The sequence below is a fragment of the Carya illinoinensis genome, chromosome 9, assembly GCF_018687715.1.
Source record: "Carya illinoinensis cultivar Pawnee chromosome 9, C.illinoinensisPawnee_v1, whole genome shotgun sequence".
In the NCBI taxonomy this organism is placed as follows: Eukaryota; Viridiplantae; Streptophyta; class Magnoliopsida; order Fagales; family Juglandaceae; genus Carya; species Carya illinoinensis.
Genome location: NC_056760.1, coordinates 10,506,454 through 10,578,542, shown reverse-complemented (window position 1 = coordinate 10,578,542; position 72,089 = coordinate 10,506,454). Strand labels below are relative to the sequence as shown.

At 33.2% G+C, this 72,089-nt stretch overlaps 7 protein-coding genes and 1 long non-coding RNA gene across 13 annotated transcripts; 5 read left to right on the top strand and 3 right to left on the bottom strand.

The window, feature by feature from the left end:
- Window positions 1–15,005: 15,005 nt before the first annotated feature.
- On the bottom strand, window positions 15,006–16,104 carry LOC122276786 (protein FAR-RED ELONGATED HYPOCOTYL 3-like). The gene is made up of 4 exons (XM_043086691.1): window positions 15,672–16,104; window positions 15,367–15,557; window positions 15,183–15,272; window positions 15,006–15,032 (listed from the first exon to the last, which is right to left on the bottom strand). Exons 1-4 carry the CDS (start codon window positions 16,102–16,104, stop codon window positions 15,006–15,008), a joined length of 741 nt encoding a protein of 246 aa, XP_042942625.1.
- A 10,721-nt stretch (window positions 16,105–26,825) lies between these two features.
- Window positions 26,826–28,461, bottom strand: LOC122277470 (probable F-box protein At4g22030). Its single transcript, XM_043087450.1, has one exon. It carries the CDS (start codon window positions 28,206–28,208, stop codon window positions 26,910–26,912), a length of 1,299 nt encoding a protein of 432 aa, XP_042943384.1. The 5' UTR covers window positions 28,209–28,461; the 3' UTR covers window positions 26,826–26,909.
- A 1,500-nt stretch (window positions 28,462–29,961) lies between these two features.
- On the bottom strand, window positions 29,962–33,159 carry LOC122275410. Its single transcript, XR_006228538.1, has 3 exons — window positions 32,975–33,159; window positions 30,398–30,430; window positions 29,962–30,185 (listed from the first exon to the last, which is right to left on the bottom strand). It is a non-coding gene; the product is annotated as an uncharacterized LOC122275410 (long non-coding RNA).
- A 1,095-nt stretch (window positions 33,160–34,254) lies between these two features.
- LOC122275659 (troponin T, skeletal muscle-like) lies at window positions 34,255–40,250 on the top strand. 6 transcript variants are annotated; one of them, XR_006228622.1, is made up of 3 exons: window positions 34,255–34,694; window positions 38,719–38,867; window positions 39,751–40,250. XR_006228622.1 is itself a non-coding variant. In XM_043084806.1 (3 exons), the coding sequence occupies exons 2-3, from the start codon at window positions 38,734–38,736 to the stop codon at window positions 40,052–40,054; spliced, it is 252 nt and encodes an 83-aa protein (XP_042940740.1). In that variant the 5' UTR covers window positions 34,255–34,690; window positions 38,719–38,733; the 3' UTR covers window positions 40,055–40,250. The 6 variants fall into 6 exon arrangements, 3 of the variants coding, with proteins under 3 accessions (XP_042940740.1, XP_042940739.1, XP_042940741.1); XR_006228621.1 differs by having other exon boundaries at window positions 39,494–40,250; XR_006228620.1 differs by having other exon boundaries at window positions 38,719–39,636; window positions 39,725–40,250.
- Window positions 40,251–41,399: 1,149 nt separating this feature from the next.
- On the top strand, window positions 41,400–42,712 carry LOC122275180 (probable F-box protein At4g22030). The gene has a single exon (XM_043084152.1). The coding sequence runs from the start codon at window positions 41,400–41,402 to the stop codon at window positions 42,699–42,701; it is 1,302 nt and encodes a 433-aa protein (XP_042940086.1). The 3' UTR covers window positions 42,702–42,712.
- A 6,984-nt stretch (window positions 42,713–49,696) lies between these two features.
- LOC122277448 (probable F-box protein At4g22030) lies at window positions 49,697–51,165 on the top strand. Its single transcript, XM_043087424.1, has one exon. The coding sequence runs from the start codon at window positions 49,766–49,768 to the stop codon at window positions 51,047–51,049; it is 1,284 nt and encodes a 427-aa protein (XP_042943358.1). The 5' UTR covers window positions 49,697–49,765; the 3' UTR covers window positions 51,050–51,165.
- Window positions 51,166–58,681: 7,516 nt separating this feature from the next.
- LOC122277742 (probable F-box protein At4g22030) lies at window positions 58,682–60,077 on the top strand. Its single transcript, XM_043087842.1, has one exon. It carries the CDS (start codon window positions 58,717–58,719, stop codon window positions 60,016–60,018), a length of 1,302 nt encoding a protein of 433 aa, XP_042943776.1. The 5' UTR covers window positions 58,682–58,716; the 3' UTR covers window positions 60,019–60,077.
- A 4,640-nt stretch (window positions 60,078–64,717) lies between these two features.
- On the top strand, window positions 64,718–66,132 carry LOC122277691 (probable F-box protein At4g22030). The gene has a single exon (XM_043087782.1). The coding sequence runs from the start codon at window positions 64,784–64,786 to the stop codon at window positions 66,059–66,061; it is 1,278 nt and encodes a 425-aa protein (XP_042943716.1). The 5' UTR covers window positions 64,718–64,783; the 3' UTR covers window positions 66,062–66,132.
- The last annotated feature ends 5,957 nt before the right edge of the window (window positions 66,133–72,089 follow it).

Below are 72,089 nucleotides of genomic sequence, written 5' to 3'. Positions count from 1 at the left end.
TTGTTTTTATTATGTAGTTACATTTTTACCCCTCAATTGTTTGACTTTTAAATTAATGAAAACTATGTTCTCTCATTTCTCTAATGAAAAAAACTACTGAGCCGCTCCAACTTTATTGTGTGACGTGGATACACGTGTTAAAATGTTTAAAAATAGAAAGAGACAAAAGACTACGACTGACCCTCTCTCCCTCTGTACCTCCCCTTTCCATTTCCCAAATCCTTCTCTCCCCAACAGACCCCTCCCCCTATACCTTCCTCTCTCCTTGCCCAAATTGTTAGAGCTCCTACTCTCTCTCTATCCAAATCGACAAAGTTTGTGAATGGAATTTGTTACAATTTAAGAATCCCATTAATTTAGTCAATCATGGACTAGCTAGGACGTAAGAGAAGAAGATTTTTTCTCTATTTTTTTTTTAATACCAAATTTTTAATGGGCAAGGGGAAATATATCTGGAAAAAGAATATAGAAAAATATTTCCTTAGTTCAAAGGCTGAAATGAGAGAAAAAAAAAAAACAATTTGTAAACCAACTTGGTTCCAATAGCACGGAGATGGAGTGGTGGACAATGTTTGATGACTTTTTTGATTTTCAAAGGAGCTGGTTGGATAATACGGGATGGATGTTGGGTAATGTTATGGAGTGGCAGAAGATGTGGTCGATTTTTTGCTTGGATTTGGAAGTAGTGTGAAGGAATGTAAGAAGTTTGCCGATTTCACAAGTTTGGTTGCTTTTCATGATTAGAAAATTTGATTGTTTTCCTTGTAGGTACTGGCATGATTACTTTTTATGATTTCTTGCTTAGATTTGGAAATGCTTGGATTTGGAAGGGGCAGTGTGAATGGATCTCAGAAGTAGTTTGGTTGCTTTTCCTTGGATTGATTTTCACTTTTCCAATCTGGTAGGCACGTCCTATGTCCACTTCGAGCAATACACTTCAAGGATAAGATCCAGGCAGCTCAGTAGCACTACTCATTCTCTCTATTTTTTTCGGGCCATCGAGTTGCACGATCTTCTTATCGAATTGGTCAAAGACTTGTGCTATACAAGAATACAACAACTTTTGAATTCAAGAAAAAGTTTTGCTGGCTAATGATATTACTAAAATAATGCCCATATCCCAAAAGAAAATTAAAAAAAAGGAAAAAAAAGCTACTTGCACGTTAATAAATAATTTTCCTGCTTTGTAACCTTTTATCTTTATATAGTATCCATTTACATTTATAAAAAGAAAAAAAAAAAGAACAATTAGGCCATAAAAAGAAGACGAGGAAAAAAAATAATCCGAGCTTACATAGTAGTTGCATATATATATATATATAACGTTGTATATATTTTTTTAAACAAAAGTATAATTTAATTACAGGTATAGATTAACCATTGTGACATCCGGTTAGAATATACTAATTGAAAGATATTATATTTTACTAACTTATTATTATCTAAAGAAATTTCTTAAAATTTACTATTTTTTTATGCATTAAATTATGTATTAATTAATTAATTCTTTTTAAAAATCATATTTTTTTATTATTAAAAATCTTATCTCACCTAACTAGACAAACATGTTTTACACGTTATTCTAATCTAATATATATATGTGTGTGTCTGTATGCGCGCACTTGCGCACGTGTGAGCTTGGCAAGAAATTAACCGTTAATGAAGAAACAAGCGAATTAAAGTTGGAATATTGCACTACCAATTTAATGAACACTGGAATTATAGTGAGTGGGGTCACCAATTTAATCCTATATAAAAAAAAAGAGAGAGATTTAGATATTCTTCTTAGAAATTATCTGAATTTTAGGACTTAATTAGAGCGTTAAAGAGATCATTTTTTTAAAGTGAGTTGTCTCATAATATTTATTTTTCTTCAAGTAAATTTTAGAACTATACTATTAGAGCATTCACGATGAATACTTCATCTTATCTTTTAAAATATATCATTAAATCTCAATTTTTCTAGTTTACAAATCATCTTTTACAATATATATATATTATACATTTACTTACTAGATTTTTTCTTCATATCATTTAAATAATATTTTTTTTATTTTTTTAAAATATTTCCTTTCTACCAATGAATTTGCTATATCCATATATTTTTTATATTTGCAATATATTTTTATATATAACGTAATATAATTCAGTCCTACACACATAAAATAAAAATATATAAGCCAAATAAAAATTAAAAATAAAATCAAAATATGAAAAAATTGGATAAAAAATATTTTCAAGATACTTTTAAAAGAAAATGAAATATATAAGATGTTTTAAATAATGAACAATAAAAAGAATTTGCTTATATGATGAAAATTAGAGTAAAAGAAATATAAATAATAAAAAATTGTTTAAAGGATGAACATTACCCATTACATATAGATTTCCTTTTACATAATGGGATGTAACTCCTTTTTTAAACAATTCTAGAAATGCAGCTCTTAGGTGCCATCGTATATAATATTGAGAATAATATTGCATGCAGTCATGTGTTTGTATATAATTGTATGATTTTTCGAAACAGTCCATGTGAAACCATACTACTTATAAATTAATGTAAAAAATACACCCTCTTTGTGGTTAACATAACAATATGATTTATAAGAAAATTTTAAAATAAAATTATATTGATCAATCAAATTCTATAGGCTAATGGAAATGTTATTTGTATGAAAAATTTTAAATGCAGTCAGGGACCTCAACCGGCGTACAATCGGCTAAGCCAAGCTGCTAACATGGCATTATTTCAACAAAACAGCATCGCTTCATTAATAGAAGAAGCGACGTCATTTCTCCTTCGTTATTAGGTCACAGCCCGAGCTCCCCACCCCATATCCCTTCGAGTCTCTCTTTCCTTCGTGAATCTCCATTGGAAGCAATCCTCTTTCCTTCTTGAACTCGAGCTCCCCACCCCATATCCCTTCGAGTCTCTCTTTCCTTCGTGAATCTCCGTTGGAAGCAGTCCTCTTTCCTTCGTGAATCTCCGTTGGAAGCAGCCTGAAGCAGGCCCGAAGCTGGAAAGGTGTGTTTCAGCCCTCTTTCAGACGCCGTCGCTGGAAGCCCTCTTATGGTTGTCTCTCGGCCCTCCCCGGATGGTATGTTAAAAAAGGTAAAATTAATTTTTAGGGGTTTTACACCGGTATTGTATATTATATTTCTCTATGTTATTTTGTTTCACTGCAACTATTTGATTTCATATATATTAGTTTGAGATCTGGTATTTGACATTGTGAAATCTGTATATCCAAACCCGTTTTGTTTTGATGATGCCCTAATTTGGTGTGGTGCATATTTGTGCCCTAATTTGGGTTGGTGCATATTTGTGCCCTAATTTAGTGTGGTGCATATTTCTGCCCTAATTTGGGTTGGTGCATATATGTGCCCTAATTTGGTGTGGTGCATATTTGTGCCCTAATTTGGGTTGGTGCATATTTGTGCCCTAATTTGGTGTGGTGCATATTTGTGCCCTAATTATTGTGGTGCATCTTTGCTGCTAGTGCTATATATGTCCTGTATACCGAATGCCCTAATGTGATATGTTTGTTAGAAAAAAAAAATTTTTGTCCTTCTCTTAGTTTCATGAGAATTATAGTGTGACTGAAGTTTTGTTCTTATATGTAAATCTAATGATATGCCACTGTGTTGGAAGTTTAGCATGTTCTATCTCTTGTAGCATTTAATATGTTGGAAGTTTAGCATGTTCTATCTCTTGTAGCTCTCAGTGTTGGAAGTTTAGGATGTGCCATCTCTTGTAGCTCTTAGTTTGACAGTTTCAACTTAACAAGGAGAGATTAATAGTGATAACAGTGTGGGCTATTATAAAAGGAAAAAAAAAAACCAATAAATTTAAGAAACATAACAAAAACTAAAGTTGGAACTCTTGAATTCCCTATCATATGGAATTGTAAAACGGGTGTGTTTTGATATGCCTGCCTTTCCATTATGACTATATCATATGTTAGAATGTCGTCGTCGTCGTCATCATTGTGTTCTTCATCATTTGATATATGTAATTTGGCTCAATCATTGTACTTCTGCGAGCTGGGTTCTACATTGAGATACTCAAATACGAAGAGGAATGCAAACCATCCATTTTTTGGCTGTCCAAAGTACAATACAAAGGTAAATACATCTGATTATGTAACATATTTATTAAATTCATTAATATGTGTACATCTAACATTCTTTACTCGTATATGTTTCAATTAATCAGGGATTACCTTACTGCAAGTATTTCAAGTGGGCAGATGGTGATCAATGCAGGGAGTTGGATCTACAAGCAAGACTAAATGAAGTGGAAAGGAAGGAGAAAGAGGTCTTGAAGAGACTTAGCGATATTGAGAAGATGGAGATTGAGCTCCGTAAGAGAGCGGCAGAGATTGAGAAGAAAGAGATGGTGCAATCCACTAGAGATGAGGAATTTTTGAAGAGGGAGTTTGTGACGCCCCCAAATTCCGTTTGGGATCGGACGGACATTTGAAGCGTCGAGACATGCAACACAAGGTTACCTGCCCCCGTTCATGACATATAAGATGCAATATTCCTAACATGCATCTAACAATATGCAATATTCGCAGCGGATAAATTTTTTCTTTAGCAATACTATGCACCAAATTGAAAATATCCCAAATGCTTAAAACATACTTCATACATAAAAATCCATTGAACAACTAAGATCACAACACTAGTCCAAAATGGTTATGATCCAAAAAGTAGTAGAGATGCAACTCAATCGTACAAGTAGTAATTTACGTTAATTACTATATCAACATTTATGTCGCACCGTCACTTAGTCAACTGTGTCTAGTTGATCAGCTCCTGATTCTCCTTCAGATCCTGTAACAAGATCTACCATTCGGGGGGAATGGTAGTTGGGACTACCAAAGTGAGATTTGATTACAAATCTCAGCAAGTTAACAAAAAACTTCCATACAGACTAATGATACATGTATGACAGTAAAAGCATAAATGCATAATCAAATTCATAAGTAATTAAAGCATAACTTAGCGTACAACATAACATAATTGACATAACTTAAATTGAATCATGAACTGAACTTAACTTGACATGAACTTGATCTGAAACTTGACTTAGCATGAACTTGCTCTGAAACTTGAATTAACATGAAAAATACATACTCCACAGTTGTTGTGGCCCCATGTATTCTACACAAACTTGACTTAACATTAAAAATACATACTCCACAGTTGTTGTGGCCCCATGTATTCGACATAAACTTGACTTAACATGAAAAATACATACTCCACAGTTGTTGTGGCCCCATGTATTCTACGTGTAAATACATACTCCACAGTTGTTGTGGCCCCATGTATTCTACACAAACTTGACTTAACATGAAAAATACATACTCCACAGTTGTTGTGGCCCCATGTATTCTACGTGTAAATACATACTCCACAGTTGTTGTGGCCTCATGTATTCTATGCATCACAATTGTAGTAAAATACATACTCCACAGTTGTTGTGGCCCCATGTATTCTACATAAACTGAATATACTCAAGATGAAACGTGACTGGAATATGAAATGACTGAAGCCCTGACGTAACATAACGTGACTTGAACATAATTTGAAATACATAACCAACTTGAGATAATAACATTTCGTAACATGGCATAACATATAACAGACAACATATTTAGCATGACATATTTGTAATGTATAGTAATACATGACAGAATATATTGTGTAACAGATAAAAATTGATGACAGAATAAATTCTGTATAATAGACAATTACATGATAACTTGGCATGGCATGACATATATGATAACATACATACATACACTGTAATTCTTTTACTTAGCACACATACACAGTAGACTGCTAGTAAGTTAAAAGCTAACTTACCTCGATCTCCGCGTTTCTTATAAAACTTCAAGTGCGATCACGAGGAACTGTAATTAGTGATTCTAAAAATTAGAACTAAATCACTAATAATTTGAAATATGGAAAATACTAACTTAAAGAGTAAAATTTTCATTTTACTCTCTACATGTGGGAAAATGACCGTTTTACCCATAACTTAAGGATTTTGCATACTAACTCCAAAAGTTTCCAAAATTTACATTCCTCATATAAATTTTGTCCTAAACTTAAATATCAACTCAGAAAATTTAAAACAAAACACAACTATGGAAAACACACTATGGCCGAAACATCCATAGGCCATTTCCCTTGATTTTTGTTGCAATTCCTTCCAACTTCAAAACTCATGCTTAAACCAAAATTTTGCAACAAATATCTTCCAATTCTAAGTTCAAAACCATACTTAAAACATCCATTTAGAAAAAGCTAATAATTAACACCAAACTTTTTTATAAAAAGATCTAAGCACTTGAATCATAAATTTTGACCTTAAATCAAAATATCTCCAAGAATTTCAAAAATCAAATCTTACTTCTAACATATTCATAATATCATCCTAACATCAACCATGCTTTAAATCATCAATCTAAAGTCACCAAAATCACAAAATAACATTTGGAGTTTTTGGTTTTACACTTAGTCCAAAAACAGAAACTTTTTCCTCAACTAGTTTTGATAAATCTCTTGATCTATGACTTATAATTATATGATCTTCAAACCAAACCATCACATGGTTTAAAAAAATGTCCTAAAACATATATAAGCTTCTAATTCAAGATCACATGGTTAGAAATTAACCAAAACATAAATTTAGCCAAGAATATCCACACTTTGGCTTATTTGAACATCTCTTTGCATAAAATTTCATATCTTTGAAACTAACATCAAATATCTTCAAAATAATAATATAATATGTATATAAGATACTTAGGATCCTCCAATAAAATTATTAAAGTCATTAGAATAGGTTTAGACCACCAAAGAGTTAAACTTTTTCAAAACAGAAACTGTTTTTCCTCTTCCAGTTTCTAAGTTTCTAAATCTAAGAAAATCTTTCATCAAAACCTTTAATCATGCAAAATCCTCAACCAATAGTCATATATATATGTTAACAATACTCCATAAAAATTTCGGACCAATATCTATCCATTAGCTTGGTCAAAAATTCCAAACTATAACATACTCTCCAGATTCACGCCCAGAATGACCTTTCCATGGTTAAAAATACTTTTGACTGACCAAATGACCATGGAATGATACGAAAAATACATCTACGGAAACTAGACTCAAAGAGGAACAACTTATATGAAGGATATTTTATGATAAAACACTTACAAAAGCTTCGAAATGGGTGTGCAAAAGAACTCCAAAAAGCTGTCCGAGAGAGAGTGTTTGGTATTCTTTCAATGGAAAGCATAAATGAAGATAATTTCGTGGGGAGGGGTGGCTGGAGATACTTGTGGATAAGATATGGAAGAGATGAGGCTGGAGTGAGAGTTAAGTGTAGGACTCTCTTACCTGAAGTGAGAGTTAAGTGTAGGACTCTCTTACCTAATAATATCTACAAAATTCAACTCAAGATATTTTTACCCAATAATATCCACGAAATTAGCTTAAAATATTTTCTAAATGTGGAGTAGAATTGGAAGAGTAAGGTGGTTAAAATCTTTCCATGTGTATTTTAAATCTATGTTCTTAAGATATTTTCCAAATTTGTATTTTGCTTAGGTGTCATGATCTCACACCTTGATTTCCTTCCCAATTCCATCTAATGGTTTCTCTTTGTGCTAAGTATCTAATACTATTCATTATGTGTGGTTAAGATCTTGCCAAGTGTCCAAATAAAATATCGCTATCCTAATTTGGACATTTCACACTATGATTTTGAAAACACTGCGCTCAGTACATTTACCGAGGTTACTATTCACTCCAAAAATAAACGTAATAAACTTAGTACTGAAAAATTCTAAATATTTAATTAAGTCTAGTGGTGTAGACTATAATGTATTCTGACACTTTTAACTATCTCAAATAATTAAAATCGCATTTCTAGCACCATAGTGAGTGATAACACTAACTATGTTGACAGGCTAAAATTTATGCGATTAGTCGATTCGTGTAAACTTACAGAGTTTTCACGAGGTTCCTAAAGTCAATAGAAATTCCTTAATTGAATTTCTAGCGGGCTGTTACAATCTCCCCTCCTAAAAAAAAGATTTCGTCCTCGAAATCGAATTAAATAAGAAGTAGCAATTTAATGAGGAGGTGTTGCTTACCAACCTATTGTCTATCCCGTATATATATATATATATATATATGCCTTTGAGATTATGTCATTCCTTAACTCTCTTACTTTAATCAACAATTAGATTATACTTCTTTGCACAAGGTTGGCCAAGTTGTAACGACATACTCTCCAAACCTAAAACTTTAAGTAATTAATCTTCCGAAACTCTTCTTTAGAAAAGCATAGGTGATATACTTTAAATGTTCTTGTAAATACCATAGTTAGTAAAGAATTCATCAAAATTAAACCGTTAACCTCTCTCTTTTTAACAAAATCGGTGGCACTCTGTTTTAGACCAGACAACTCTGATCCGCGTGATTTTTATAGGTCTTCTGTAGTTGTCAGGCGCCGCATAGCTACGACACTACTTTGTTCTTCTGTAATTGTCAGGCACCGCAGCTATGATACTACATTGCTCTTGTCTCTTGTAGAGAAATGATTCACGAGAGGTGATTCGTCATAATTTTCTCTATAAAAGAATTATTCAGTTCATCGTCTTTCTCATCTCATCTTCTTCACTTTTCTGAAATTAATCTGCATTCTTACTCTGCAATCTCTTTCTGCTTACTCACTTTGCAATGGCTCAGCAATCTTCTCATTGCCAAAACATGAGGTATTCTGCACCTCGTTCCCCAGTTGTTTCTGCTTCTTCCATAGGTGCTATTATGCAATCAAATAATGATCTGACTAATAAGTCAGAAAATGAACTTATCTACGAGCTTGTGAGTCTCGGTACTCGATACTCATCAGCCATTGTCGCATATTCTCAGAGACTGCAATCCAGGACTGGTGGGGTTGACAAACTCCATGAGAGTATTTCTCTGCTTCAGAGGCTTCTTATGGAATCCAACATGAAGATAGAAGCAGTAAAGCGAGAGAACAGAGATTTAAAATCTTTGCTTAACTCTTCTTTTCGAGTGGCTACTCCTTTAGATAGGAGAGGCATGCAGATTTTTGAAGAGCAAGAACGTTTAAAGATTGAGGCAAAGAGCCTCAAATTTCTGTAATTTTGCTTTATGATAATAAAATAATACTTCACAAATATTCATATTTGTGTTTATATCTTCTGGTATATGTTTTATGTACTCCATTTTATTTCTTTCAGGGATTTTCATATATATGACATGATCCAATGACTCATATAAATATGCATTTAATCATGCATATCCAAACTCTCAGTAATCTTCAAGTTAATAAAAACCTCAAGGAGTTCTACTGGTCTAGGATTAACTTACTTCTTTATAATCGCAACAATCAGTCATCTTCCTAGGTGGTACTTTGATAACTGACCAGTTAATAACTTAAACTTGAAACTTTCTCTCTTATGATTGTCATGACTCTTCTATCCATCATAAATTATCAATTATTCTAACTCTAAATGATTTGTTCCTAATGTTCACATAAATCCTCAAGACCAAGATTTTACTCTCCATATAATAGTCTTCAAAAGAAGATCGATCTATGTATCCATAAAGATAGTGCTTTGCCAGAAATCATTTACTGGCGGCGTGGTAATACTATTATCATAAATGAATCCTACTAAGGCTAAAGCTTCTCCTAATCAAATTACTCTTCCAAACACAATTTCTATCGTATTTTTAGAATCGAAACAATTCTCCAAATATGTGGAATACCATTCATCAATCCTACATATCCTTTCTCATATTACTAAAATGTATTCTATATCTACATTGGTATGAACAATAATACTTCTAATGAAAATTTTTTACTCTTACCACTAGAGTAACAATTCAACTTCCAAGCTGAATTCTCAAGCACCACAATTAATAGAAACAATGACTCGTTTGAATCAAACAATGTACAATTTACCAACCCCAATGACTTGACCTACTCCAAAATAACAATAATGCAATACTACCATCAATTGCAATCAGATCAACGTTAACTATGTTTACCTCAACTAATCCTTCATCCATCGGGAAATTCTGATCCTCTTGATTATTATCTCCCTTAGGATTCCGAGGTATTCTATCACGAGTCATGTGTCCCTTCTTGAAACACACGAGTATATGTATAAAAACCACATACTACCTTTCATACCTTAAGAAATTCAAGCCTAATGTTTGGTGCATTTCCTAAGGACATGTGGATTTACTGCCCAGAGACGTATTGCTCTGATACCACCCTGTGACGCCCCCAAATTCCGTTTGGGATCGGACGGACATTTGAAGCGTCGAGACATGCAACACAAGGTTACCTGCCCCCGTTCATGACATATAAGATGCAATATTCCTAACATGCATCTAACAATATGCAATATTCGCAGCGGATAAATTTTTTCTTTAGCAATACTATGCACCAAATTGAAAATATCCCAAATGCTTAAAACATACTTCATACATAAAAATCCATTGAACAACTAAGATCACAACACTAGTCCAAAATGGTTATGATCCAAAAAGTAGTAGAGATGCAACTCAATCGTACAAGTAGTAATTTACGTTAATTACTATATCAACATTTATGTCGCACCGTCACTTAGTCAACTGTGTCTAGTTGATCAGCTCCTGATTCTCCTTCAGATCCTGTAACAAGATCTACCATTCGGGGGGAATGGTAGTTGGGACTACCAAAGTGAGATTTGATTACAAATCTCAGCAAGTTAACAAAAAACTTCCATACAGACTAATGATACATGTATGACAGTAAAAGCATAAATGCATAATCAAATTCATAAGTAATTAAAGCATAACTTAGCGTACAACATAACATAATTGACATAACTTAAATTGAATCATGAACTGAACTTAACTTGACATGAACTTGATCTGAAACTTGACTTAGCATGAACTTGCTCTGAAACTTGAATTAACATGAAAAATACATACTCCACAGTTGTTGTGGCCCCATGTATTCTACACAAACTTGACTTAACATTAAAAATACATACTCCACAGTTGTTGTGGCCCCATGTATTCGACATAAACTTGACTTAACATGAAAAATACATACTCCACAGTTGTTGTGGCCCCATGTATTCTACGTGTAAATACATACTCCACAGTTGTTGTGGCCCCATGTATTCTACACAAACTTGACTTAACATGAAAAATACATACTCCACAGTTGTTGTGGCCCCATGTATTCTACGTGTAAATACATACTCCACAGTTGTTGTGGCCTCATGTATTCTATGCATCACAATTGTAGTAAAATACATACTCCACAGTTGTTGTGGCCCCATGTATTCTACATAAACTGAATATACTCAAGATGAAACGTGACTGGAATATGAAATGACTGAAGCCCTGACGTAACATAACGTGACTTGAACATAATTTGAAATACATAACCAACTTGAGATAATAACATTTCGTAACATGGCATAACATATAACAGACAACATATTTAGCATGACATATTTGTAATGTATAGTAATACATGACAGAATATATTGTGTAACAGATAAAAATTGATGACAGAATAAATTCTGTATAATAGACAATTACATGATAACTTGGCATGGCATGACATATATGATAACATACATACATACACTGTAATTCTTTTACTTAGCACACATACACAGTAGACTGCTAGTAAGTTAAAAGCTAACTTACCTCGATCTCCGCGTTTCTTATAAAACTTCAAGTGCGATCACGAGGAACTGTAATTAGTGATTCTAAAAATTAGAACTAAATCACTAATAATTTGAAATATGGAAAATACTAACTTAAAGAGTAAAATTTTCATTTTACTCTCTACATGTGGGAAAATGACCGTTTTACCCATAACTTAAGGATTTTGCATACTAACTCCAAAAGTTTCCAAAATTTACATTCCTCATATAAATTTTGTCCTAAACTTAAATATCAACTCAGAAAATTTAAAACAAAACACAACTATGGAAAACACACTATGGCCGAAACATCCATAGGCCATTTCCCTTGATTTTTGTTGCAATTCCTTCCAACTTCAAAACTCATGCTTAAACCAAAATTTTGCAACAAATATCTTCCAATTCTAAGTTCAAAACCATACTTAAAACATCCATTTAGAAAAAGCTAATAATTAACACCAAACTTTTTTATAAAAAGATCTAAGCACTTGAATCATAAATTTTGACCTTAAATCAAAATATCTCCAAGAATTTCAAAAATCAAATCTTACTTCTAACATATTCATAATATCATCCTAACATCAACCATGCTTTAAATCATCAATCTAAAGTCACCAAAATCACAAAATAACATTTGGAGTTTTTGGTTTTACACTTAGTCCAAAAACAGAAACTTTTTCCTCAACTAGTTTTGATAAATCTCTTGATCTATGACTTATAATTATATGATCTTCAAACCAAACCATCACATGGTTTAAAAAAATGTCCTAAAACATATATAAGCTTCTAATTCAAGATCACATGGTTAGAAATTAACCAAAACATAAATTTAGCCAAGAATATCCACACTTTGGCTTATTTGAACATCTCTTTGCATAAAATTTCATATCTTTGAAACTAACATCAAATATCTTCAAAATAATAATATAATATGTATATAAGATACTTAGGATCCTCCAATAAAATTATTAAAGTCATTAGAATAGGTTTAGACCACCAAAGAGTTAAACTTTTTCAAAACAGAAACTGTTTTTCCTCTTCCAGTTTCTAAGTTTCTAAATCTAAGAAAATCTTTCATCAAAACCTTTAATCATGCAAAATCCTCAACCAATAGTCATATATATATGTTAACAATACTCCATAAAAATTTCGGACCAATATCTATCCATTAGCTTGGTCAAAAATTCCAAACTATAACATACTCTCCAGATTCACGCCCAGAATGACCTTTCCATGGTTAAAAATACTTTTGACTGACCAAATGACCATGGAATGATACGAAAAATACATCTACGGAAACTAGACTCAAAGAGGAACAACTTATATGAAGGATATTTTATGATAAAACACTTACAAAAGCTTCGAAATGGGTGTGCAAAAGAACTCCAAAAAGCTGTCCGAGAGAGAGTGTTTGGTATTCTTTCAATGGAAAGCATAAATGAAGATAATTTCGTGGGGAGGGGTGGCTGGAGATACTTGTGGATAAGATATGGAAGAGATGAGGCTGGAGTGAGAGTTAAGTGTAGGACTCTCTTACCTGAAGTGAGAGTTAAGTGTAGGACTCTCTTACCTAATAATATCTACAAAATTCAACTCAAGATATTTTTACCCAATAATATCCACGAAATTAGCTTAAAATATTTTCTAAATGTGGAGTAGAATTGGAAGAGTAAGGTGGTTAAAATCTTTCCATGTGTATTTTAAATCTATGTTCTTAAGATATTTTCCAAATTTGTATTTTGCTTAGGTGTCATGATCTCACACCTTGATTTCCTTCCCAATTCCATCTAATGGTTTCTCTTTGTGCTAAGTATCTAATACTATTCATTATGTGTGGTTAAGATCTTGCCAAGTGTCCAAATAAAATATCGCTATCCTAATTTGGACATTTCACACTATGATTTTGAAAACACTGCGCTCAGTACATTTACCGAGGTTACTATTCACTCCAAAAATAAACGTAATAAACTTAGTACTGAAAAATTCTAAATATTTAATTAAGTCTAGTGGTGTAGACTATAATGTATTCTGACACTTTTAACTATCTCAAATAATTAAAATCGCATTTCTAGCACCATAGTGAGTGATAACACTAACTATGTTGACAGGCTAAAATTTATGCGATTAGTCGATTCGTGTAAACTTACAGAGTTTTCACGAGGTTCCTAAAGTCAATAGAAATTCCTTAATTGAATTTCTAGCGGGCTGTTACAGAGTTGGTGCTTCAAAAGCAAGAAGCTGGAATAAGACGCTCACGCACGCTGCTCCGAGTGTATTGGACTTTTGTAATTGGTGTTTTTTTTTTTACTTAGTGACTTAGTAGTGGTGTAGTTGGTGTAAGCAGTTTAAGTATTTGAAGTTTATGAATTGTTATAATGTAATGGCAATGTAAATATTGGATGAATGGACCGGATGTTTAAGTTGTGGGGAAACTGCCCCTTTCTTGTATTTCTTTTTCAGATTTTCTAGGGAAACATATGCCTTGTATTTTTTGTTTTGCATTCTGGGGAAGCTCCAAAATTAATTGATGATCTTGTTTCATGCAAAATCTTGTACTTGTAATCACAAACTGGGTTTAATGCAAGAGATTGCAGCAGGCGCTGCAACTTTTGTAGATTATGTTGTATTGGGTCTGTTGTTATTGCTCTCTTGACAGGGTCTGATTTTCAAATACAAGTAATGGATTATGGGATTACCTTACTGACATAGGATGGATAGAATTTAGAAACCTGTAACTGTGAAGCAGTTTTGTTTCATTTCGAAAACAACAAATATAGGGTATGAAACCTGTTTTGTTTCATTTCCAAAACAAAACAAAAACTGAAACCTGTTTGGAATAATTTCCAAAAAAACAAAACTGAAACCTGTGCTGAATAATTTCCAAAACAACAATAATGAAACCTGTTTTGGAATAATTTCCATGTACAACAAAACTGAAACCTGTTTTTGAACCTTTCCAAAACTCAACTATCCCTAAACATGCTGAAATTAAATCAAGCCTCCAACATAATAGTCTCCATTAAATTAAGGATTAACACAAATAATGATACTCTCATCAAATTGTTCCAAGATTGTCATACAAAATAAGGAGACTATTAATATTCTCAAGTGCTTTACAATTGTTCCAAGATGAACATTAAAAATAACAAGACTATTAACATTAAAAATATCTCCAACATTCATTTGGTCTGATTGTGGGGGTTCTCATTGCGCCGATTGTGATCTATCGAATGCATCCTGGACCGGCTATGATCCATCTAACTCAAATTGCATCTGTAAGGATTAATGTAATGTACATATTAGTAATAAGTTGCGAATATGAATGTAATGTAAATATTAGTAATAATTATTTAATATGTAATTATATAATATACTATCTTGACTTCCCTATGACTGTTATGAATAATATAACGTCTAATTTACCTGCACTTCTATAGGACCAGTGATATATACTTCTGATGGCCCAAATAAATTTCTGCAGGTGTTCATGACTGGTGTATCTCTTTCATCTCGCTAAAAATAAGACAACCATTACTTATCTACTAAATCGAGAAATTAACTACCAACTTCTAACACACATAAAAATGTTTAAAACAAATAAATGCACCTGTTTACGTTTCCCTTTGACTGGTGCTTTTTTTTGTTTGGCTTTAACTTTCCGTATGTCAGTTTCCATCCTGGATGCTTTTCTCAAAGATGGAGGTCTTCCTTTTCCTCTGACAACAAGTGGACTCTTGACTTGTTGTGAACTACCAACATGAACACTTATGTCCAATGAAATTGCACCAGTATTTGAACCTGATTGAATAAAAGACCAAGTAAAAAATTAAGGACTAGTTAAGTGTGACAATAAAATAAAATTAAGAACTTGCTAAGGGACTATAATATTCACAAACTTTCTCGCCTTCTAACCTGTTTGGGTCCAAGATTGGGGGTGTGGGTTCTCACGGTAGGAGTTAGTCATCTGGTGTATCCTCGTCTTTGCATCTTCAAATTGCTCATTGGAAGATGCCGCATAAGTTATCATCTGATAACACATGTTTAACAAAATAGAGTATCTGTTGCCACCTATACTTTGATCCCCTGCATCATAGCTCCGTTGGATTAACGTGTATCTCCTTTTGATGCCCTTCCTCCATCGATCTAAAATGTATCGGTCTAGTAATAATTTTACACCAGTAGCTTTGAATATGGCCAAAATATGCCTACACAGTATCCCTTTCATCTGAAATAACCCACATAAACACTTTGCACTACAATCTTCCTTATCAAATGCCACTGAATAAGTAATCGACTTAGTGAACTCTTCAACACGAACTTCATCTTCTACTAAATATGCTTTCATTACACCATCCAATCTAAGTAGAGATGGATCGAGATCGAGCACACCAATTATTTACTGTTAAACTTCCCTAAATTTAGCGTTCGTGTACAACTCTTGAAATTTCTTTTCAATTAGAGATCTAGACACGTAGGGAGTCATGACGCTAAATGAGTGGAAGTCCGCACTCATTTCGTTCTCAATCTTTTTCTTCAATGCACTGTCAAACTGGTCGACAAACTCCTTCAAGTTTGTCCTCGCATGAATATAACTGTCGAAAAAAGCATTCATACTCTCACTACGCTGGGTTGTACTCATACCAGCCCAAAAGTACTCTTTAAGAAATACTGGTACCCAATGTTCACGGTCAACATATAAACTTTTCAACCAAACATTATCATGTAAGTCATATGTGTTAAGTAACCCATCCCAACATGTCTCAAACTCTTCAACAGATTGAGTGTCGTACACACATTTCATCAGGTGATTTTTTAGTCCAGTTTTATAGGAAGCATATCACCCAAACTTCTCAGGGACTTTCTTCAGTATATGCCATAGGCAGAATCTATGTCTACTTTCTGGAAAGACAATAGCAATAGTATTTTTCATTACTCTGTCTTGATCATTAATAATTGCTTTTGGAGCTATTCCATCCATACAATGCAACCAAGTTTGGAATAACTATGTAAAGGTCTTCGTGTCCTCACTAGAAATCAAGCCCGCTCTCAATAGAATCGACTACCCGTGGTGGTTTACACTAACAAATGGTGCGAATGGCATCCCATATCTATTTGCCAGGTATGTAGTGTCGAATGTCACTATGTCACCAAAATACTGGTAGGCTGCTCTACTACGTGGATCGGCCCAGAAAACATTCTTCAATCTCCCATCATCGTCTAAATCCATCGATGCAAAAAAAACCGTTACTCTTGTACTGCATCCTCAAAAAATAATCTCTAAGTGCTCCAGCACCACCTGCACCAAGTCGTAGATGTCGTGCCCTATCAATGTAATTGCGACAATCCTTCTCCAAAAATGGTAAGTTCTCGAAGCCACCTGCGCCAACTACAAGAGATCCAAAACTCTTATTCATTCGGATGCCAGCTAAGTCATTCGTGTCCAGGACTCTTTTTACAGCCTCACTCACTTCTCTGTTACAACGAAAGAACCGAGATTTTTTTGGACTGAGGTCATGATTGTGCTCATTGTGAACTGTTGTGATCCACATTTTTCCCTCAACTTTTAAGGCATTAATCTTTGCCTTACAATCAGTTTTTCCTGTCGGACGTGGATTGGCGACATTGAAACTCTTATTCCGGGCCTTCCCACCACGGGCACAACCAAGAGTGACATATCTCATACTTTTATCCTCTCCCCTCTCACTCCTTTGTGTCGAAACCCCAAATCCGCATCTTTTATCATATCCCTTATAATAACTCAGCAAATCTTCAAATGAATTAAACTCCATCCCCGACTGTGGCTCCTCAATCAAATCACCACCATCTATTTGTTCTTCATCTGGATTTGAGGTAGTGCCATCGTTGGGTTCTCGTGGATCTAATGCATCCTCTTTATTTTCCTCATCAACTCTAGTAGAGGTACATGCATCGGTGTCTCTACGATCTGGTGTATCATCTCTACCCTGGATTGCGCTCGTTGTAGAACTTGTAGCGATGTGTGGAGTTGGAGGTCTCGTACCATATTGAAATGGGTAATAAGCATTTTCCTGAAAACAACAAAATTAAAATAATTAAACTTCCAACAAATGCTTACTTATAAATAAAAGACAAGTATGAAGTTGAAAAATACCTGAATGTTGGTTGAATATTGGTTGCCATCTGGATATGGTAGAAACGGTGGTGACCATGCAAACATTGGTCTATAGTAGCCATGCATGCAATTTGAAAATTTTACTAAACCAGTTTGATAAATGTCCTGACATTAAAATCATGATGATAAATAGCAAGAAGTTGGTGATAAACATCGAGCACACCCTTTCCAAAGACTATTAAAAATTTCCAATTAACATACTGAAGTTGGGAGATTTGAGGTAGAGGGTGTTAGCGGAGATGGAAGCTATTCCCCTTTTTCCATGCCCTATAATAGTGAAGGTCAGTCTTAGCATTTTCTTTTAGCTCTAACCAATACATAGTTAGCACTTATTTTTCTTCATTTTTTCTGGAAACAATTAGTAAAATATTTACAAAAGGTAAATATTAGCATTGTCATATTTCATGTAAAACACAATTGGGTGGGTCATCATGTAAAGAAGAAAATGAAAAGAGACATGAATCACACAAGTTCCCATACCATAACGAGTCCAACCTACTCCTTGATGATCTCTATATGCATGTGTTTAATTACAAGATTATATGCTTGACCTCTCGCTCAGTTTAAGGTCTAAAACATACTTAAATGAGGTTTCTATTTAGGGCTGAACAAAAATCCGAAAATCCGACTCCGACCCCGACTCCGCTCCGGCTCCGACAAGTCGGAGTCGGAGTCGGAGTTTTTTCTCGAGAAAAGTCGGAGTCGGAGTCCAGCCGGATCCGACTCCGACTCCTACTCCGACTCCGACTCCGCTAGTGTACATGTTTTGTAAAAAATATGTGTTTTTCTATATAGTAATCATATAAATATAAATATAGTAACATCATTAGTTAAATCCAATAATATACTAGCAATTAGCACTGGTTATTAGTTATAAACTTATAGTAAATAAGTTAATAAATATTATTAATTTACTATATACTAATAGACTAATAGTATTAGACTATTAGTATATAGTAAATTACTAATATATATAATAGTATACTATTAGTTGTATATATTAAATTAATATCTTTAAGTTATTATCTATTAGTAATTTAGTACTAGTGTAGTGTTATCACATATTATTAGTTACTAATTATTACATCTAGACTATCTAGTTATAAGTTATTAGACTATAGTAAATAAGTTAATAAATATTACTATATATTAAAGACTAATAGTATTAGTAGTAGTTTATTACTAATATAATATATATATATATATATATAATAGTATACTATTAGTTAATATATATTAAATTAATATCTTCTAAGTTATTATCTATTAGTACTAGTGTAACTAGTGTTATTACATATAATTAGTTACTAGTTATTACATCTAGTTATTACATATTTGTTATAGACCATTCACTATAGTAAATAAGTTAATAAATATTACTAATTTACTATTATACCATATACTAATTTACTATTATACCATAGTCCATATACTAACTTACTAATAGACTAATAGTATTAGACTATTAATATATAGTAAATTACTAATATAATTCAATAGTATACTATTGAGTTACATATATATTAAATATATATCTTTAAGTTATTATCTATTAGTACTAGTGTAACTAGTGTTATGGACATATTATTAGTTACTAGTTAGTAGTTATTACATCTAGACTATCTAGTTATTAGACTATAGTAAATAAGTTAATAAATATTACTAATTTACTATATATTAATAGACCAATAGTATTAGTATTAGTGCATTACTAATATATAATATATTTATTAGTATACTATTAGTTATATGTATATTAAATTAGTATCTTTAAGTTATTATCTATTAGTACTAGTGTAACTAGTGTTATTAGATATTATTAGTTACTTTTTTTTGAAAGGGATATTATTAGTTACTAATTATTACATCTAGACTATTTAGTTATTAGACCATAGTAAATAAGTTAATAAATATTACTAATTTACTATATATTAATAGACTAATAGTATTAGTATTAGTATATTACTAATATATAATATATTTATTAGTATACATTTTTACTAACTTAAATATATTTTTACTAACTTATTAATTTATTTTTACTAAATAATTAATTTGTATTTTAACTTTTTTTTTTCCCAATTTTTTAAAAGTGAAAAGTGGAAAACCCTAATGGGTTATGCTGAAAAGGCGCCGTTTCAGCCTAACCCATTAGGGTTTTCCACTTTTCATTTCCCCCCCCTCCCCCCTGATTCCCTCCCCTCCCCCTTCAGACTTTCAGTGTTTAGTGCCTTCACAGCTCATTTTCTTCCTCACTCCTCAGTGCCTCACCTCTCATCTGAACCCGTGCCGTGCCGTCGCCCATCCGACCTCCGTCACTCCTCTGAAAGCCCATTCTTTGCAAAACCGAGGTGCCTCTCTCTCTCTTTCTCTCTCTATAATTTGTATATCTTAACTATTTTTGTATTATTTTTGTTCATTTTCTTGATAGTTGTGGATATTAGGTTTGTTTGTGTGCTGGAATCGTTGGATAGTTGTGGATTTTAGGATTGTTGTGTGCTATTTATGAAAGGCCATGGGTTTTCTTCATGAGAGATGGATGGGGGTCATGGGTTTAAATGTACAAATGGTTTAGAATTTATTGAAGTATGGAATGTGTTGGAATTTGTTGTTAGGATCTACTATGAAATACACTAAATGTTGTTAGGATCAATCTCCTTTAGTAGCCCTTGATGATCTGAAATGCTATTACTTGTTTTTTCCCATTCCTCTAGTAAGCACTAAGCAGATTCGTAGAAGCTTTTAACCCAGTAAGCACTGAGTTCGCTCGAGCTCAGTGTCGAGCGAGGGTCGAGCGGCACACTCTGCCTGAATTCGCTCGAGCGAAGTGTCGAGCGAGGGTCGAGCGGCACACTCTGCCTGAATTCGCTCGAGCGAAGTGTCGAGCGAGGGTCGAGCGATGCAACCACATTTATAGATTCATAGGACATTTTTTCTCATTACTACTATATAAGTATATATGTATATCATATAAGTTACTTGAGTAATCTTTACATTAGTTCATGAATTTATTTTCTTTATGTTTATCTTATTTGTTGTGCTCTACAGTTCTAGTTATTAAATAATGGATATGGAAGGCACAAACACTCCTACATCCACAGGTGCATCTTGTCCTGGCATTCCAGCCCCAGAACAACCGATTGATATTCCCATTCCAATAGTTGATGAGTCTAGCGGACCAATAGGCTCTTCAGTAGGTACTCCTAGTGCCTTTCATTCTACCCCTCGCCCTCCACCTGGTAGTAGAAATATTAAGAATAGGTCTGAGGTATGGTCCCACTTCACAAGAGTGCCCGATTGTGATCCCGAAGAGCCTATAGCTACTTGTAATCATTGTCATAGACAATGGAAATGCCATCCCAAAAGGCAAGGCACTTCGGCCATGAAAACACACATCCAACTTTGCCCCAAAAACCGTAAGAGTAAATTGGATAAGAGTCAAACATTCTTGGTCCCGGAAGCAAGAAGTGAAGGAGGGGAAGGGGAGAAGACCTTAGGGATGGGCAAATATAATGAGAAAAAAATACGAGCTGCCCTTGCTAGGATGGTGATAGTGGATGAGCTACCATTTAGATGTGTTGAGGGAGAAGGGTTTCGGGAATTTGTTAAAGCCCTTGATCCAAGGTTTCCTATTCCTTCTCGATTTACCGTAATGCGTGACTGTATGAGGGTATTCTTGAGAGAGAATGATAGCTTGAAGAAAATGTTTTTGACCACCAAACAAAGAGTATGCCTAACCACCGACACTTGGACTTCTATCCAAAATATTAATTACATGTGTGTGACCGCTCACTTCATTGATAATAATTGAAAGTTGCATAAGCGGATCATTTCATTTGTTCAGATTAGCGACCATAAGGGGGCAACGATTGGGAGGGAGTTGGAGGAGTGTATGCTTGATTGGGGCATTGACAAAATCCTCACAATTACAGTGGATAATGCTACCTCTAACGACTCTGCTATTGATTGGTTGAGAACAAGGGAAATAGGAAGTGCGGATTGTATAACAAATCACGAGTTTATTCACATGAGGTGTACGGCACACATCTTAAACCTTATTATGAGTGAAGGTTTGAAAGATGTTGATGACTTAATTGTAAGGGTCCGAAATCTGATTAAGTATGTGAAGTCTTCTCCCCAAAGACTTGCCACTTTCAAGTCTTGTGTTGATAGATCAAAAGTTCAATGCTCTAGTTTTTTGACTCTTGACGTGCCTACTAGATGGAATTCGACTTTTCTTATGTTGGACGTGGCTGAGAAGTATCAAAAAGCCTTCCAACTTTTACTTGATGAAGATCCCTACTCACGAGTTTATTTTTCTGAGGATGGACATGGGAGAAAGGGTCTAGGAGCTCCTGGGCCGGATGATTGGGAGACCATAAGAAACTTTTCGAAGTTTCTTCAAATATTTTATGGTGTTACATTGCGCATTTCTGGTACACTATATGTCACATCAAATAATTATGTGCAGGAGCTTATTGCCATTCATAAACACTTGAATAATTTTTGTGACAATAGTAATCGACGTTTGAGTTCAATGGCTTTCAGAATGAAGACAAAGTATAATAAATATTGGGGTGATCTTGAAAAAATAAATCGGTTGTTATTTATTGCTACTATTCTTGATCCGCGGTTTAAATTGGTTACTTAAGCATATTGGTTCAAGAAAACATTGGGTGAGGCGAAGGGTGAGGAATTTGTTGCACTCCTCAAGAGGGATATGGAATATTTGTATGAGGCATATGTAGAGTTTGGTGGTGGGTGAGTAACTGGTGCTAACAAAACTCAAAGCGGTGAAGCTAGTGCATCAATGAGGAGTAGTAGTACAGTTACAGACTATGATCCCTTAGATTTTTTGAGGGAGTTCCATAAAGAGCATACAGCATCTTTGATGGATTGTAAGTCAGAGTTGGAGCGGTATTTGTTGGAGAATATTGAGATTCCTACGGGGAGTTTCGATATTTTAATTTGGTGGAAAGTCAACTCTACCAAGTATCCAGTTCTTGCTCTAATGGCAAGAGATATCTTGGCCATTCTTATCACCACCGTTGCATCTGAGTCAGCATTTAGCACAGGAGGCCGTGTCCTGGATCCGTTTAGGAGCTCTTTGGCTCCTAGAACTGTAGAAGCTCTCGTGTGCTCGCAAAATTGGTTGAAGTCTACTCCCATATGCTTGAGTCCAAATTATTCTGAAGCCATTGATGATGCAGAGAGTTATAAGCTAGACTCAGGTAATGTATTTAGAGATTTTTTTAAAGTTGTTATATGAGTTGATTTTAACATTTTGTAATACTAATTTCCTATACTTTAACATCTTAATGCAGAATTAGCCAATTCTATGGCCAGCATACTCCGTGAAGAGGATTGACAATCTTGTTTCTGGTATCTTATTTCAATTTTGCTTTCTTTATTTTTATAAATTTATATGATATCTTATTTCTTTACTAATTTTTTTTTTATTTTTCAGGCACAAGTTGAAAAATTACATTTTTTGGACCTTTGGTTATGTATTTTTAATTTTAGGTTGTAATTTTGGACTTTTGGTTATGTATTTTTAATTTTAAGTTTTAATTTTGGTTATGTATTTTTTAATTAACATTTTGTAATTTTGGTTATGTAATTTTAATGTGTGTATTTAGTTTTAATTTAGTTTTTAATTTTAGTTGCACATTTGAATTTAGTTTTATTTTTTATAGTGATAGATTTTGAATTTAGTTTTATTTTCTAATGTGATGATTTTGGTTAGATAAATTAGAAATCTCAAATTATATTTTAAAAAAAAAATTGATATAGAAGTCCAAATCCGATTAGAGTTGCAAATTGTAAAATTGAAATGTTAATTGGGTTAAAGAAAAAAGTCTAAAAAAAGGCCCAATAAAAAAGCCTAACAAAAAGCCCAACTCCGACTCCGCTCCGACAAGTCGGAGTCGAAGTCGGAGCGGAGTAGGGTGTAAGCGGAGTCGGAGTCGGAGGTCGGATTCGGCCTCCGACAAAGTCGGAGTCGGAGTCGGAGGAGGCCAAATCCGACTCCAATTCAATCGGTGCTCAGCCCTATTTCTATTTTTCTTTTCTATTTGAACTAAATTGACTGCTTTTCTATTAACTAAATTTAATTATTTAACATTAAATACCAGCAAACAGACCCGATATATACGGGGTCTAACAAAAAATTATATTATAATAATATTTTACTTTATAATATTTTTTATTCAACTTTTTCTTTTTCTTTTTCTAAAATTTAAAAAATACTCAACTCAAAATATCTCATTACTACTTATGAACTATCTTACTATTGTTTACAAAATTCTCATCTCATTTCAGTTACCAAACGAGCCCTTAGGTCTGGTTTGAATAAAAAGATACTTTCATCTCACTCCATCTTATCTTAATATCCAAATACTACAAACATAAACACTTTTCACTTTCAAATATTCAATTTTTTTCATCTAATTATTACAATTTTTACAAATTTTCAAATAAAACACGAAAACAATTCAACTTTTTCAAATCTCAAAACTAAAATAATACTAAAAAATTATATTAAAACAAAATTTTAATTTTATAATATTTTTATTAAATTCTCTCTCTCTCTCTCTCTCTCTCTCTCTCTCTTCCCAAAGCCCCATAAAATATTTTAATTCAAACAATTTCTAACTCATCTCATTTCAACTCACTATTCAAACCAAATCTAATTATTTGAAGACACTTTGATCTTATATTGTGAAAACAATACTAAAAAGTTATTGTGTGTACACATGTAAATATTAAATATATATATATATATATGTATATATATAGTTTATTACATATATGTATCTTTTATTATTTTCCATCTCTAGCTTTCCTAATTATTGATGCATATATTTACCCAATAAATTTTTGAAAGATTCCAATTGTTGGTAGTGTACTAGTGTAATCTAAAGACAATAATATTCCTACTTTAATTTGCTTGTTTCTTCATAAAATTTTAATTTCTTCTCATTGGTTTATCTTCCCAAGCTCACATATATATTGAAAGAAAGAGTAAAATGATGTATATTTTTAATTATTTTCAAGAGAAATGATACTTGCAGTCGTGAGTGTGCAAATGCCACGTAATTATTTTGAAAAAAAATGAATAAATAATAGACCCACATGAAAAGAAAATTAATTTTTTAATAATAGACCTTACTCTTTTTTAAACTGATTGTGCGATGCTTATATACTTCATGACTATACGTAATATTACTCTATTTTCAATCTATCCTGCTAGGGCCATTTCCAACCACATGTTTTCAAAATAAAAACAAACAGTACCTAACCCAACATATCATATAACTAATGTGAGCCATGGATCCAATCCCGACCACACGATGTCTTGAATATTTAGTATTCAATTAATCAATATAGGGATGTTTGATCAATTGGAGCATCTCAATAGTATTGAAATAATTTAAGTGATCTTTCTTTTCGAAGCTTAGAGGTTTCTCTCTTTCGTTTCTATCCACAGGTTCATGTCCCAAGCTATCAGGGCACTCCCGACCCCCGCGCGGGGTGGGGGGGGGGGGGCCGGTAGGGCTTTGTCTCCTTTCCCCCTTAGCCTATCCAACCGATGTTTATACAATTTTCTTTCAAGTTCCTTTTTTTTTTTTTGGGTTTTCCAGTGATAGTACCTAGATGCATAGATCTGCTGTTTTCTGGTCGTCTTCTTCAGCCATGTGCCCCTTCTTTGTACTCCCCAACCGCCGATCTGTCAGTCGGTGGCAGCTTTCTTTCAAAATGTGTGGCGCATGTGGCTCACACTTTGCTTACAGTACACATGGGCCTCACACGCCGCCGCGTCCATGGGAGTTTCCAGCCGCCACGCACGGAAACTTAATCAATATGAAAAATTCTACTCATTATCCTTATACTATATACCGTACATAACTTTTTTATTTTCTTCTCTTATCAAATGTTTAGTGTATGGATGATGAGTAACAAAACTAAATTAATATAAGATATTGTAAGAAAGGTAAAACTAGGAAAGGAAATTCAGAGAATCAGAGAGAATGAGCATGGAGAAGAAAATGTATTTTCCTTTGGAAAGGTACAGAGCAGAAAAATTGCCATACAGTGTACTGATGCGGGGCTGCTATATAGAATCTGTCATAACAAACTAACGGATTTCATCTACTAAAAATAGTTGCCAGCTAATCAACTAAGATTTACAAAGACTAAAAGAATAAAAACAATGCAAAAAGATAATTTATCCATTTTCATCCTTTAGTGTCACATAGGATAATTTAGTATGTTAAATTATCAAACTACTTTTATTATTAAATAAATCTAATCTATCTTAAAAAATCATATTAGTTTGTGAATTTTTTGTTCGTAAAATCTCTTTGTAGCAGTGCTACTTCTCTTTCTTGAAATATTTTGATTTAACATATTAAGTGATTATTCTTATTAATTATTGTTTAATTGTTAATTCTTAAATAATTGGCATTTAAAAATGCCGTGGAGCTAGGGGTTATGGCGGCTTAGGTGCAGAGTGACTATAATTGAGCTGTGAATGATAGACTTTTCAATAGAGCTGACTAATTTCAATCCCAGGGCCAATTCCAACCATGTATTAAATATAAAAAGAAACACTTAACCCTAACATATCATATCATCTAAGCCGTCCAGTCTCCACCACATCTCTTGAATATCCGGTGTTCAACTAATCAATATTATAAAATTTCGTGTTCTTCAAATGGGAATATATTACTGCATGCATGCAGGAGTACTCTCTATCGATCTCAGCCTCGCTTGTAAAGTTATATATGATGATCTGTGCATGCTTGCAACTTGACTAGTATTCAATTAATAATTCATAATAATAAATTCAAGTAATTAATTATATGAAGAAACTAAGAAAATAGATGAATTGAGATTAAATTAACATTGTTTCTACGTTGATGATTGTACAAAAGAATTAGTTGTATGAACATTAATCAAAGAATCAAAGAATATCTTAGCAGGATATCGATCTTGAACTAAAAAAGCTTGCTAGCGAATTCATCTATGGCAGTTCCGTCTAGACGATGAGAAGATGACTTTCTGGCAAGTTCTCTGAGCTGGGACAAACTCCTCCCCAGTTGCAATGCCACCTTCATTTCAAATAACTCCCCGTTCTCTCTTTTCTCCAAGTCTTCTTTCTCGAGCGTGGCTTCGATTGTTTCTTGCAATAGCCGAAAAAACCCACCGTTGTTTCGGTACATCTCGAACACCATTCCAACTTGCCCACCGTGCTGGAAGGCATTAGCAGTCGTAGCTAACGCCCCCGCAGCCATGGCTACGATTGCTGCCCATGATCCATTACCAACACATGCAGAGCCGACAGCTGCAATCCCTGTGAGTAATGGACCCGAGAGGGATAAGATCTTGTTAATCTTCAACACCAGGTTGCCCAGCCTTTCGTAGTCCCTACTGTCCTTTCTCTTCACCACTTCAACGATTTCCCGCATTTCCACTTCAAGTTCCTCACTCCACCCATTGTTCTCTCGTTTTTTTCTTTCATGTGATTTAGTTTTCTTTCGGAGTATTTGATTTGAAGGCCACCAAGAAGCTGGCTCAAACTTTTCGGGGAATTTGTCAAGCATTGCTCCTAGCAAGGGAAGTGGGTAGGCTCGATCAATGGCCAAAACCCTTTCCATCATGTCCTTCACATCTTCTTCAGTTGTTGCCCCAAGAGCGAGCATAGTTTCTATTTGGCTCCGGAGTTGCTTGAACAATCTGGTAGCTTTGCTTTGTTCCTCTGCAAGTTGTGAAGGCTGAATTTTGTTCATTACAAGCAGCATCCCTGTGGCTGCCGAATACAAGAGAGTGGACGACAACTTGAGAGCTAGAAGAGGCATTCCAACGCCACCAATCGCAGCAACACCAGCCAAGGTTGCGGCAGTGAGAGTCATCATGTTGATGGAGTTCAAAAGAAGGGTGTTCCAGTTTTCACGCTGCTTTCCAATGTTGGCGTGCATCTCGACTCTGTCAGCCACGGCCTCTAAGAGCGAATAGAGCTGGGTGTTGGCAAAAGCAGTTGAGTTTTGTACTTTAACATCATCGACGGAGGGTGTGGTAGTAAAATTGATGTTTTGTAGAACTGGGATCGTGTTTGTGAACCCGTCGACCCTTATATTGTTCAATTCGTCAATCAGCTTTCTGCTCGTTGGGATTTTGGGAACGGAGAAAGGGGCTTTTGGAAGCTTTGGGACATGAATAGCGGCATCAATTTTCCTGGAACAACAGCATGAAGAAGAAGGTAATAGGAGAGCTGAAACTTGTAAGCTGGAAGCCATAATTGACAGAGGTTGTATCGCAGGGTTTATGTTGCTAGCTGTGCCTTGGAGGAGCGGGAGGGAATTAGTTTGAGAATGCAATTGTGCAGGATGGGGAGGCGGGTTGAGTCTTATTTATACCGAGGAAGTAGAGCTGAGAAGAAGGGGTCTGCAGGTTATGCGGAAATTAATTTTGACTGGGTGACAGGTTGACTCGGCATATTGGCTGACCCGACCATTCCCTTCCTCATAAATTTCAAGTTCAACATTTCGTTCCTCGCGCGTGATGTTGGGTCTCTCATGCGACGTGGTAAAAACTAGTAGCCTAATACAAACAACATTTCCGTTAGTAGTACGTATAACTAGCCTTGGTTTCATTCTTGATCTATTGCGTGTCATGCAAATTTTATATATAAAATATATATATAATTGTATGTTTTCTATTTATCAGCAGGTCAATATCTTCGACTCGAAAGTTTAGGTTTTTCACACTATATTTACAAAGTTGATGTGAAAAATATAATCCTTCTACGTCATATATACATAATAGAATTTGGTTCAGTATAATATAATTTTAAATCTCTCTTATAAATCATCTTCTTATGTTATATATAACCATAAAGAGGATGTTTCTTTTAGATTAACTTAAAAGTAGCAAATTACTACAAAAAAAATCAAATTTGCCGGCGTTGGTTATACGCCGGCAACTACCCAAAAAAATGCCGTTAATTAATTCGTGGCATTTCTCTAACAGCGCAACCGTCTGTCGGTAGTGGAGGGTCGCTATTTTCATTGTTCCGGCGTTTACGCAAATGCCGGTATTTGTAAATCTCATTAGTGGCGTTTATATCAATTTAGCGGTATTTCTTGAAACGCCGCTACATAATTAATATTAGTGGCGTTTCTCGAATTGCCGCCACTTTGCCATCCTCTGGCATATTCTAGCGGCGTTACTATAAACGTCACTGCTACTATATTACCGACGCATCAGTTAAATTGGCGATATTTATTTAAATGCCACTAATAATACGTTGGCGGTGGCACATTGAATTTGTTAACGGCATTTATTCTACCGCCTCCACTTTTTTAAATAGCGGCATTACGATAAATACCGCTACTAGTAATTTGCTGACTAATCATATAAATTGGTGGCATTTATTTAAATGCCACTAATAATATCTTGGCAGCGTCACATTAAATAATTTAATAACGTTTAACTAAACGCCACCAATGATCTAATTTCCAGCGATTATCTAAATGTCGCCACAAATAAACTACCCGCTAGTCATATAATGTGGCGGCATTTCTTTAAATGCCACTAATAGTACTTTGGTAAATTTATTAATGGCACTTATCTAAACAACGCTAATTGTTAAAATAACAGCATTAACATAAACGCCACCGCATTACGTTGCCAACGCATCATATAAATTAACCGTCTTTATTTAAATGCCACTAATAGTACGTTGATGGCACATTGAATTTATTAACTGCATTTATCTAAATTTCACCATGAGTTTGTTGCCACCACATTGCATAAATTAACAACTTAATGTAAATGCCCCCACTAGTTCATTGCTGGCGCATTTTTTAAATTAACAATGTTATTATATTTGCTAACAAAAATGTTGCCAACACATTGCATTAATTAACAACCTTTAGAACACACCAATAATATGATATACCATAATAAAAATATATAATAAATAAATTAATAATAAATATGATATAATGGATCATTATTCATATAATAAAAAAAAAAACACAAATCACATTATATAAAAGCTCTTCTTCATAGATAATTATTTTACTTTACATTGTGTTTGTCGTTAGCTTTCCAACCATTTCTTTCATGGGTAGTTCTTCTTCTACCAGACCAACCCAAAACAAGCAAAGGACCACCAAGATTGATCCAATAACTCCACCAACTGGAAGGTGAGAAGGCATGACATAAGAATCTCTCAAAGTGTGCCCATCATGGATTTGGAATTTTGAATTCTGTAATATAAACAATTGCAATGCAACCATTAATATCTAGCACATGAAAAGTGTAGTTGAGGTTAAAATATTTTAGGACGGAGAAGAATTTATACTTCTCAATATTTTAATATTCTACAAATTATTTTACAACCAAACATAATGAACCGTTTGCCGTTATATCATGTATACTATTGACTTCAAACAACTTTTTGAGATATAATTAGTCTCACCATTGTATACATCTGCCAGTCCTTTGAAAAATCCTGTTTTGACAGCCAAAACAAACCAATATATATAAAATTAGAAATAGAAGAATTTTAAAAAAGATAGAAATAGTCGAAATCATGTACAAGATCTCGACTATATTGGACATTAGTGGGTATGATGTGGTCCAAATCTTAAAAGGAGTTGAATATCCTTAAGGCTCCACACTAATCATATTGTCCCATTACCGCATTCCAACAATGTTTATCCTTAAAAATTCAAGAGACCCACCTTCCCAAGTGCATCAATGCATGGCCCCTTCTCATCTCCTTCCACTAGTCATGTTGACAAAAGATGTGGCAAAAGGTAGGCAAAAAGTAGCAGACTAGCAGTGGTTTAAACTAATTGTGAAGAGAAAAAAATAGCTAAAATAGACAAGAAGGAAAGGTTTTTTCTATATCTTTTTGAGGAGGATGGTTTTGATCACCTGAAATCTCAGTTATGGTTGGAGATTGAGTCTATGTAAAGGTGCCTCTGTGCTGCTATGCGGCTCTAAGGAAATAGGCAGAATAGAAGATTCTCATACTTCACTTAACAGTTTCCACCACAGGTCAAAGGATACATATATAGGGGCTTTAGGTAGGCTCATTAGACCCTTATCAAGTAGGCTTTGAAAACAAGCTGCAAAAAACTTTAGAAGATAATTATACTCATTCCAGCACATAAAGCAATTTAGCAGAAATGCCATGGTTGTTTAAGCTTGTTTTGGATTATTAAATTTCCCAGTAGCTCATCTCCAGGATATGAATGAAACCTCGTGATGGTGAATTTCCCAAAGTTGAATGCTACAATGGTAGGCATGCATCATGTTCCTATTACCCCTTGCATGCCCACCTACCTTTGTTGATTGTACATGAAGTTTTTCTTTTACATATAGACATAGAGGATATATTCTTGGTACGGCTGACATGGTGAGATTTGTCGGATCTTTCTTTTGTTTCTTCAAGTCTGCAAAGTAGCTCATGTAAATCTGTCTATATTCAAAAGGGGTTTTTTTTTTTGGTTTTTCGAGGCAAGGGGGAAGATGAGGATAATGAATACGATGGTGCTGTAGAGATAAAAAAAAAGAGGTATGAATTAGAGTCATTTGACCACAGTAGAAAATTAGAATGAGACAATGTCAATGACAAAAAGGATAAGCAGGATTATTATGCTTAAGATATTAGTAAGGTACGAGTTGAAGGTCCCATCGCTATCAGCACAATTCATATAATTTTCTATAGCAATAGCAATATCTTTATTTATTTCCCTCCTCATTTGACTTGACAAACATTTGGAAGGGAAAAAAAATACATATGTGATAACTTATACGTTTGACAGGTAGTCAAAAGGGTGTGTTTTTTTTTTTTTTTTTTTTAAAGCCCTAACAAACTCTTAAAGCAAAATATTTCACAACTCCAAATAGACGCTACGCCTTCATTGATGTTCTTTATAAGAAAAAAACTTATAACCGGTCCATCTATTTTTCTATAAATAACGGCCCTTCAATGAAAAAATGCCACGTATACATTCTATTCTATCAACACTGAACCGCACCACAGACTAATGGAATAAAATTAGATGCACAGAAATCATTCTCCCCCCTCTTCCTGAACGTCTCTCTCTCTCTCTCTCTCTCTCTCTCTCTCTCTCTCTCTCTCTCTCTCTCTCTCTCTCTCTCTCTCTCTCTCTCTCTCTCTCTCTCTCTCTCTCTCTCTCTCTCTCTCTCTCTCTATTCCATCGTGAATATGTCCTGTCCTCCCCCTCCAATAAAACCAGCCCCCAGATTTACATAGATTGGAAAAGTAGTACTTTAGTCAAGATAGTGACTGACACCATTAGAGAAAACTGGTGTAAACAACAATCTTTTTCTTTTCACATTTTCTTTGATTCAGAATCAAGAATTGCAAAAAAGAAAGGGAAAATCCAAGAAATGTTCCCACGAAAATAGAGAGAGATGGAGGATCCAAATCTGAGAGAAATAGAAAATAAAGAGAAAAATAAGTGGTTGGGGCCATGAAAAAGCAGAGCACGGCATCACAATTGACGACTACAAAGCTTGCGACCACAGTGTTGCCATATCAGACCCCACCAAACTAGCGGAGGTTGAGAGATGGGAGACGGGAACTTGGCGGCGGCGTTGAGGAGAAGATGGGTTTCGTGCGATATATCGACTGAATTGTTTTGAAGGGTGAGGAAAAGGTTTAAAAAGAATTTAGTGTAACAAGTTTATTGTAGAGTCTCTAAAATTGCTATTTAGTGTAACAAGTTTATATCCAGGCGTTCCCTCATTCATACAGAATTAGTGCTGGACACAGAGACCTTAGCAACTAAAACCCAAACTTTCGCGCTGTAACTACAGTTTGCTGAGACACCTTTCTCAGTTCCCAGTTCCTAGTTTCCCCTGATATCAAAATCAGAACCTCGCTCTCTCTCTCAATCTCATGTCCATATTAAATCTGGAAGCTATGAAATCTGGAACTGTGCGAAGGGGAAACTACATGAAATAAGGAATGAAATTGCAAGAGAGAGAGAGAGAGAAAAAAATAGGGAAAACTGCTTACCAGCGTGTGGAGTCGAAGACCATACAGTAATCTGGAAGCTTTCCAAATTCGCAGCACCCATAGATCACAGGGCGGTAGCGTTAGATGTGTTGAAGATTTGATGATTTTAGTCTTTGTTCAGAGCGAAATGGCAGCATATAAGAGGCGCTAATTGCATAACAGAGAGAAATTTGAATTTTTTGAAATTTTGAGGCAGCGTATAAGGCGCCAACTTAACTTTTCACTAGTTTTTGTTTTGATAACAATATTTTAAAGGAAATTACAGAATATTCGTGCATGTACACCTTAACGTAAAATTACATTTTCTCCACCTTAATGTAAAATTTCCTTTTCTCCACCTCTATTTTCTAATTTCTTGATGAATTTTAACTCTTTCAATATTCCAATCCTATCTATAATTGAAACGTTAATATAATATTTTTTTCATATTATATATAATTATATTATATAATATATATAATAATAATATATTATTATATATTATATATAAGATAATGTTATTATAATGTTATGTTAATATTAAAAATATATATAATAATGTTATTATAATCTTAAACATGAATATTTAATTGATTATATGCTTTAAATATATACATTAACTACATTTTATCGCTTAATAAATTTTCAAAATATTCATTTTAATAATTATATTAGTAAATTAGTAATACTAATTTATATTAGTATATAATGTATATTAATTATAATTTATACTTTATGGTCTTATAATAACACTTTAATATTAGTAATATAGTTTAAGTCTATATAGAAGTTATTATAGAAATCACTATAGTATTAATTATACTACAATATATAGAGAAAAACTTTCCACCGGTCTATCTATTTCTCTCCAAATAACAGCCTCCCAACGAGAAAATGCCACGTATACGTCTCATTTTATCTCCACTATAACTACATCAGAGACTATTATTGCACTACAAACATGCTTGACAAAAAACAAAAAGAAAAAAAGAGAAAGAAAGAAAGCACCCCACCAAGAAAGTATGATCCTTACCTTTTGTGCCAACTGAACTCGAATGTTTTCTCCAATAACATTAAGATCATAGTTGTCGTATATTGAACTATTGGCTGTATCATGAATAGTTATAAACTCCAAGCTTATTATTGTAAAATATTAATATTTTCTTCTTGTTCTTAATTTTTTCAAAATTAAAAATAAAAAAATAATTGAAGACTTTTTATTAAAAAAAATTATGAAGTCATTTAAAGCTTATCACGGCCGAACAACTCTTCCAATTGGATTACAACTCTAGAACCCTTGCCATTAAACATTTTCAGCCAAATTATCCTTCAAATATATATCCAAACGGGCCCACAGATCATGCATCACGTTCCCATTAAACATCTTCCCTATTAACATATCTAGGGCTGCCGAATGTTTTCACAACACATAGATCGTGCATCATGTTCCCAAACAGCAACACCTCCACACATCGCTTGATCATAACGCCAGTTAATCCCATCTCCTCTTCCACATAGCAATATCCCCACATTGCAGTTAAAAAACACCAGCCTTCCTCCCTTAAACTCACTGCAATTCGCTTGAACACCGGCTGACCACATCGTGCTCTGTTTTTCACCCTCAAAACAGAGCACTTCAACTGCAGTATCTTTCGTCATAGCCACAGCCCACCACGCATGATACCAGGACCATCAGCAGAGGGCACCAGAGAACAGCTCTCCACCATCAAACACACCGTATGTAAGATTCTCTAACTCATTATTCCCTTTAGCTGTACTAAAAACCGTACATGATGTCCTTGCAATTTAACCATTATTCTGAAAATCGTTATAATACAAGCCCATATTAACTCTTGTTTAATTGTTATAAGACAGCCCCAAAATCGTTACCGTATATGATGCACACTTCGATTGTCCATTCTTTTTTTTTTTTTTTTTTTGAATTCAGGTTATAATTTTTTTAAAAAAAAAAGTTTTAATGTCTTTTTTCTTTTTAAAAAAAAAAATCTGGATTAAATCCAGTTATAATCCGGATATCTAGGTTTTAAGTCAAAATTTGAAAAAAAACCCAAATATCTAGATTAAATCCGGTTATCCACCCAGATTGAAATCCTAATTAATTCAAAGCAGAGAACCGCTCAGTTTTAATAATTTGGATCCGGTTGCACACCCCTATTGCAAAAATTCTTTCTCTCTTTCTTCAGCTTTGGCTTCCCTCCAACCAATTGGATTTACATATATGCCAATCCAGACTTTGGCTTCTCTCAAACGACACATATTTTGAACTATCGTTTGTGTTAGACTTTTATTAAATTTTTTGTATGCATCTTTGCTCAAAATAATGGATGTTATAAACATGTATTGGATTATATGATATTTTGAACTAATTTTTTATCTTCTCCAATATGTCTTAAATTATTAAGTGAAATAAATCATTTTTATAAAATATATATTATTTTTTACAAATAACCATTTCTTAAAACTAAACAAACGTGCTTTGCATGTTGCTCCCACCTAGTATATATATATACTAGGTGGGAGTAACGTGTAAAACACGTTTGTCTAATTTTATGAAATGATTATTTGTAAAAAATAATATATATTTTATAAAAATTATTGATGTCACTTAATAATTTAAGGCATATTGGAGAAAATAAAAAAATTAGTTCAAAGTATTATATAATCTAATACATGTTTATAACATCTATAATTTTAGCAAAGATGTATACGAAAAATTTAATAAAAGTCTAACACAAACGGTAGTTCAAAATATGTGTCGTTTGATATTTGTATTATAATTCATCAATTTATGTCATCATGTAGACAATCAATAGAGACAACATTGAAATTCTTATTTTACTGTTGGTTGAGTCGATCAGGGACAACATAAAGTTAAAACATAATCTTTTTATAAAATTTGTGGTATAATATTTTCTATATATAGCATATATATAAATCATAAAATATATTTTGAAATTGTTGGCCGAATTTACTCTTTCTTGATTAGCTCAAGGATCATGGCCTTTGTCACGTGCCTATCATAGCAAGCCCACGTATGGAATATGACTTAGCGGAAGCTACGTCCTACTACCAAGGGGAAAAAAAAACACTTTGATTAAACACACTTGTATTATATATTATATGAGATTTTTAAATTTGGAATACTCAATAATCTGAGTTAATGAAACGTATAATACACGTATATTATACTTAGAGATTCACGTCTTATGCACCTAATACACGGGTATATGTTAAGGAGAAAGAGAAAAATATAATAACTAATCTTTAATTACTTATTATTATATAAACTATTAAGTATTATAATTATTGAGATTAATAAATCATATAACAACATTGAATGCTATCTCTCTCAACATTTATGTCTTCATTTTATGTGTCAAACCGTTAAAACAAACAGTGTTAACTTTAACGGAAAAACAAGAAAAACCGTTAAAACAAGATTTTCCGTTTCATACACACTTTTTATATATAGAAGATATGTATGTATGTCACGGTTTTAATTTTTTTAAATTATCTAGAAATTGAATGGTATTGGATGGGTTGCAAGTGATCATTACCCTCTACTGGTTACTAGTAGATAACACTACAACAAATTTAACTTTTAAAGACAAAAATTTTTAGGGACAAATTTATTTTTGTCTTTAAAAAATCTTTTGAGACAAAATTTAAATTTCATTTCAAAAAACATTATGGTTGAAAATTTTATTCAAACAACCATTTATTATTTGAACATTAATTTTTAGAGACGAAATATCCTTCCCTAATAAAATTTGCTGCAAAAAAAAAGCGGGAATCATTCCCTCCAAAAATAACACCGGAGAAATCAATTCTTATCCCACCCTTCTCCTTCTCTTTAATCTCCCACTCTCCAATCTCCATTCCCTCTCTCTCTCTCTCTCTCTCTCTCTCTCTCTCTCATCTCTCTCTCTCTCTCTCTCTCTCTCTCTCTCTCTCTCTCTCTCTCTCTCTCTCTCTCTCTCTCTCTCTCTCTCTCTCTCTCTCTCTCTCTCTCTCTCTCTCTCTCTATTGTCGATGCTCTAGGCACGGCCGCCATCGTCAACATTCGACCACCGACTACGATAAGCTTTCGTTCTTTTCTCTCATCCTTCCATTTCGTTTTTCACTTTCTCTCTATTTGTCTCATCAAACTCTGTTATTGCTACTGATTTCGTGCACCACCATTGTCCTCCCTGTTCACCAAGTCACCTGCGGTAAGTTATCTTCTTTCTCTAATTTTATTCAGTTTGTCCCTCAAAATAGCAGTCACTGCTTTGCTTTTGTGAAGTATTTTGCATTATTGAGTTACAAATTTTTGGAGTTTAGGGGTGGAAATGAGAGGATTAGCTAAGTGATTGAGGTACACGAAAGCTAAAATAGGAAAAGCTTAAATCTTGTGAGTTTATGTATCTCTTTCACATCATGAGTGGTTCCGTTCAACACCACCGTAACCTCCGTAAGAGTTAGATTTGGGGATTATTTTTTAGTTAGGTTTGATCGCTTGATTGTGGGTATTTTGTATGCCTCACTTTTGTTTTTATGGTTTTAGTTCTGATCTTTGATAAGCTTTTTAAAGCCCCAATGAGCTGGAAACATACTTCTTTTGTTGAAAATAACTGTTCTTTCTGCTCTTGTTGGCTGGGCTGCTCCAAATCTTGTAAGAGTCACACTTTTCTTCTAAAAATAACTAGTCCTTGTATATTAATTTCTTTATGCTTGAAGAAGCAGTTCCAATCTCTGATAAGTGTTTTTTTTATACTTGTAAAATTAATTGTTTTGTGTCTTGTGCTGAATGTCAAACAATATTAGATAATTAGTTAGTTTCACATATGTCATGTTTGCTTGGAAATTGTATATTTTGGAAGATAATGAAAGAATATCAGGCATATGGCACTTAAAAAGAAAAAAAAAGAAAAAAAAAAAAGAAAAGAAAAGAAAGAAAGAATATCAGACATATGGTAGTGGCCTAAAGATAGAAAACTTCTCTGTTGTTGTGCAAATAATATATTTTGCCAGTTCGGCTAGAAATGGCTAATATTGATTTTTCTTGAGTTTGCGAGTTTTCATAGAATATCTTCCTATTGGACATGTCTTGTTCACAATTAATAAGGATCATTCAAAACAGTAGACCACTGCTCATAGGGTACATGTATTTTATCGCATCAGGTTTGTCTTTCTAAACCTTGTAAAAAATACTAAAGGAAATAGGTGTGTAAAATTGGCTGAAACCTTGGCGAGCATCATCAACACCTCTTCATGCTCAAGGTTGTGATTGGCAATTATGCAATAATACTAGCATAATCAACAAGCTGACCGAAATGGTGTTGTTGATAAACAGACCAACAATTCTGCAGTTGTTACTGAAAACATAAGGTGGCATTAGGTTACTTTTCTCCATGACTCCTTTAGGCCAATAATGTTCTGATAGTAAGCAACCATAGCACTTGATGTTAGATAGTGCAACCTCAAAGATCGTTTTCACAACAATCAGTGTTGATATATCAGCCAATAAACTGGTGAAGTTTTCACACCAAATGTTTGTATTTGTCTAAAGGTAAAAATTTTCTATGGGGGATGGTCTGAAGTCGGATTGTCATGCCCGTTTCGTTGGAAGAGGTAAAACATCACAAACGATGTTAACATTTCAGTCACAATGATACCCATCTCATCTCTGACAACATTGTGATTTCTTTCTGTTTAAAGTTTTAACCTTTTCAAAAACAAATTTGTTTGACTTTATATTGCAGTATGGGATAGCATAGATGTACATGGTCATGAAGATGCAGCAAAAGAACACGACTAGTACTGAAGGGATTGAAGTATTGGAGAGCAGAACCTTTGAAGATAATGTGTATGGAATGGGTCAATACACTTCTAAAGTTTATCATCTGCAAAGGTAAATTTTGAGTGATGAAAAATGTTATATAATGTAGTAGAAAAGAAGTTGTTATCCCATAGGTTTTGTATTGAATATGCAAATGGTTTTGTTCTATTATTTCTGTCGAGCCAATCATGCCTAGAAAATTGTTAATTTTTTGCATACTGAACTCAAATTCTGATTCCTAAACCATACTTGGCATTCAGGTATCCACTTTAATTCTGCTTTCTTTATTATTGATAGGAGTTCTCTGGTTTCTTTGAATAGAATGTCATAACTTATAGACTTACAAATATTATACTCTTAATCTCAACATCTTTCTGCAGCAAAGTTCCATGTTTTCATTTTAGTGACTGCTGCTATTGCCATCTGTTATTTAACTAAAAAATGGAAACCATCTATTGGAAATGTTCAAAAGATAGATTCTGTACTCTTTACATGCATGTTTAGACCAAACATCTTTAATTTTAGCACTATGTTTTGACTAGAGCATTATGCATCAGATGCCTCTTGAACTTACAAGTGAGCAGATATATCATGAGTCATGTTTGGATAATTTATAAGCATTTTTTCATCGTTCCTTACATTGCATCTATGATTTGAAAAAGTTAAAATGGCCATTTCTCTCACAATTCTTTTTGAAGGTTATACTCCTATGGCTTATTATAATAAAAACAAAGCAGGGGATAACAAACGCCAACCAGTTTCATGATGTTCATGCTACATGCATTTTCTATTGTGTATTTTCGGTATAATGGGGCGACAAGATAAAACGAGAAAGAAAGTGGTATGTTTATTTGCAAATTTATTACTTTTTAATTTTAATAGATTTATAAGATAGAGAATAATGTGTATTTTTTATTGTCTATTACAAGTTGAGATGAAGGAACTTTTAACACAGGACACAATTTCTATAGAAATGGGATCTGGAGGAACCATGACTTGGAAATCAGATGATGTTTATTCGAAAGTTATGGGCCTAGAATAGCCTGGACGTGTGCGCGGTTTGGGGTTTGGGCCAACCCCTACAAGGCAACCATATTTTGGAATTTTTGGAACCTAATTTGAATTTATATTCAGGCTTCAGGACAAATCAAAACAAGAATGAAGAGGAAGAGAAAGATGAAGAAGAGGAGAATGCTGAAGATGAGGAAGATCAAGAGGAAGATGAAGAAGAGGAAGAGAACAATGAGGACAATGATTGAGGGTCAGGATTACAAATTAGACTATAATTGAGACTATATTTATGATATTTGTCATATATCGACGTTTGCTCTGTTTAATGGTATTTGTAACTTTTCTTAATTAAGACTAAATTTATGGTTATGTCATATATCAACGTTTGTTCTGTTTTGTTAAGTTGGAATTAGGACAGATTATAAAAGGATAAGTGTTGGATTATGCATATGGTTTACTACTCTTTTTGGAAGTTGTGAATCTTAATATGATGTTTAACATATTTTGTCATAAAGCTCGCAAACGTCATATTCTTTTTTAAAAAAGAATAAATATGACATTCATATTAAAAGATTAAATTTGTAATAATAGATTATTTTTTTCAAAAGGAATATTGTAGGACACTTGCACAATTTTTAAAAGGAATGCATAATACTTACATTACTGTATTGTACATTACTTATTAAATATTAAAGGAAAGAAATTAAACGGCGTCACATTAAGATCTCAACGCGTGAACTCTCTCTTTTAGTTCTATTTAACCTCCCTCCCTCTAGAACTGGAATGCGATATATGATATTTACAGGTAGGGCATCCTAGAAATTCAACTAAGATTTTGTGGGTATTTTTGTATCATTTAAATAAGTTTTTTTATTATTTATTTTACTATCAATAAATTTATAATAGCCTTCATCGCTGACGCTATATATTTTTACCGGCGTCACAATAAATACTTTGGCGCATTTATCAATTACTGGCGTTTCACTGATCAATTTTCATGGGTAAACGCCTCCAATGCTATATAATTATTACCTGCGTAACAATATAAATGCCAGAAAACTACTTATTTACCAGCGTAAGTTAATCTATGGCCGGCATTTGTTCAAACAATATAAACATTGAAAAACTCAGTACTTTATCAGCGTAAACTCTATCAATTGTCGGCGTTTTGTGAAACGCCACTGATGCTATATATTAGTACCGGCGGTAGATTAAAAACGCCGACAAATACGATTAATATAACGGCGTATAATTAATAATGTATTGGCGTTTGTTTAAACGTCACCAAAAACATATATTACTACCGGCATATAATCTAAATGCCGGGAAACTACTAATTTCCCGGTGCATAATGGCTATTTTGGCGGCGTTATTATAAATGCCGCTAAACCTATACATTATTACCGGCGTAAAAATGTAAACACCGGGAATCTCAATAATTTACCGACAGAAATATTAAGCGTCGGTAAAATTTTATATCTACCGGCGCATAAACAAATGGCACAGATATAAACGCCGCCAATTTTATTTCTTTTTGTAGCGCACACAGCTCTAGCTACATAAACAAACCCAGCGATACAACCTCTGTCAATTATGGCTTCCTTACAAGCTTCAGCTCTCCTATTACCTTCTTCTTCTTCTTCATGCCGTTGTTCCAGGAAAATTAATGCTGCTATTCATGTCCCAAAGTTTCCAAAAGCCCCTTTCTCCGTTCCCAAAATCCCAACGACCAGAAAACTGATTGACGAATTGAACAATATAAGGGTCGACGGGTTCACAAACACAATCCCAGTTCTAAAAAACATTAATTTTACTACCACACCATTCGTCGATAATAATAAAGCACAGAACTCAACTGCTTTTGCCACCACCCAACTCTATGCCCTCTTAGAGGCCGTGGCTGACAGAGTCGAGATGCACGCCAACATTGGAAAGCAACGTGACAATTGGAATACCCTTCTTCTGAACTCCATCAACATGATCACTCTCACCGCCGCAACCATGGTTGGTGTTGCTGCGATTGGTGGCGCCGGAATGCCCCTTCTGGCTCTCAAGTTGTCGTCCACTCTCTTGTATTCTGCAGCCACAGGGTTGCTGCTTGTGATGAACAAAATTCAGCCCTCACAACTTGCAGAAGAACAACGCAATGCTACCAGATTGTTCAAGCAACTCCGGAGTGAAATAGAAACTATGCTCGCTTTTGGGGCAACAACTGAAGAAGATGTGAAGGACGTGATGGAAAGGGTTTTGGCACATGACCGAGCCTACCCCCTTCCCTTGCTAGGAGCAATGCTTGAGAAATTCCCCGCAAAGTTTGAGCCTGCTACTTGGTGGCCTTCACACCAATTACTACGAAAGAAAACTAAATCACATGAAAGAAAACAGCGAGAGGAGAATGGGTGGAGTGAAGAACTTGAAGTGGAAATGCGGGAAATCGTTGAAGTGGTGAAGAGAAAGGACAGTAAGGACTACGAAAGGCTGGGAAACCTGGTGTTGAAGATTAACAAGATTTTAGCCATCTCTGGTCCAGTACTCACAGGGATTGCAGCTATCGGCTCTGCATGTGTTGGTAATGTGTCATGGGCTGCAATCGTAGCCGTGGCGGCGGGGGCTTTGGCTACCAGTGCAAATGCCTTCCAGCACGGTGGGCAAGTTGGAATGGTGTTCGAGATGTACCGAAACAGCGGTGGATTTTTCCGGCTATTGCAGGAAACAATCGAAGCCACACTCGAGGAAGGAGACTTGGAGAAAAGAGAGAACGGGGAGATGTTTGAAATGAAGGTGGCACTGCAACTGGGGAGAAGCTTGTCGCAGCTCAGAGAACTTGCTAGAAAGTCAGCTTCTTATCGTCTAGACGGAACTGCCACAGATGAATTCGCTAGCAAGCTTTTTTAGTTCAAGATCGATTTCGTGCACAGTGCTTATTCTTTGATTCTTCGATTGTTCATATAACAAATTCGATCTTTTGTACAATCACCAACGTTGAAATATATAATGTTAATTTATAGTCTCCAAATTTCATCGCAACTACTGGTGCTAAAATTTAGTTATCTCGCTATGTGTTTATATATATATATATATATAATATTCTCAATCCGTCTTATTATTCTTTTATTTTTCGCTAGCTTTTCATTCAAGAGAATGTTTTAGTCACAATTAATTTTATAAATTAATATATAGCTTGATGTGGTAAATTGCATGGTATATAAAATTATTTTTATAATAAAATAAATATAATATATCATATAAAACTATATCAATTTATAAATTTATTTTTATAATATTTCTTTGCAATAACACTTTTCTTTCATTCATCATTACTGAAATTTCTTTTTACTGTATTTCTTGATTAGTAGTCGAGTTGCAAAGCATGCACAAATTAAAACTTTACGACCGTACGTACTGGCTTAGAGCATTGGCATTGGTCTCGGTAAAATGAAGGAAACTCCAAAATTTGAATGGTATGGAGATTAAAAAGCAGGCATTGGATTTAGCAAACGCTAAAACTCAAACTTTGAGCTATAATAAATTTAGTTTCATCTTCATCTTTGAAGACTCACTGTTTACCGTCTTTCCCATTATTTTATTACAAAATCACTTCTCTCAACTGCTCTTTCCCTTTTCACCCGTGATTCCGTTTCTTCCTCACACTTTCTCTTCCTCTACCTTTCTTCCTCTCCTAGATATTGTTTATTTCGCCCGTGAATCAGAAAAAAAGTTTCATTTCTCCCTTTCAATTTGTCCTCTCCATTTTATGTATTCCTTTTCTCTTTATCTATCTTTCTTTCTTCCCTCTAGAGCCCGACACTCCCTCTCTCCCCTTCTCTCCATTTTTGATTTATTTTTTGCTAAACCCAACCTCATAAACTCACCCTTCCCCATCTAAATCGCGCTTCAGGAGCATGAGGAAATCTTAGTGATGTCGTTCGAGTAAATCTCCCTTGAGGGGTCAAGGAAATCACTGCCCAATCCAGGAAATCATTGCTTAAGGGTATTTTCTTGCATTTTTCTTGCATTTCTGTCCTAAATCACAAGGTTTCTGAGCTGATCTTCTTCGAGTATTTGCTATTTTTTTAAACTTCAAATTGGGTTTTTGATTCCAGCTTTTCCATTTTTGTGTGCTCACATATTCCATAATTACTGTATTCTCAGCTCCGAGCTCAATCGAGCACTTTTTCTGACCTTTCATTTTTTCTTTTACAAATTTTAGCAAAATGACTCGTAGCAGCTTCGATTTTTGCATATACTTCATCTTGGTAATCTAATTCAGGTATTTCATCTCTGCGTCAGTGGAGTATATTTTTTTTAGTTTTTAGTCCCATTTTGGTGGAATTGAACATGCATTAATATACTGTTGATTGAGCTTAGAGTTCTAATTTCAAATAATGGGAATTTCTAGGGTTAAAGGCATGGTTTCCAACCTGTTACTTGTCATGGTGTTTGTTTTGGATTTGATAACTGTTATTTATCACTCTTCTATGATATGGTATGTGGGTTTTGGTTATAAACTTGAAAGGGGCAATCTTGGTGTGACTTAGCTAGTTTCTTTAATTTCTTTAGGATCTGTTACAAATCTTGCTATAAATTAGGGACACCAAGTTTCTAAAAAAGGATAAGACAAATGAATACTAGTTACTGAAATAGGTCTAATATTATGTATTACTTGTAAGGTTATGTCCACTTTGCCTTGCTCTAGACCTTTCTCATTGAATTTCTTATCACTTGCATATCTTACAAAATGAAGGTAGGCTTGTAAATGAGACTCAGCCCCGTATCTTGAGGGCCATCAAGATAAGTTATAGGTGATGATTGGAATGTTTTACAGCAGCATCAACTGTTGTTTTTCTTCATTTCATGTTTTTCTGCAATTCTCCTATAATGAATTTTGACATGGGAATATGTTTCTTTATTATGTTGATACTTGCATTAGTTGTTTGAAACGAGTAGGAAGGAAAGACCTGTTGTGCTCTTACATGGGTCTCACAATTTTATTTAGACTTAACGCTCTTCTTTAGACTTCCATGATTGTTTTGATTCTGCATGGAAACTCTAGAGAAGTAAATAAACGGGGGATTTAATTATGGTTTCTAACATGCTGCACTATTAACTTTTTTTTGTCTTGGTAACTTGTGTATATTTTATAAGGCAAACCGAGTATTCTTCAATTATTATTCTTGTTGACGTACTCTAGGTTTATAAGGCACAAAACTCCAATTCTTAGCAATTTATGGTTGGTAGGGATGATACATGAAAAGGCCAGACAACTTCTGTGATGGGATTGGTTCCTCACTGATCATTTGTGATCCTTTAATTCTGTAAGTTAATGCTATGGTGTACTTGGTTGATGCTTATGACAGAGAGATTTGCAGAGTCAAAAACAGAGCTTGATGCTCTCTCTCAGTACATCAAGTAGGCAAACAATCAGATGGCAATTTTCCTACCACTGCTGCAGCCCCTTCATTGAAGTTGGTCTTGGGAATATTTAGCATGGGCGATGATATAGAGAGAATATATATTGTGTATGGTGGTTGCCTCTATCTTTAGCTAGATTGTGTTTTTACCTTTTCTTGGCCTAGTTAAATTGGTGTTTAAATTGCAAAACTAATAAAGGGATTGAGGTTCAGTTGATTTTGTTTTTTTTTTTTAATTTTTTTACTGAAGGTGAACTTGGAACTCCACAATGCAATTCATTAGGGATGTTTTCCCTATTTTCATTCTTAGTTTGGATCGATATTCTGTGGTTTGGTTAATTGAATTGCTTTCTATGTTAGAGCAAATCCTCTCTCTCTCTGTGGTTATAGCTCTAGGGCTTTGGCAACCTTTATGAAACAGCAAGATAGACTGTAAGAATGGGTTTTCTATATCTTTGACTAGATGAATTGGTGACCGCTAATATTGCACTTAATTGTGATTTTCCCAAATTGTAGATTTATTTGCTCGTTTCATAAATTGTATATATAATTGTTGGGTAGAAGGAGGGTTGGCAATATGAGTTTGTTGCATTGGATAATTAGGTTGAGGAAAAAAATTAGTTAGGAAATAATAATTTAAGTCTCAAATTAAATTATTAATGTACATATGGTTAGTATAATAGCAAAATATGGAAAAAAAATTATATTTTTTAAAATATTATTATTAAAAATAATACTATATTATTATTTGGATTAATCTAATAGCTAATTCAATGTGTGGTTATGAATAAAAAGGTTATGAATTTTAAAGATGACTTTGATTAAGCCAATGTAGATGCTCTTAGACATGGAGTAATATATTTGAACAACGAAAATCTGTATTGATTAATTTAATACTGAATATTCAAGAGATATGGTCAGTTACGATAGGATGGCTCACATTAATTATATGATATATTAGGTTAGGTACATGACTGTTTCTTTGTTTCATTTTTTAATATTTTTAAATTTTTTTTGAGTTTATTCTTCTTAAGTTAATTCAATTTTTCTATTAATTATTCATATATTAAATATTTGATAAAAAAAAAATAATAAACATTAAAAAAAATATGGTGTGTGGAGGTTGTGTGAATAGGAAGAGGTTGTGTAGATTTGTTCTAATATATATGTGGTTGGAAATGGCCCTGGGATTGAAAATAACTACAAATATCCATTTATGTCTATCTCACATAAACAATAATTTTCTTGCTTTTATTGTGTAGTTATATTTTTACTCCTAATTTGTTTTGCTTTTAAATTAATGAAAACTCTGTTCTCTCATTTCTCTAATGAAAAATACTTCTGAGCCGCTCTAGCTTTAATGCTTGACGTGGATACACACATGTTAAAGTGTTCAAAAAAAGAAAGAAACAAAAGACTACAACAAAGCCTTTCTCCCCCTATACCTCCCTCTTCCCCTTGCCCAAATTGTCAGAGCTCCCACTCTCCCTCTCTAAATCGACAAAGCTCAATGTGAATGGAATTTGTTACAATTTAAGAATCCTGTTATTTTAGTCAATCATGGACTAGCTAGGACGTAAGAGAAAAATATTTTTTCTCTTCTTTCTTTTTCATTGTTTTTACAAATAATTTTTCCTAATTGAGTTTTTTTTTTCCTATACCAAATTTTTAATGGGCAAGGGGAAATATATCTGGAAAAAAGAATATAGAAAAATGTCTCATTTGTTTAAAGGCTGAAATGAGAGGAAAAAAAAAACCAATTCACAAACCAACTTGGTTGCAATAGCACAGAGGTGGAGTGGTGGACAATGTTTGACAACTTTTTTTATTTTGGAAGGAGCTGGCAGGATAATAAGGGATGGAGGTTGGGTACTGTTATGGAGTGGCAGATGATGTGGTCGATTTTTTGCTTGGATTTGGAAGGAGTACTGTGAAGGAATCTAAGAAGTTTGTCGATTTCACAAGTTTGGTTGCTTTTCATGATTAGGAAGTTTGATTGCTTTCCTTGTAAGTTCTGGCATGATTACTTTTTATGATTTCTTGCTTGGATTTGAAAGGGGTAGTGTGAGTGGATCTCAGAACTAGTAATTGAATTTGGAAGGGGCAGTGCGAAGGGATCTCAGAAGTAGTTTGGCTGCTTTTCCTTGGATTGCTTTTCACTTTGGCAATGTGGCATGCATGTCCCATGTCCACGTTGAGCGTTACACTTCAGGGGTAAGAGGCAGGCGGCTCAATAGCACTACTCATTCTCTCTATTTCTTTCAGGCCATCGGGTTGCATGACATTCTTATCGAATTGGTCAAAGACTTGTGCTATACAAGAATACAATAACTTTTGAACTCAAGTCATGAAAGTTTTGCTAGCTAATGATATTACTAAAATAATTCCCATATCCCAAAAGAAAATAAAAAAGAAAAAAAAGAAAAAAAAAGCTACTTATTAATAAATAATTTTCTTGCATATAACATTTCATCTCTATATGGTATCCATTTACATTTATAAAAAGAAAAACAAAAAAACAAACAATTAGGCCAGAAAAAGAAGACAAGAGGAAAAAAAATAATCCGAATGCACATGGTACCTGCATATATATAACGTTGTATATTTTTTTTTAAATTAAGGTATAATTTAACTATAGGCGTAGATTAGTCATTATGATATCCAGCCAGCATATACCAATTGAAAGATATTATATTTCACTAACTTATCATAATTTAAAGATATTTCCTAAAATTTACTTTTTTATGCATTAAATAATGCATTATTTAATTTTTTTTAAAATCATATTTTTCATTATTAAAAACTGTATCTCACCCAACTAGACAAACATATTTTACACATTACTACAACTTAGTATATATATATATGTGTGTGTGTGTGTGTGTGTGTGAGCTTGGGAAGAAATTAACAGCTACTGAAGAAATTAGATATTCTTCTTAGAAATTATCTGAATTTTAGGACTTAATTAGAGCTAGGGTTAAAGAGATCATTTTTAAAAGTGAGTTGTCTCATAAGATTTATTTTTGTTCTCGTAAATTTTAGAACTATACTATTAGAGCATTCAAGATGAATATTTCATCTTATTTTTTAAAATACATCATTAAACCTCACTTTTTCTATTTTACAAACTAAATTTTACAATATATATATATATCATACATCTGCTTACATGATTTTTTCTTCATATAATTTAAATAATCTTTTTTTTATTCTTTTTAAATATTTCCTTTCTACCAATGAGTTTGCAAAATCCATATATTTTTTATATTTGCAATATATTTTTATATATAACGTAATATAATTCAATCCTATACACATAAAATAAAAATATATAAGCCAAATAAAAATTAAAAATAAAATCAACAGATGAGAAAATTGGATAAAAATAAAAATAATTTGCTTATATGGTGCAAATTAAAGTAAAAGAAAATGAGAGAGTAAATGAAATATTATAAAAGATAAAAACAATATTTAAAGGATAAACATTACCCACTACATGTAGTGGGTTATTGTAGCAAATTGTATTTTAGATTTCCTTTTACATAATGGGATTGAACTCCTTTTTTGAATAATTCTAGAAATAATTTACATTTCTTGTATATATAATAGACAAGCCATTGATAATGCAGCTCTTAGGTGCCATCGTATGTAAGGGAAAGAAAAAATGACAACTTCCAACAAGGGGAAAAGTCTAAAGGAATTTATATATATAATATTTAGAATAATATTGCATGCAGTCATGTGTCCACCCACACATGTATATATACTTGTAAATTAATGTAAAAAATACACCCTCTTTGTGGATAACATAACAATATGATTTATAAGAAAATTTTAAAATTAAATTATATTGATCAATCAAATTCTACATATCATGTAAAAAACCTAAACTTGAGTCGAAATATAAATATATATATAAATATATATATATATATATAAGAAAATTCTTCTTATCGTCCTCACATTTCACACACCACACTTATTTTAATTTTTTTTATTTTTTTATAATAAATATATAGTGTGTGGATGATAAATAAAATAATAAAATGAAATAAAAAATAAAAAATAATAAAAATAATATTTTAATATATAAAGTGTGTGGTGTATGATGATGTGTAACATTCCTCATATATATATATATATATATATATAATTTGCATGACACGCAATAGATCAAGAATGAAACCAAGGCTACTTATACGTAGTACTAACGGAAATGCTATTTGCATTAGGCTAACCAGTTTTTACCACGTCGCATGAGAGACCCAACATCACGCGCGAGGAACGAAATGTTGAACTTGAAATTTATGAGGAAGGGAATGGTCGGGTCAGCCAATATGCCGAGTCAACCTGTCACCCAGTCAATATTAATTTCCGCATACGGCATAACCTGCAGACCCCTTCTTCTCAGCTCTACTTCCTCGGTATAAATAAGACTCAACCCGCCTCCCCATCCTGCATAATTGCATTCTCAAATTAATTCCCTCCCGCTCCTCCAAGGCACAGCTAGCAACATAAACAAACCCTGCGATACAACCTCTGTCGATTATGGCTTCCACCTTACAAGCTTCAGCTCTCCTATTACCTTCTTCTTCCTCTTCATGCTGTTGTTCCAGGAAAATTAATGCTGTTATTCATGTCCCAAAGCTTCCAAAAGCCCCTTTCTCGGTTCCCAAAATTCCAACGAATAGAAAGTTGATTGACGAATTGAAAAATATAAGAGTCGACGGTTTCACAAACACAATCCCAGTTCTACAAAACATCAATTTTACTACCGCATCATCCGCCGATGATATTAAAGCACAAGACTCAACTGCCTTTGCCACCACCCAGCTCTATGCTCTCTTAGAGGCCGTGGCTGATAGAGTCGAGATGCACGCTAACATTGGAAAGCAACGTGACAACTGGAATACCCTTCTTCTGAACTCTATCAACATGATGACTCTCACCGCCGCAACCATGGCTGGTGTTGCTGCAATTGGTGGCGCCGGAATGCCCCTTCTGGCTCTCAAGTTGTCGTCCACTCTCTTGTTTTCTGCAGCCACAGGGATGCTGCTTGTGATGAACAAAATTCAGCCTTCACAACTTGCAGAAGAACAACGCAATGCTACCAGATTGTTCAAGCAACTCCAGAGCCAAATCGAAACTATGCTCGATCTTGGGGCAACAACTGAAGAAGATGTGAAGGGCGTGATGGAAAGGGTTTTGGCCCTTGATCAAGCCTACCCACTTCCCTTGCTAGGAGCAATGCTTGACAAATTCCCTGCAAAGTTTGAGCCAGCTTCTTGGTGGCCTTCAAATCAACTACTCCAAAAGAAAACCAAATCACATGGAAGAAAACAACGAGAGGAGAATGGGTGGAGTGAGGAACTTGAAGTAGAAATGCGCGAGATCGTTGAAGTGGTGAAGAGAAAGGACAGTAAGGACTACGAAAGGCTAGGCAACTTGGTGCTGAAGATTAACAAGGTCTTATCCATCTCGGGTCCATTACTCACAGGGATTGCAGCTGTCGGCTCTGCATTTGTTGGTAATGGGTCATGGGCTGCCATCGTAGCCGTGGCTGCGGGGGCGTTAGCTACCAGTGCGAATGCCTTCCAGCACGGTGGGCCGCAATTTGGAATGGTGTTCGAGATGTACCGAAACAGCGGTGGATTTTTCCGGCTATTGCAAGAAACAATCGAAGCCACACTCGAGGAAGGAGACTTGGAGAAAAGAGAGAACGGGGAGTTGTTTGAAATGAAGGTGGCATTGCAACTGGGGAGAAGCTTGTCCCAGCTCAGAGAACTTGTCAGAAAGCCTGCCATAGATGAATTTGCTAGCAAGCTTTTTTAATTCAAGATCGATTTCGTGCACAGATATTCTTTGAGTCTTTGATTGTTCGTACAACTAATTCTTTTGTACAATCATCAACGTAGAAACAATGTTAATTTAATCTCAATTCATCTATTTTCTTAGTTTCTTAACAAAGTTTTAAGAATCTCATTTTCATTTTTTTTACGAAGTTTAGCGACAATATACAAAATAAGCTCATATCTATACCATTCATGACAAAAATATTTTCTTTTTTATACAAAGTTCATAAATAATGCTGTTGTTTTTCAGATTTCTTTTCAAAAATCAAACATACATATTTTTAAAAGTCAACCTCATTTTATTTTCCTTTTATGCAAAATCTAATATAGAAATCCCACTTACTTCAACCTTTACAGTGCGTTAACTTAGTCTTGAGTTCGACCTCTAAGTGTTTCACCCCTAAATCAAAAATATTCATTGAATTTTAATGATCGAAAATAATCACTACTAATTCTATTGACTATTGTCTATACATAAATAAGTCAATCAAAGCAGTCTTGTAATCCACTTACACGTCAATGAATTTTCCTATTGCTTAGTTAACCAACTTACTCTTGACATGTCACCAAAGTCAAATATTCACGAATAAATGCGATACCCATTTCAAACAACCTCTGAGTTATTCATTAACTCCCAAAAGCAACTTATAACAATTTGAATAAATCACTCCTCCACTCCAATCTACCATATATTTATACACACGGCCGTATCTGAACAGGATAGCCACTTACGGGCTCAAACAACCAATAATATTAACCCAACCAACAAAATACAAGAGAAACAGCCCCTTTATAGATCCTACTATTTAAACATAACCCAATAAAATTTTTAGCAACTTCCAGCCCCAACAATTTCAAATCCATTCAACATCCCCATCAAAATTTCATGTAATTCACTAATTTATTCAAGAATACCAAAATAGCACAAAACTTCTACTCAACGAGTATAACAGAATTTTCTAAGCTTCATGGGATAAAAGAAAGTGAGAGCGTTTACCTTGGTTCACTAGAAAATTTTGGGATATTGATGGCAATGAGAATATTTGCAACAATAAGGATGTCGTACGACTATGCAAAAATTATAAAAATAAAATTAAAAAAAATGGGCAAGGATGAAAAGTAATTAAATGAATAAAATCAAAGATGACTATAATTAAAATCAAATACTAATATTTCTGGTGGTTAAGTGAACACCAAGAGAAAAATTGATTTCGAAGTTCAAAGAGAGAGTTACCGTTGCCTAAGAAATTCACGCCGATGAGGAGGGTTAACAAATGAGACCAACCAAAGAAACCCACAGACAGAACCAAAGACGCACTGGTATACAAGTGAAAACTTTAGATTTTCAAAATGGAGAAAAACCGACAAAGAATGAAAGAGCATGGTGTGAAAGTGAGGAGATCTTACCACCGTTTGGTAGAGCCCAAAGACCCCAAATCTAGAAAAATCCACCAAGGAAATCGTAGCAAAAACGCAATGGAAAGGAGAGCGAAAGTGAGAGGTAGAGTTTGATATGGGAAGTTTGAGTATGAGAACCACACTTATTTTTATTTTTATTCTTCATAAATCAATTGATTTTTTCTACTCATCATCCATACACTAAATATTTGATAAGAGAAGAAAATAAAAAAATAAAAAAATTATGTGCGGTGTGTGATATAAGGATGATGAATAGAATTTTTTATATTGATTAAGTAGTTGAATACTGAATATTCAAGAGATCACGTAGTCGGGACTGGACGGCTCATATTTGTTATATAATAGAGCTGTGTTAGGCTACTACCTAGCAATGACCGCGGGGCGTATCACTTAGCACATTTGAGCTTTTTTTTTCTTTTCATATTTTTTAATATATTAAATATTTTTATATTTTTTAATATATTTAAATATTTTTAAAAAATATGAAAAATACATCAATATATTAAAAATTTCTTCCTTAATTATTAAATTAAAAACAATTGCTGAGCGGTCAAATCAAGTGGTAACAAATGGGCGGCATAGTAGCTTTTTTCTATATATATAATATGTTGGGTTAGGTACTGTTTGTTTTTATTTTGAGTGCATGTGGTTGGAAATGGTCCTGGCCAGATCGATTGAAAATAACTAAAAATATACATGATTTTACTATTTCTTCCAATATACATGTGAGCTGGCTAGGGAAGATAAACCAATGAGATCATGAAACTAACAGTTTATAAAGAAACAGGCAAATTAAAGTTGGGGGATGGTTGTTATCTTAGACAAATTGATATGGACATTTCTGTTTTTACAGAATTTTATATCTCATAAAATTTTGTCAGTAGAGAGTCCATAAAAGTTAAGATAATGTCCATCATAAAGAAATTTATATACGAAGAAGCCCCTCACACATGAGTAGTTTGACTTATAATCTAAATATTTTCCTGTATTTATCAGTCACATGTGTATGAACTTTGAATTTTATGAATGAAACGAAGTCTATTTCCTATCAAGCTAGACTTCATGCTCAGTTTTTCTTTGATTCTTTGATTAATGTTCATGTAACCAATTATTTGATTAATCTCCAAATTTCTTTTCGGCGCTACCAGTGGCTAAATTAAGCCAAGTTGATTCTATATATAATTACTTTATTTATTTTTCCCAGCTGGGCCCTTCATTCTTATAATTACTTGAATTTTTTTCTTATTGAAATTATTGAATTGTAGTCGAGTTGCAAAACATGCACAAATAACTTTATGACCGTATTGGCGAATTCTAAAAACTTTCCATTATTTCATTTTTAAATATCATTCACACATAAAATTATACTTTTAATTTTTTTCATTTAATTATCATCTAATCATTATTTTAACATAAAAATCAATAAAATATTTACAAACTTCAAAACAAAAAATTCAAAAAGATAATATTTAAAGAATTTTTTTACTTAATAATTATATTTTTATTCAATTTTTTTCTTCTCTCATTTTCCAATATTGCTCAATAAAATATCTTCACTTAAGTTATTTCCTTTTTTTTTTTTTTTCTTTTTGTTCTCAACAAGCAAAGTATATCATAGATAAACTAAGTGATTATAATGATATAAGATTCAGTGGGGTGGGAGCCTCTAATAGTCATCTCAAAACAAACAAAAGCAGCACTAAAAAAAAAAAATAACAAAGCAGGTTATCTTACCAAAAGATTGGCTCCAACTCAATCCCACCTAGGGATGCCTCTTAAAAGCGGTTTTAATATAGTCTAATAAACAAATTATAAACCTACAACGAGAAGCCGCAGTCGAGAGGGGTGCGCTGCATTTTGTTGATCTGGTCCAACTCTAGGAGGCTATCACGATCACTTTGACTTGATCACAGGTTAGGAAAAATAGGAACATAAGAGAATAACAGCCCAAAGATGACAAATACACTGGTGAAGGACCGCCACCGACGTTGGTGGTGTGTGCGTGAGGGACATGAGCCACACTAAAGAAGAAATGAGCACACTAATCTGAAAGAATCAAAGTCGTTGACCCCGAAGGCGTTGTGCGTGGCGGCTAGAAACTCCCATGAACGCAGTGGCGTGTGAGGCTCATGCGTACTTTAAGCAGAGTGTGAGCCACATGCGCCACACATTTTGAAAGAAAGCTACCACCAACTTACAGATTGGCGGCTGGGAAGTCCAAAGAAGGGGCGCATGGCTGAAGAAAACGGCCGGAGAACAGCAGATCTATACATCTAGGTACTATCATTGGAAAACCAAAAAAAAGAACTTGACCCCCCCCCCCCTCGCGTGGGTCAGGAATGCTCTGATAGCTTGGGAAGTGAACCTGTGGATAGAAACGAAAGAGAGAAACCTCTGAGTTTCGAAAAGAAAGATCACTTAAATTATTCCAATACTATTGAGATGCTCCAAATTGATCAAACATCCCTATATTGATTAGTTGAATATTGAATATTCAAGAGATCATGTGGTCGGGACTGGATCAACAACTCACATTAGTTATATGATATGTTGGGTTAGGTATTGTTTATTTTTATTCTGAAAACATGTGGTTGGAAATGGCCCTAGCAGGATAGATTGAAAATAGACTAATGTTATTTATAGTCGTGATATATATAAGTATCGCACAATCATTTTAAAAAAGAGTAAGGTCTATTATTAAAAAATTAATTTTCTTTTCATGTGGGTCTCTTATTTATTCATATTTTTCAAAATAATTACGTGGCGTTTGCACACTCATGACTGCAAGTATCATTTCTCTTGAAAATAATTAAAACTATACATGATTTTACTCTTTCTTTCAATATATATGTGAGCTTGGGAAGATAAACCAATGAGAAGAAATTAAAATTTTATGAAGAAACAAGCAAATTAAAGTAGGAATATTATTGTCTTTAGATTACACTAGTACACTACCAACAATTGGAATCTTTCAAAAATTTATTGGGTAAATATATGCATCAATAATTAGAAAAGCTAGAGATGGAAAATAATAAAAGATATATATATATATATATATGTAATAAACTATATATATATATATTTACATGTGTACACACAATAATTTTCTAGTATTGTTTTCACAATATAAGATCAAAATGTCTTCAAATAACTCGATCTAGTTTGAATAGTGAGTTGAGATAAGATGAGTTAGAAATTTTTTAAGTTAAAATGTTTTATGGGGCTTTGGGAAAAGAGAAAAAGAAAATTGAATAAAAATATTATAAAATTAAAATTTTTTTAATATAATTTTTTAATATTATTTTAGTTTTGAGATTTGAAAAAATTGAATTATTTTTCGTGTTTTATTTGAAAATTTGTAAAAGTTATAATAATTAGATAATAATTAGATAAAAAAATTGAATATTTGAAAGTGAAAAGTGTTTATGTTTATAGTATTTAGATATTAAGATAAGATGGAGTGAGATGAAAGCTGTATCTCTTTATCCAAACCAGAACTAAGAGCTCGTTTGGGAAGTGAAATGAAAAGAGAATTTTGTAAATAATAGTAAGATAGTTTGTAAGTAGTAATGAGATACTTTGAGTTAAGTATTTTTTAAATTTTAGAAAATGGGAGAGAAAAAGTTGAATAAAAAATATTATAAAGTAAAATATTATTAAAATATAATTTTATAATATTATTTTTTGTTAGAAATTTGAAAAAGTTGAATTGTTTTTAATTTGTTTAAAAGTTTAGAAAAGTTGTAATCATTAGTTTGAACATTTTGTATTTGAATTATATTTGGAAAGAAGATAAGATGGAAATTTTAGGATGAAATATATTTCCAAACAAGCCATATATGTTTCATAAATATTGTGGGTCTTGATTTAAATGTATATTTTTCTTTCATATATAGTATGATCTGAAGTTTAAATATAAACTCCAAGGGATGTAAATTAACAATGGAGCATCATATCATATTTGAGTATTGAAAAAATAATAAAAAGGAAGTGCAATAAAGTTTTTCAATGCATGGTGCCTATGATAAAAACATAGAGGTTAATCTAGGCCCATGTCAAAAAACAGAAGCATAAAAGCAAAAGATGAGTAGCGTGAAAGGGCATGCATGTTTGGTAATGAGATGAGATTATATTTTTGTTAATGAGTTCTACTACATATAATTACTTTTATATACTTCTTACACATTTTATTGATATGATTGATCAAAATAGATATTTTATATTAAAAAAATGACTAGCTAATCATATTAATAGAGTGCATAAAGATTACGTAAAAGTGACTGCTCATAAAATTTTTATTTGTGAATAGTAGTGGAATTAATTTGATTTAAAATATTTTATTGAGTTCTTAGAAATGAGAGGAAGAAAATTGAATAAAAATATTAAAAAGTTAAAAAAAATTGATTAAATATAATTTTTTAATACTGTTTTTTCTTTATAAATTTGAAAAAATAGTATTGTATTTTATATTTTTTTTACAGTTTTAAAAAATTATAATGATTAGATAAAAATATTTAAAATTTAAAATTGGAAAGTATTTTATGTTTAATTGATATTTAAGAATAATTTAAATTATGAGAAATTTTAATACAAAATGAGATATTTTCAACTCATCTTACTTTCCAAATATGGCCTTAAATATTGTATTAGTGCCAAAGAATGTAAGAAAAAAAAACGACAGCTCCCAACAGGGCAAAAATCTAAAGGGATTTATATAATGTTTAGAATATAATTGCATGCAGCAGTCATGTGTCTATATATATAATTATAATTATGATTTCTCAAAAGAATAATTTTATTCTCAAGTTGGTATGTACAATACATTTAATAGTGTTTATATGGTATAAATTGATTTAAAAGATAAATTTTAAAATTTAAATTTTACAAATCAAATTTTATCATTTAAATAATATAAATAGTATGTTCTATACAACAGCTTAGAAATATAATAACTCTACTCAAAACACTCCATAGTTTTGAATTTCATTCTATTTTGAGTAGAACGTCAGGAATTTTGCATTCTAGTGTAGTACACAGTACATTGTATATCATCATTTCGTTTTATTCTAAATTCTGGCCTAGTACACCTTGTGTTTGCAAATTCTAGACTACATTGCATTTTGACTGATTTAATGAAAATTAATTTTTCTGTTGATGATATTTTTGTAAATTTTAAATCTAAATAGAGTTCATTTAATATTAAAATCTAGAAGGGATTTATATAATTTAATTTTTTTATAATTTTAAATATATCTCCTTATTCTCTCTGTCTCTCTCTAATCTCATTACTATTAATAATTTCTCGGTTGTTTATTTTTTTTTTCTTTGTGTCTAACTCAAGTTTGTAATTTTTCTAATATTATTTTTTGACACCAATATCTCTACTTTTTTTAATGTTTTCAATGTATGTTCAAAGATTTTCTATTCTTCCAAATATACATATATACACACACAAGCAAATATATGCAATATATATATACATGATACACACTTATATATAAATATATTTCTACTTTTGTTCTCCGTTAATATATATATATACAAGTACTACTCCCAAAGCGGTACATTAGAATGTATCGATACTAAAATATTTCATTTTAATAGTTAAACCGCAATAACCATTAAAAGACACATCCTCTTTTATGGATATATATATAACATAATCTAGCAGATGATTTATAAGAGGGATTTAAATTAAACCAAATTCTATTATGTATTTATATTAAAATTTACATCAACTTGTAAATATAGTGTGAAAAATTAGCCTAAACTTTCGAGTCGAAGATATTGGCCTGCTGAATAATAGAATACGTACAATTATATTTATATATATATATGTGTGTGTGTGTATATATAATTTGCATGAAACGTAATAGAAGAATGAAACCAAGCAAGGCCAGTGGTGACGGAAATGTTATTTGCACTAGGTTACTAGTTTTTACTACGTCGCATCAGAGACCCAACAACACGGGCGAGGAACAAAACGTTGAACTTGAAAATTGAAATTTATGAGAAAGAGAATGGCCGGGTCAGCCAATATGCCCAGTCAACCTGTCAACCAGTCAATATTAATTTCCGTATAAAACCTGACCCCTTCTTCTCAGCTTTACTTGCTTGGTATAAATAAGACTCAACCCGCCTCCCTACCCTCCCTCCATAATTGCATTCTCAACCTTCCCTCCTGCTCCTCCAACGTAAACAATCCCAGAGATACAACCTCTGTCAATTATGGCTTCCTTGCAAGCTTCAGCTCTCCTATTACCTTCTTCTTCTTCTTCATGCTGTTGTTCCAGCAAAATAAATGCTGCTATTCATGTCCCAAAGTTTCCGAAAGCCCCTTTCTCCGTTCCCAAAATCCCAACAACCAGAAAGCTGATTGACGAATTGAATAATATAAGGGTCGACGGGTCCACAAACACGATCCCAGTTCTACAAAACATCAATTTTACTACCTTACCATTCGTCGACGATATTAAAGCACAGAACTCAACTGCTTTTGCAACCACCCAACTCTATGCCCTCTTAGAGGCCGTGGCTGACAGAGTCGAGATGCACGCCAACATTGGAAAGCAACGTGACAATTGGAATACCCTTCTTCTGAACTCCATCAACATGATCACTCTCACCGCCGCAACCATGGCTAGTGTTGCTGCGATTGGTAGCGCCGGAATGCCCCTTCTGGCTCTGAAGTTGTCGTCCACTCTCTTGTATTCTGCAGCCACAGGGATGCTGCTTGTGATGAACAAAATTCAGCCTTCACAACTTGCAGAAGAACAACGCAATGCTACCAGATTGTTCAAGCAACTCCGGAGCGAAATAGAAACTATGCTCGCTCTTGGGACAACAACTGAAGAAGATGTGAAGGACGTGATGGAAAGGGTATTGGCCCTTGACCGAGCCTACCCCCTTCCCTTGCTCGGAGCAATGCTTGACAAATTCCCCGCAAAGTTTGAGCCTGCTACTTGGTGGCCTTCACACCAATTACTCCAAAAGAAAACTAAATCACATGAAAGAAAACAACGAGAGGAGAATGGGTGGAGTGAGGAACTTGAAGTGGAAATGCGGGACATCGTTGAAGTGGTGAAGAGAAAGGACAGTAAGGACTACGAAAGGCTGGGCAACCTGGTGTTGAAGATTAACAAGATTTTAGCCATCTCTGGTCCATTACTCACAGGGATTGCAGCTATCGGCTCTGCATGTGTTGGCAATGCTTCATGGGCTGCAATCGTAGCCGTGGCGGCGGGGGCTTTGGCTACCAGTGCGAATGCCTTCCAGCATGGTGGGCAAGTTGGAATGGTGTTCGAGATGTACCGAAACAGCGGTGGATTTTTCCGGCTATTGCAGGAAACAATCGAAGCCACACTCGAGGAAGGAGACTTGGAGAAAAGAGAGAACGGTGAGATGTTTGAAATGAAAGTGGCACTGCAACTGGGGCGAAGCTTGTCGCAGCTCAGAGAACTTGCTAGAAAGTCAGCTTCTTATCGTCTAGAGGGAACTGCCATGGATGAATTCGCTAGCAAGCTTTTTTAGCTCAAGATCGATTTCGTGCACAGTTATTTTTTGATTCTTTGATTAATGTTCATATAACTAGTTCGATCTTTTGTACAATCACCAACGTAGAAATAATGTTAATTTATAAGCTTCCAATGTTGATTATCTCTCTCTGTGTGTGTTTATATAAATAAATAAGAAAAAATCTAATTGTAAATACAATTATGCATTAATATATTCATCAATCTAATGTGATTGGTCAAAACGTAGATTTTATTAAAAATAGTGCTAATTTAGATTTTGAATATAAAAGAATCAGTATTGATATACAGATTAATATACGACTTTACTTGTACTTAACAAAATTCAATAAATAAATATATATAATATTCTCAACCCGTCATATTATTCTTTTATTTTTCTCTATCTTTTCATTTATAAAAAAATATTTTAATCATAATAAGATCTCATAAAAATAATTTTATAAATTAATATAAATTGACATGGTAGCTAAGTTGAATCGTAAAATTATTTTTATAATAAAATAAATTTAATATATCATATAAAACTATATTAATTTATAAACTTATTTTTAAAACATTTCTTTGCAATAACAGTACTTCTCTTTCGCTCTTCAGTACTAAAATTTCTTATTATTTTATTTATTGAATAGTAGTCGAGTTGCAAAGCATGTACAAATCAAAACTCTACGACCGTACGTACGGCTTAGACATGGAGAGAGTTATGGAGTAATATATTTGAACAATGAAAATCTATATTGATTAATTTAATACTGAATATTCAAGAGATATGGTGTGACTTAGCTAGTTTCTTTAATTTCTTTAGGATCTGCTACAAATCTTGCTATAAATTAGGGACACCAAGTTTCCAAAAAAGGATCAAACAAATTAACACCAGTTGTTGAAATAGGTCTATCTTGTATTGCTTATAAGGTTATTTCCACTTTGCCTTGCTCTGGACCTTTTTCATTGAATTTCTTATCACTTACATATCTTTGAAGATGAAGGCAGCTTGTAAATGAGACTCAACCACGTATCTTGAGGGCCATCAAGATAAGTTATAGGTGATGATTAGAATGTTTTACAGCAACATCAACGGTTGTTTTTCTTCATTTCATGTTTTTCTGCAATTCTCCTATAATCAATTTTGGCATGTGAATAGATCTCTTTATTATGTTGATACTTGCATGAGTTGTTTGATACAATGAAACGAGTAGAAAGGAAAGACCTGTTGTGCTCTTACATGGGTTTCACAATTTTATTTAGACTTCACGCTCTTCTTTAGACTTCTATGGTTGTTTTGATTCTGCACGGAAACTATAGAGAAGTAAATAAACGGGGGATTTAATTATGGTTTCTAACATGCTATACTATTAACTGTTTTTTGTCTTGGTACCTTGTGTATATTTTATAAGGCAAACTGAGTATTCTTCAATTATTATTCTTGTTGACGTACTCTAGGTTTATAAGGCGCAAAACTCCAATTCGTAGCAATTTATGGTTGGTAGGGGTGATACATGAAAAGACCAGACAACTTCTGTGATGGGATCGGTTCCTCACTGATCATTTGTGATCCTTTTATTATGTAGGTTGATGCTATGGTATACTTGGTTGATGCTTATGACAAAGAGAGATTTGCAGAGTCAAAAATAGAGCTTGATGCTCTCTCTCAATACATCAAGTAGGCAAACAATCAGATGGTAGTTTTTCTACCACTACTGCAGCCCCTTCATTCAAGTTAGTCTTGGGAATATTAAGCACAGGCGATGGTATAGAGAGTATATATATTGTCTATGGTGGTTGCCTCTATCTTTAGCTTGATTGTGTTTTTACCTTTTCTTGGCCAGGTTAAATTGGTGTCTAAATTGCAGAACTAATAAAGGGATTGTGGTTCAGTTGAGAAATTTTTATTTTTTTATTTTTATTTTTATTTTTTTTATTTTTTTATTTTTTATTTTTTTTTATTTTTTTTACTGAAGGTGAACTTGGAACTCCACAATGCAATTCATTAGGGATGTTTTCCCTGTTTTCATTTTCAGTTTGGATCAATATTCTGTGGTTTGGTTAATTGAATTGCTTTCCATGCTTGGGCAAATCCTCTCTCTCTCTCTCTCTCTCTCTCTCTCTCTCTCTCTCTCTCTCTCTCTCTCTCTCTCTCTCTCTCTCTCTCTCTCTCTCTCTCATTATAGCTTTAGGGTTTTGGCAACCTTTATGAAACAACAAACTAGATTATAAGAATGGGTTTTCAATATCTTTGACTAGATGAATTGGCGGTCGCTGATATTGCACTTAAGTGTGATTTTTCCAAATTGTAGATGTATTTGTCGTTTCATAAATTGTATAAATAATTGTTTGGTAGACTGAGGGTAGGCAAAATGAGTTTGTTGTGTAATTAGGTTGAGGAAAAATATTAGTTAGGAAACAATAATTTAAGTCTCAAATTAAATTATTAATGTACATATGGTTAGTATAATTGCAAAATATAAAAAAAAAAATTATATTTTTTAAAATATTATTATTAAAAATAATATTATATTATTATTTTGATGAATCTTACAAACAATTCAATGTGGGTTTATGATAGAAAAATTATGAATTTATGGAAAACATGTACTTTTCATCAAATTTTAAAGATAATTTTGATGAAACCAATGTGGATGCTCTTAGACATTGAGTAATATATTTGAACAACGAAAATCCGTATTGATTAATTTAATACTGAATATTCAAGAGATATAGTCGACTGGTACTGGACGACTCACATTAATTATATGATATATGGTTAGGTACAGTATTGTTTCTTTTTAACTCAAGAAAAAATCTAATTACAAGTACAACTACGCACTAATATGTGCATCAATCTAATGTGATTAGTCAAAAAATAGATTTTATTGAAAATAATGCTAATTTAAATTTTAAATATGAATGAATCAATATTAATGCGCAAATTAGTATGCAACATTAGTTATACGTAACAACATTCTTAAAAGTTGGAATATTGCACTACCAACTTGGATTCTTTTAAAATATATTGGGTAATATATATGCGTCGATAACTAGGATAGAGATGGAAAATAATATATCTGAATTTTAGGACTTAATTAGAGCGTTAAAGAGACCATTTTTTAAAGTGAATTGTTTCGTAATATTTATTGTTGTTCAAGTAAATTTTAGAACTATACTATTAGAACATTCACGATGAATACTTCATCTTATCTTTTAAAATATATCACGAAACTTCATTATTTTTATTTTACAAAATAACTTTTACAATATATATATATATATATATATATATATATCATATATAGGCTTATTTGATTTTTTCTTCATATCATTTAAATAACTTTTTTTATTCTTTTTAAATTTTTCCTTTCTACTAATGAGTTTGCAAAATCCATATATTTTTTATATTTGCAATATATTTTTTATATATAACATAATATAATTCAATCGTACACACATAAAATAAAAATATATAAGCCAAATAAAAATTAAAAATAAAATAAAAATATGAAAAAATTGGATAAAAAATATTTTCAAGATATTTTTAAAAGAAAATGAAATATATAAAAAGTTTTAAATGATGAACAATAAAAAGAATTTGCTTAAATGTTGAAAATTAAAGTAAAAGAAAATGAGAGAGAGTAAATGAAATATAAAAAATAAAAAAATGTTTAAAGGATGAACATTACCCGTTACATATAGCGGGTAACTGTAGCAAATTGTATTTTAGATTTCCTTTTATATATAATGGGATGGAACTCCTTTTTTAAACAATTCTTGAAATAATTTACATTTCTTGTATATATAATTGATAAGCCATTGATAATGCAGCTCTTAGGTGCCATCGTATGTAAAAACAAAGACAACTTCCAACAAGGGAAAAGTCTAAGTGCATGGTTGAGATTACGGTGGAAAATATAGCTTATAACTTTGAAGCTTATAACTTATAACTTAAATAACAAGCTCTATTATTAAAAAGTTATTTACTGTTTGGTAACTATGTCTCTAAAGTACTTTTAAAATTAGTTATATTTATTTTTTTAAAATATACAGTTATTTACATGAGCTTCTCGATAAAAATTTTAATTTGGTGCTTTTTAAAAAAGTAGATTTTCAGATTTTTTAAGTGATTAAAGCACATTTTATAAATTCACCAAATATATCATTTTTTCTCTAAAAGAGCTTTTAAACAATTAAAAGTACTTTTTAAACTTTCAAACTCAATCCCAAACAAGCTCTAAAGGGATTTATATAATATTTAGAATAATATTGCATGCAGTCATGTCTCCACACACACATGTATATAATTGTATGATTTTTCAAAACAGTCCATGTGAAAACCTAAAGTTGAGTCGAAATATATATAAATATATATATATATATATATATTTATATAATTTGCATGACACGCAATAGATCAAGAATGAAGCTAGTTATACGTACTACAAACGGAAATGTTATTTGTATTAGGCTACTAGGTTTTACCACGTCGCATGAGAGACCCAACATCACGCGCGAGGAATGAAATGTTGAACTTGAAATTTATGAGGAAGGGAATGGTCGGGTCAGCCAATATGCCGAGTCAACCTGTCACCCAGTCAATATTAATTTCCATATAACATGCAGACCCCTTCTTCTCAGCTCTACTTCCTCGGTATAAATAAGACTCAACCCGCCTCCCCATCCTGCATAATTGCATTCTCAAACTAATTCCCTCCCGCTCCTCCAAGGCACAGCTAGCAACAGAAACAAACCCTGCCATACAACCTCTGTCAATTATGGCTTCCTTACAAGCTTCAGCTCTCCTATTACCTTCTTCTTCTTCTTCATGCTGTTGTTCCAGGAAAATTAATGCTGTTATTCATGTCCCAAAGCTTCCAAAAGCCCCTTTCTCTGTTCCCAAAATTCCAACGAGTAGAAAGTTGATTGACGAATTGAACAATATAAGAGTCGACGGGTTCACAAACACAATCCCAGTTCTACAAAACATCAATTTTACTACCACATCATCCGCCGATGATATTAAAGCACAAGACTCAACTGCCTTTGCCACCACCCAGCTCTATGCCCTCTTAGAGGCCGTGGCTGACAGAGTCGAGATGCACGCTAACATTGGAAAGCAACGTTACAACTGGAATACCCTTCTTCTGAACTCTATCAACATGATGACTCTCACTGCCGTAACCATGGCTGGTGTTGCGGCGATTGGTGGCGCCGGAATGCCCCTTCTGGCTCTCAAGTTGTCGTCCACTCTCTTGTATTCTGCAGCCACAGGGATGCTGCTTGTGATGAACAAAATTCAGCCTTCACAACTTGCAGAAGAACAACGCAATGCTACCAGATTGTTCAAGCAACTCCGGAGCCAAATAGAAACTATGCTCGCTCTCGGGGCAACAACGGAAGAAGATGTGAAGGACGTGATGGAAAGGGTTTTGGCCCTTGACCGAGCCTACCCCCTTCCCTTGCTAGGAGCAATGCTTGACAAATTCCCCTCAAAATTTGAGCCTGCTACTTGGTGGCCTTCACACCAATTACTCCGAAAGAAAACTAAATCATATGAAAGAAAACAACGAGAGGAGAATGGGTGGAGTGAGGAACTTGAAGTAGAAATGCGCGAGATCGTTGAAGTGGTGAAGAGAAAAGACAGTAAGGACTACGAAAGGCTAGGCAACTTGGTGCTGAAGATTAACAAGATCTTATCCATCTCGGGTCCATTACTCACAGGGATTGCAGCTGTCGGCTCTGCATGTGTTGGTAATGGGTCATGGGCAGCAATCATAGCCGTGGCTGCGGGGGCGTTAGCTACCAGTGCGAATGCCTTCCAGCATGGTGGGCAAGTTGGAATGGTGTTCGAGATGTACCGAAACAGCGGTGGATTTTTCCGGCTATTGCAGGAAACAATCGAAGCCACTCTCGAAGAAGGAGACTTCGAGAAAAGAGAGAACGGGGAGTTGTTTGAAATGAAGGTGGCATTGCAACTGGGGAGAAGCTTGTCACAACTCAAAGAACTTGCCAGAAAGACTGCCATCGATGAATTCGCTAGCAAGCTTTTTTAGTTCAAGATCGATTTCGTGCACAGATATTCTTTAATTCTTTGATTGTTTATACAACTAATTCTTTTGTACAATCATCAACGTAGAAACAATGTTAATATAATTACTTGAATTTATTATTACGAATTATTAATTGAATACTAGTTTCGTGCACAGATCATCATATATAACTTTACGTCTGTGGCTGAGATCGATAGAGAGTACACGTGCATGCATGCAGTAATATATTCCCATTTGAAGATCGAACACGAAATTTTATATTGGTTAGTTGAACACTAATATTGAAGAGATGTACGTGGTGGGGACTGCACGGCTTAGATTATATGATATCATGTTATAAGGGTTAAGTGTTTCTTTTTATATTTAATACATGGTTGGAATTGACCCTGGGATGGATACTCAGCTGTATTGAAAAGTCAATCATTCGCAGCTCAGCTCAATTATAGTCACCCTAGTGACCCTGTCACCCTACACCTAAGCCATAACCGCTCCACGGCATTTTTAAATGCCACTTATTTAAGACTTAACAATTAAACAATAATTAATAATAATAATAATAATAATAATAATAATAATAATAATCACTTTATTGACTAAATTACTACTTATTTCAAAATTTTAATTGAACTGCATAAATTCATCTGCTGAGTTTTAAGAAAAAAGAAGTTGTGCGGTCACAAAGGGATTCAACAAAAAGAAAATCTACAAACTAATATAGTTTTCATATAATATATTAGATTTTGTGATTTACTTTATAATAAAAGTAGTTTTACAATTAAGTACATAACATATCAAATTACGCTAATTTAAAAATTTATTTTTATGAAATTTTTTTATACCTAAAGCATTTATCTTTAAGAAATTTCATATTTTAACAGTACTACAAGGCTTTTACAAATTTGACTGTATTAAAACAATAAACTGTCTTTTTTATAATCCAAGTAGCCGTCTCACTGAACTATTTTCATAACAACTATATTGATTATAATCATAGCTTTGAAACTTGAAAAGTTTACGTTTTTATATCCAAGCGATTAATAAGTACTGAAGCAAACAAGTTTGTACACCTTATTAACATTTAATGTCTATTAATTTGTTGTTCTGTACGTACGTTAATTAATAACTTTACCTTTCCTACTTTGAAAATATTAACTATATATTTATAATATACCATTTTTAGTACATTTGTACAAATTTTAAATTGTCAAGTCGCATAGTTCATTTGTAAAAAGGTAAAGTCTATCTTAAAATGTGTAGACACTTCGAATTTTCAGATTTCTCAAAACTTCTCATAATTTTATTTTTATACATGATCACTCACACACAATACACTTTTCAACTTTAAATTTTTAGACATTTTTATTTAATTATTATTCTAACACAAAAATCAATACGTACAACTTTTACAAATTTCAAAATAAAAATAATATTAAAAAATAATATTATTTATTATTTATTTTATATTCTAATATTTTTATTCGATTTTTTTTTCTCATTTTCGAAGACTAATTAAAATATCATCATTCAAATTATTTCAACTCTATTCACCAGATTTTGAGATACTCCTATAGTCCAAACAATATATATATTATCCTATATTGATTTAGCTTTACTAGTCATTATCTCTACATACTACACTTATTTTTATTTTTATTCTTTTTAAACTAAATGATTTTTTTTACTTATCATTCATATACTACACATTTATTAAAAGAAAAAAAAAATATGTATGGTGTACAGATAATGAGTAGAATTTTTCATATTAATTAGTTGAATATTGAATATTCGAGATCGAGAACGATCATGTGGTTGATCCGGACTGGACAGCTCACATTTGTTATATGATATGTTGGATTAGGTACTGTTTGGTTTTATTTTGAATACATTTGGTTGCAAATGGCCTTGGGATCGATTGAAAATAACTAAAAATATACATGATTTTACTCTTTCTTTCTATATATATGTGGGCTAGCTAGGGAAGATAAATTACCAATGAGATCAAGAAATTCCACAGTTTAGGAAGAAACAAGCAAATTAAAGTTGGAATATTATTGTCTTAAAATTACAGTACTACTACACTACGTACGTACCAACTTTGGATTCTTTCAAAAATTTATTGGGTAATATCTATGCATCAACAATTAGGAAAGCTAGATATGAAAAATAATAAAAGATTTATATATTTAATAAACTATATATACATGTACACACACGTACAATAGCGTTTTCACAATATATGGTCAAAGTGTCTTCAACTAACTAATTGGCTCCGCTTCGAACTGATCTTCTAAAATGAACATTAATGGTGATGGTGATCGAGATCGAGATCACCAATTTAATCCTATATTATAAGAGAGAGATTCATTTTTCTTATATATATTTTCTATCCGAATTATAGGATTTGCAGTGTGAGAGACATTAATATTATGTAAAGTGAACGTCACAATATTTATAATTCTCAAGTAAATTTTTTTAACAATACTAAATGCTTAATAAATATTGTGAGTCTTAATTTATTTATATATATATATATATTTCTCTCCCATGGTATGATCTGAAGTTTAAATATAAACTCTAAGGGATCTAAATTAACAATGGAGTATCACATTTGATTATCGAAAAAATAATAAAAAGGAAGTGCAATAAAGTTTTTTAATCAATTCATGGTGCCTAAAATAAAACATGGAGGTTAATTAAGGCCCATGTCAAGAAGTAGAAGCATAAAAGCAAAAGATGGGTTGCCTGACGCTACAAGAAAACATAGCTATTGCGGTGATATTATTTTTGCTGCAATAGAAATCGCTGTAACACCAACGTTATTGCAGCGAATTTGTATTCACTGGGGACATTTAATAGCAACTTCTGCTCTTATGATTTTACAGGTTGTATGATGGGTTTTGCAACGAGTTTTTTTCCTACTACGTTGAAACTACACGCTGTAATTAAAATCATCTTTTTACGTCGTTAAATATAGATGGTAATTTGTGTTCTAACGGCAGATATCCAACTCAGCGCCATACCGCACCAACATAATTCCTGATTCATGCCCTTGAAAGCCAAAACACAAAAAAATTAAAACTTTTCCCTTTTTGATGAAATCACAGCACCCACACAAAATTCCCCTTTATCTCCATCTTCCCTTCGATCTCTATATGATTTTCGCAATCGACCCAAAACCATCTCCCTGGTTGTGCCTCTGCATGTGCAGATTTGACTCCTAGTGCCACGAATACAGTGGATTGAACCTTCGGCTAATCCCTCTTCGATTCCTCGCCTCATCCACCGAATTGACTGATTCTCTTCAACTTCATTGATGGCTGGTGGGAAGCCCATACAGTGTATGGTGAATATCTACAATATTTTCATTGCAAGGCACAACTTTTTCCTGCACATAACCTTCAATATAAGAGGTGACAGGAGGCATGCACCCTCACTTTCACAATGTTGTTATACAGGTGTAAAACAATGGGCAGGTCGACTTTATAAATACAGGGGAGAAAAGCATGGCAAGTTCCTACAACATATGGATTAAGTTGGAGTAAACTGGTATCCTTGATGGACAAATGTGTAAAGGTAAGTGTTATACAAAGAGGTGTTTGGGGTCATTACCAGGTGAGGTTGGGAAATGTATTGGGGTTTCTAATATTGATATAGCCTAGGCATATTTGATATAACTGCTTGTTTTAATAGATGGGGTTTGCTTGTTTCTTTTGCAAATAATCATGAAAATGTCTTCCACACTACATCAAACTATGGATCACCTTTCAAAAATTTGTCTAGAAAAGGAAACACAAATTCCTAATCATGATACAAATTTGTAGTTGCAATTTGGAGCTTTAAGTTTGTTGGGCATGCTTAACAGTAGGTGCAAATAGTTGGTTGTAAGGAACATACAACATGTGGAATTTACAATGAAGCAGTAAATACTACGTATATATGAGTCATAGGTACACCTATGGTTATGAGATGGGCTGATTAGCTACTAATTAAGCATGGTGGAAGACAATTATTAGAACACATTGTCAACAAATCTGATATAAGCATATAACTTTTTACAAGGTGTTGCACATTGCACAAGAATGTAGATCATAGTGTATGAGAATGTCTTAATAAAATTATTGAGCTGCAAAATTCTTGAGGAAACATTTGATGAGAAATGGTTTAATGATGCATTACATAGGAGCAGGAAAAAAGGAAACTACAAATTTTATTTACATGGTTTGCAGGCTTTTTAGAAGATGTACCAGATTAAAGTGATTGAATATCAATGGGTAGAAGGTGCAACGGATTTTGATGGACAGTAGGCCGCCAAAATATGAACAATCAAGCGAGAACGAGTAGATCAACTTGTTGCTGCGAATGGCATATGGACTAAAGGAGTGAAAGCTGTAGTTCATTGAAAATCCACTGTTATAAGAGTGAAATAGGGTATTATTCCATTGGCTTTGTATATGTAAACATCTTTCTTCCTATAAGCTGTCACAACATGGGAGTATATAGTGGCTTAGGATGTGAAATTCCCAATGATGTAAGTGAATTGGTGGGCACCCGAAAGACTAATTTATATACTATGGTTTCATTTTTAACTTTGTCTTAGCACATTATGATGGTCATGACATTATGGTAGACAATGCTAGGTGTTGAGATGATTGAATGTACAATATACATTCAGATATGTGGTTCTGAAAAAATGCATGAATATTGATCCCAAATTTGTTGGCTCTTTAACAATTTTGATGCAGCAGTTTAAGATTAAATATTTGTGGACGATTAGAATATTCTTGGCCAACTAATCGTCCACAAATATTTATTGGAATAAATAGTTAGAGGCCAAAAAATGTTGCAGCAAAAAGAGCTCCAAAAATAGTAGTACCCAACTTGTTTATTGTGTACACTACTGTTGCGGCATTTTTTGTTTTATGCAAATCAGTGCAGCCGTTCAATAGCCATTTTTTTCGTCAGAACTACTAAAATCGCAGCAACTCTACATGTGCAGCGAAATAAAGTGCATATGAGAAAGGTATAGAAAGTACTTTTTTCCTCCTTGCAACGAACATCAAATGTCTGGGAAAAATTTATTTGCAGCAATTTTCCATATGATGCAAACTGTATCTACTAGGTAGGAAACAGAATAGCATTGATTCAAAGAGCAGTTGCAAAACACCTATCTCGGTGAAACGCCAGCGATGGGATAACTAAACAGAGTTTGAATGTCAACTTTTTTGCGTCAATCTGATGGAGCGGTGCAACAACCCATTACTAGTGAAATTTCATTCTTTAACAAGGATATATATACTCTGGGAAAATGAAGAGTTACGGCGATGCTGGGAAAACGTCGAGAAGGGGCTCTATGATTTGCAGCAATGATTCATCTACCAGCGACGATAACTTTAGTTGCAAAAATCATTTTCCAACGATTTTAGACGAGATCGGAACCTACAATTGCGGTGATTTAGTGATTACATCTATTATTGCATCGAAAAAATTTGGCTGGAAAAGGTTAATATTTACAGCTATTTATGCACTTCACTGAGAAAACATAAAAATAAACAAACTTTTCCAACCAACCTGCAGTGATGAAATAGCGCTAAGAATGTATATTTGCGGTGATTTTCATGAGTAATAGAGACAAAAATTGGTGCTAAGAAAACTCTGTTTTCTTGTAGTGTGAGGACATGTTTGGGTAACGAGATGGGATAAGAATTTTATATATAATAGTAAAATAGTTTGTGTTGAAATATTTTATTGAATTTTTAGAAATAAGAGAGAAAAAGTTGAAAAAAAATATTATAGTTAAAAAACTATTTGAAAATGTTTTTCTAATATTATTTTTGTTTTGAAATTTGAAAAAATTATATATATATATATATATATTGTAATATATTTGATAGTTTAAGAAAATTATAATGATTAAATGAAAAAACTGAAGATTTGAAATTGATATGTGTTTTATATTTGAGGATGTTGGAGAAAAACAATTATGAAAAGTTTTGATATAAGATCGATGTGATATTCTCAACTCAATTCTCAA

Bases quoted from the DNA above. Each gene is read 5' to 3' on its own strand.
- LOC122275180 (XM_043084152.1), top strand. From the start codon at position 41,400: ATGGCTTCCTTACAAGCTTCAGCTCTCCTATTACCTTCTTCTTCTTCT.
- LOC122277448 (XM_043087424.1), top strand. From the start codon at position 49,766: ATGGCTTCCACCTTACAAGCTTCAGCTCTCCTATTACCTTCTTCTTCC.
- LOC122275659 (XM_043084806.1), top strand. From the start codon at position 38,734: ATGTACATGGTCATGAAGATGCAGCAAAAGAACACGACTAGTACTGAA. The intron at 38,868-39,936 runs GTAAATTTTGAG...TTCAGGCTTCAG, and splicing joins AAAGTTTATCATCTGCAAAG to GACAAATCAAAACAAGAATG.
- LOC122276786 (XM_043086691.1), bottom strand. From the start codon at position 16,104: ATGAAAGCATATTTAGTAGAAGATGAAGTTCGTGTTGAAGAGTTCACT. The intron at 15,558-15,671 runs GTTAGAAGGCGA...TTATTCAATCAG, and splicing joins CCAATCTTGGACCCAAACAG to GTTCAAATACTGGTGCAATT. The intron at 15,033-15,182 runs GTAAATTAGACG...TAATCCTTACAG, and splicing joins CTGGTCCTATAGAAGTGCAG to ATGCAATTTGAGTTAGATGG.
- LOC122277470 (XM_043087450.1), bottom strand. From the start codon at position 28,208: ATGGCTTCCAGCTTACAAGTTTCAGCTCTCCTATTACCTTCTTCTTCA.
- LOC122277742 (XM_043087842.1), top strand. From the start codon at position 58,717: ATGGCTTCCTTGCAAGCTTCAGCTCTCCTATTACCTTCTTCTTCTTCT.
- LOC122277691 (XM_043087782.1), top strand. From the start codon at position 64,784: ATGGCTTCCTTACAAGCTTCAGCTCTCCTATTACCTTCTTCTTCTTCT.